The 72,089-nt window shown below is 40.6% G+C and overlaps 1 protein-coding gene and 1 long non-coding RNA gene across 11 annotated transcripts; one reads left to right on the top strand and one right to left on the bottom strand.

Moving 5' to 3' along the window:
* Positions 1–22,832: 22,832 nt before the first annotated feature.
* On the bottom strand, positions 22,833–51,420 carry LOC129638771 (uncharacterized). Of its 8 annotated transcripts, none has more exons than XR_008708009.1 (6): positions 50,552–50,566; positions 49,798–49,923; positions 49,328–49,465; positions 48,837–48,912; positions 33,736–33,854; positions 22,833–23,244 (listed from the first exon to the last, which is right to left on the bottom strand). It is a non-coding gene; the product is annotated as an uncharacterized LOC129638771 (long non-coding RNA). The 8 variants fall into 8 exon arrangements; XR_008708010.1 differs by having other exon boundaries at positions 49,801–49,923; XR_008708011.1 differs by lacking the exons at positions 49,798–49,923; positions 50,552–50,566 and adding an exon at positions 51,402–51,420.
* LOC129638770 (melanoma-associated antigen 10-like) lies at positions 50,794–54,340 on the top strand. Of its 3 annotated transcripts, XM_055563425.1 has the most exons (4): positions 50,794–51,239; positions 51,915–52,019; positions 52,908–52,961; positions 53,043–54,340. In XM_055563425.1, exon 4 carries the CDS (start codon positions 53,083–53,085, stop codon positions 54,103–54,105), a length of 1,023 nt encoding a protein of 340 aa, XP_055419400.1. In that variant the 5' UTR covers positions 50,794–51,239; positions 51,915–52,019; positions 52,908–52,961; positions 53,043–53,082; the 3' UTR covers positions 54,106–54,340. The 3 variants fall into 3 exon arrangements, with proteins under 3 accessions (XP_055419400.1, XP_055419401.1, XP_055419402.1); XM_055563426.1 differs by lacking the exon at positions 51,915–52,019; XM_055563427.1 differs by lacking the exons at positions 51,915–52,019; positions 52,908–52,961.
* Positions 54,341–72,089: the final 17,749 nt, after the last annotated feature.

Here is a 72,089-nt window from a genome sequence, read left to right as displayed (position 1 = left end):
ATTGATATTTCTCCCGGCAATCTTGAGTCCAGCGTGTGCTTCTTCCAGCCCAGCGTTTCTCATGTTGTACACTGCATACAAGATAAATGAGTCGGGGCACAATATACGGCCTTGACATACTCCTTTTCCTATTTGGAACCAGGCTGTTGTTCCATGTCCACCTCTAACTGTTTCTTCCTGAAATGCATACAAGTTTCTCAAGAGGCAGGTCAGGTGGTCTGGTATTCCCGTCTCTTCCAGAATTTTCCACAGTTTATTGTGGTCCAAACAGTCAAAGGCTTCGGCATAGTCAATAAAGCAGAAATAGATGTTTTTTCTGAACTCTCTTGCTGTTTGGATGATCCAAGAAAAGACCAATACATAGAAAACTGTAAAGCACTGATGAAAGAAATCAAAGATCACACAGATAGATGGAGAAATATACCATGTTCATGGATCAGAATGATCAATATAGTGAAAATGAGTACACAGCACAAAGCAATCTATAGATTCAATGCAATCCCTATCAAGCTACCAATGGTATTTTTCACAGAACTAGAACAAATAGCTTCACAGTTTGTATGGAAATACAGAAAACCTGGAATAGCCCAAAGCAACCTTGCCAAAGAAGAATGGAACTGGAGGAATCAACCTACCTGACTTCAGGCTCTATTACAAAGCTACAGTCATCAAAACAGTATAAACTGGCTCATAGAAAAAGCAAAGGAATTACAGAAAAACATCTACTTCTGCTTCATTGACTACACTAAACCTTTGACTGTGTGGCTCACAGCAAACTGGAAAATTCTTCAAGAGATGGGAATACCAGTTCACCTTACCTGCCTCCTGAGAAACCTCTATGCAGGTCAAGAAGCAACAGTTAAAACTGAACATGGAATAACAAACTGGTTCCAAATTGGGGAAGAATTATGTCAAGGCTGTATATTGTCACCCTGCTTATTTAACTTATATGCAGCATACATCATGCAAAAAGCCAGGCTGGATGAATCACAAGCTGGAATCAAGATTGTCAGGAGACATACCAACAACCTTAGATGTGCAGATGAAACCACTCTAATGGCAGAAAGTGAAGAGGAACTAAAGAGCCTCATGATGAAGGTGAAAGGGGAGAGTCAAAAGGCTGGCTTAAAACTCAACATTCAAAAAACTAAGATCATGGCATCTGGTCCCATCACTTCATGGCAAATAGAGGAGAAAAAGTGGAAACAGTGACAGATTTTCTTTTCTTGGGCTCTAAAATCACTACAGACAGTGACTGCAGCCATGAAATTAAAAGATGCTGCTCCTTGGAAGAAAAGTTATGACAAACCTAGACAATGAATTAAAAAGCAGAGACATCACTTGCCAACAAAGATTCATATAGTTAAAGCTATGGTTTTTCCAGTAGCTATGTATGGATCTGAGAGTTGGACCATAAAGAATACTGAGCACTGAAGAATGGATGCTTTCAAGTTGTGGAGATGGAGAAGATTCTTGAGACTCCCTTGGACAGCAAGGAGATCAAACCAGTCAATTCTAAAGGAAATGAACACTGAATATTCATTGGAAGGAATGATGCTGAAGTTGAAGCTGCGATACTTTGGCCACCTCATGCGAAGAACTGACTCATTAGCAAAAAGTCTCATGCTGGGAAAGATTGAAGGCAAGAGGACAAGGGGACAATAGAGGATGAGATGATCAGATGGCATTACCGACTCAATGGACATGAGTTTGAGCAAAATTAGGGAAATAGTGAAGGACAGGGAAGCCTGGTGAATTGCAGTCCACGAGGTCACAAAGACTCAGACACAACTTAAGTGACTGAACAACAAACATATTAAGTCCATAGGGAAGGGATGGGTCCTTTAATAAATGGTACTAGGACAACTGAAAAAAAAAAAAAAAACAAAAACAAAAACAAAAAAAAACAGTATGATACTGGCACAGAGGCAGAAATACAGACCAAGGGAACAAAATGGAAAGCCCAGAGATAAATCCACGCGCCTATGGACACCTTATATTTGACAAAGGAGGCAAGAATAGACAATGGAGAAAAGACAACCTCTTTAAGAAGAGGTGCTGGGAAAAATGGTCAACCACTAGTAAAAGAATGAAACTAGAACACTGTCTAACACCATACAAAAAATAAATTCAAAATGGATTAAAGATCGAAACTTAAGACCAGAAACTATAAAACTCCTAGAGGCAAACATAGGCAAAACACACTCTGACATAAATCACAGCAGGATACTCTATGACCCACCTCCCAGGGTAATGGAAATAAATGAACAGGACCAAATTGTATAGAAAAATAGCACAAGTAAATGAATAGGGCCAAATTAAATTCAAAAGCTTTTGCACAACAAAGGAAAGTATAAGCAAGGTGAAAAGACAGCCTTCAGAATGGGAGGAAGTAAGAGCAAACAAAGCAGCTGACGAAGAAATAATCTCAAAAATATAAAAGCTGCTCCCACAGCTCAATTGCAGACCAAGAAATGACCAATTCAAAAAACGGGCCGATGAACTAAACAGACATTTCTCCAAAGAATTCATACAGATGGCTAACAAACACATGAAGAGATGCTCAACATCACTTATTATCAGAGAAATGCAAATCCAGACGACCTTGAGGTACCCTTTCACGCTGGTCAGAATGGCTGTTACCCAAAAGTCTACAAACAATAAATGCTGGAGAGGGTGTGGAAAAAAGGGAACCCTCTCACTTTGTTGGTGGGAATGCAATCGAGTACAGTCACTACGGAGAATAGTGTGGAGACTCCTTAAAAAACTGAAAATAGAACTGCCATATGACCTAGGAATCCCACTGCTGGGAATGCACACAGAGGACACCAGAATTGAAAGAGTCACGGGTACCCCAATGTTCAGCGCAGCACTGTTAATAATAGCCAGGACACGGAAGCAACCTAGAAGTCCATCAGCTGACTAAAGGATAAGAAAGCTGGTGTACATATACACAACGGAATGTACCTCATCCATTACAAAGAATACGTTTGAATCAGTTCGAAAGAGGTGGATGAAACGGGAGCCTATTATACTGAGTGAAGGACGTCAGAAAGAAACACGCCAATACAGTACACGAACACATATATATGGAATTTAGAAAGATGGCAATGATGACCCTATATGCGAGAGAGCAAAAGAGACACAGATGTATAGAAGAGTCTTTTGGACTCCGTGGGAGAAGGCGAGGGTAGGATGATTTGAGAGAAGAGCATTGAAACATGTATATTATTCTATGTGAACCAGATCACCAGTCCAGGTTTGATGCATGAGACTAGGTGCTCAGTGCTGGTGCACTGGGATGACCCTGAGGCATGGGATGGGGAGGGAGGTGGGAGGGGGGATTCAGGATGGGGAACCCATGGACACCCAGGGCTGATTCATGTCAATGTATGGCAAAAACCACTACAATATTGCAAAGTAATTAGCCTCAAATCAAAATAAATGAATCTAGAAAAAAAGAACTCAAAAAAAGAAAAAACGGAAAGAAAGGACAGCACACCCAGGGGGTCTTTCACTTTTATTGATTTTAAATCACATTCAGTGACTGACTGTGAATCATCACTGGGGTCTCCCAGGAGTTAGAGTGCCAGAAAGATTTAATTAGGGAGCTGCAGTCCAGATAAAAGATAACATATCCTTGAGTTAAAATCTGAACTCAACTCGTTTGATGCCTATGGTGAAACTCTGTGTTTTAGTTGTTTCTAAAAAGCTTTCTGAAGACACGCAGGTTTCTTATGGTCAGAGACTGCCTTATGTACCTCCAAAATTGTTTGACTATTCCTTGGACCTTTTAAAACATTTCAAAATGAAAGTTAACACCAAATTAAATATCTCGTACTCTTACTTTAAACCATGATAAATTTGTAGAATTTGGACTAACAAAAGACTTTATTGGGGAAGAATGTTTTACGAGTGTAGTTATTTTGAAATGCTAGGGTATGGTGATCATTAAAAGACCAGCTTTTACTCAGTCTTATGTTAGTTCTTATGTAAAAATTCACTGTACAGACTTCCATGATTGTCCAGTGGTTAGGACTCTGTGCTTTCCCTAGAAGGGCACGGGTTCAATCGCTGTTCAGGGAACCATGCTTCCACAACCTGCATAGTGCCCCCCGGGGGGAAAGAAAAATTCTCTGTGAGTGGTGATCCTGTTTGTAACTTGCACTGGGATTGGGCCACCATCACTGCTCTTCCTTTGGGAATACATTGCTCCCAAAATTTTCTTAGCAAAAAGGTGTCCTAGTCATTATTTGATTTGTTCCCTCCAAACATTATTGTACTCCCTGGGAGTGCTATTTGTGGGTTTTAGGTGTATCAGCACTTCGTGCCTTCTGAGCACCTTTAGCCGACAGCATAGGTGAGTGATGCAACAATCCCTTTTATGAGGTAGGTGGCCAGGAGGTGATTCCTGCCTACCTTTCTCGGGGGGACTTTCACATTCACCACCCCTATGTGACAACCTCTTCCTTTCTGGGTCTGGCAATCTAGACCCTAATGTCATTCCACACCCCAAGCAAAGGCTGTAACACCATACCACTACTCCTTGTCTTTGAAATCAAATGTTAATCAGGGTTATCCATCTTCAGTGCAGACTCCTGACCCAATCCAGACCACTACTCTCTGGCTAACTGGGGACCCGAGGGTCTGTTCCCCAACCTCTCGGGACCCCATATCCCTCCCATCTCCAGTGCCCACCTCTTCTCTTCTTTCCCTCCCTTCCATGAGAAAATTCACACACACGCAAATATCTTTTCCCCATTTGATGTTTATTGTAATTGCAGCCATCAGTTTACTATGTTAGTGTGAGAGTCTTTCCTTGGTTGGCCATTTCTACGAAAGCAGACCTCTGGAGGCACAGTTCTACACTGTCTGACCTTTTCGAGTCAGTTACTGGCTGCCCAGCTTGTACTTCTCCAGGGTCTCTTATTCTGCGGCGGCTGAGCTTATCTTCTCTTTGGATTCTGCCTCCTTCTTTGATCCCGCCTCATATTTTGGTACCTTTTACGGCTTTGATTCAGTTTCTTACGTGCACAGGAACGGAGAAAACAGTTGGGTTTTCTGGTTGTCTTCACCTTCTTCGACTGAGTGGCATATGGTCGGATTTTCTTTCTCAAGGTTCCTTGAACAGGTCTTCTGACCCTCATGGTCATATTTCGTGCCTGGAAAGACAAGACAAGGGTATGAGACTTTAGGAAAGAAAAAAGCGGAGTTGGAAGGGAGATTTCATGAAAAAGGGATGTGGGCTCATGAGGGCTTTTGTGCCAGGCAAGGGTGGGTAGAGGTTTGGGGCAGCAAAGTCAATGGAGAACATGGGGAGCTTAGTTGGAATCATCTTACTTTCACACTGCCTCGGTACCTCCGTTGACAAAGGGTCTTCTTTTGTCCATTCATCCTTGAGGCAAACCGCCTTGTAACTCTTCTTGACTGCCGTGGGTTCCTGATTCCCTTAGTCAGGATGATGCCAAGAAGTGGCCTAACCTAGAATCTCTGCCTCTGGTCTCCCTATTTATACCCTTTCAGGACAATGAGGAGCCACACCCTTCAATCTGATTGGTCAGTTAGGCACCACCCCAGCCAATAGCATCTTGGGGGGCTTAGACATCACAATGTACCACTGTGCCCATCAACATGGGCTAGTGGATGCTGAGGGAGGCCATTTTATAACTTCTCCACTGATGACACCTCTGTGTGTCTGATTCTGGGCAGTGGTGATTCAGGGCCATGGTGTTTCTCCTCATGACCTTCAAACTTCCTTTCAGTTCCCTTTATCCTTTGACTTATATGTGCCACTTCAACACTCCTGCCTCCTTCATCCCTCTGAAAACATCTGCCAAACCCTTTCTGTCCCACTTCAGCCTTTCAGAGTAATCACTTCATCTCTAGCCCACCTTCTGCCTGTTGGGGGTTCCTGAGGGGCTTAAGGAACTTAAGAGCAAGCACTTAAGGTGGCAAAGGGTAATTAAGAACAGGTTGGGTGTTTGATCTCCTGTCATGAGCTTTAACGATCCCCAGACTTGGTGAATGCTCAGTCTGTTGCCAAAGTTTAATACACAGTCTCCCTCAGAGTACACATCAGAACAAAGACACTTCTACATGTCTCCTCCACTAAATTTTGTTGGGACACTTCAACTCTCATATTCAGCAAGGAAACTCAACTTGCTCCATCTATCAGAAATACATTCCTGAATATTATTATTATTATTTTTTTTTTTTTAAGGAAAGTGCTCAAAGTCAAAATCAGTTCACCACTCTTCCACTGAGTCTTGACTAAATCATTTCCCCAGTCATCCCTCCTTGTCAGTTATCAGTAGGTAGGGCCCATTGCAGGCCTGACCAAGAGCTGAACAGGACAAGTACCCGCAGGTAGCTCAGTGATAGTTGGTTGCTTGTGGGTGGGGTCCATGAGGCACTGACCAATGGAAGAGCAAGCCCTGTTGCCTAGTAACAGGATGCAGAGTAATAAGGCACAGCAATGGCTACCTGCGAAGGGCTGTGCTCTGTTACATAAGGACACTTTGGGTCCAGTGTGCTGGAATCTTTTTGATTGACTCATTTCCGACCTCAGATTTGATTTCACATAATTAGTTAACTTTTGCATATCATACTTTTCATTATATTCCAAGGCCTAGCTGTCACCAGTGCTGTCACCTCTATGCCTCTCCAACAGCTGCCACTTGATCACATGCTCAGCATATAGTATAAATAGTTCAAACCCCACAAGATTGTGAAGTCCAGCCCACCCTGAAAACTCCTTTGACAAACGTTAAATTCACAGTGATTCTATTACTCTTTGCAGTGTAACAGAGCAGGATGAGCACAGCCCTTAACAGGAAGCCATTGGTGTGCTTCATTTCAAGCCATCCTGTCCCTAGGCAACAGGTGCTGTTCAAACATTGCTTGGTGCCTCAGAGGGCCCCATTCACAAGCAGCCAACTGTCAATTAGTGACCATTAGTTGTCCTGCTTAGCTGTTGGTCAGCACCACAGTGGGCCCTGCCCACAGGTTACTTACTATCAATGAGGGGGCCATAGGGAAAGTGATTAAGTCAAGGGTGGTGTGGCGGTCATCAGGAGGAGACTGAGATAAGAGGCAGATTCAGGCCTCATTCTGGAGGCCCTGGATCTCATGCAGTTTTGGGCCAGTGGGTGAGCTGGAGGGCCCAGGGAATACACTGGGGACTAGATGTTGTAGCCCTCCATAGCCCTCACTAAGGCCCTCCACTAACCTTGGCCAAAGCCTTGAGGAGCAGTGTACCTCTCCCGCATCCCTGTCGCTGCGACCTACTAGCAGTGGTTTTCTATCTGGGTCTCAGACTGTGAGAACTGGTCTCCCCATATGGATGCCCTGAGGACGGACACTGAGGACCTATTATGTTGGATGCCTGTCTCCGTCAGGGATGACGGCTGGGCAGAGTGTGGGAACCTGGCACTGAAGGAGCTGCTGGCTGAGATCTGCTTCCCCTTAACCAGCACTGGGACTTTGCAGGGTGAAAGCTGTGCCTTGAGACTGCCCTTTCTTGTCAGGACAGAGAATAACATTCATCTAGTACAGGTTTACAGGAACCTCATTACCTGACCATGACCTAACCTTAAGCACAAAGGGTATGACACCAAGAAGTCTGCAGCAACTTACCACCACTCTCCCTAACATTTAATTGTACATGCACTTACTGAAAACTTTTACTAACTTTGGGGTCTTAGGGCATGAACCACCCATCTCCTTGTATGAATCTTTAATCAACTTTCTCTGTTCCAAATTTTAAGGTTAAGTTTTGATGGGCCTCCTTCTGCGTCAGGCACATGGACTTGCAATTTGAAGAACAACGGTATTGTCTAAGGACAGACTTTGCCTCTCTTAAACAACGGCAGAGACTGGCCAACTGCTCACAATTATCCATAAAATACACGATGACTCGGCTTGGCTAAACTTTAGCCAAGCTTCTCTCCTCTGAACTTCAGCTTTCGCCCAAACTTGAGCAAGCGCTAAGATTCAAAGTTTTCTGTCTCCCTTAACAGCTCATTCTGAGAATCAGCTCACTATCAGAGAGAAACAATTGCTGTAAAACAGCCCCATCATGCTGTCTGCTCATCCATCCTCCTACCTGCCCCATCACACACACACACACACACACACACACACACACACACAGAGTTCCTGCTGACCCTACTCATATTTCCATGTTAAACAAACTTCTTTTTCTGTTCTACTTCAGACATGTCAGGATCTGTGCTCAAAATACTTTCCCAATTGCAATCAGTTCCGTTCAAAGGCTCAGTCAATTCTGACTCTCTGAGACGCTATTGTGTGCAGCACATCAGGCTTCACTGTCCATCACCAACTCCCAGAGCTTGCTTAAAATTCAAGCCCATCAAGATGGTGATGCCATCCAACCATCTCATCCTTTGACGTCCCCTTCTCCTCTGGCCTTCAATCTTTCCCTGCATCAGGGTCTTTTCCAATGAGCCAGTCTTTGCCTCAGATGGCCAAAGTATTGGAGCTTCAGCATTAGTCCTTCCAATGAATATTCAGGACTGATTTCCTCTAGCATTGACTGCATTGATTTCCTTGCAATCCAAGGGACTCTCGAGAGTCTTCCCCAACACCACAGTTCAAAACCATCAGTTCTTCAGTGCTCAGCTTTCTTTATGGTCCAACTCTCCCATGCATACCTGATGACTGTTGGGAAAACTTAGCTTTGACATATGGACCTTTGTCGGTAAAGTAATGTCTCTTCCTTTTAATACACTGTCTAGGTGGATCATAGTTTTCTTCCAAGGAGTAAGCGTCTTTCCCTTTCATGGCAGCAGTCACCATCTGCAGTGGTTTTGGAGCCCAAAGAAGAAAGCCTGACACTGGTTCCACTGTTTCCCCGTCTATATCCCATGAAGTGATGGGACCAGATGCCATGATCTGCGTTTTCTGAATGTTGAGTTTTAAGCCAACTTTTTCACTCTCCTCTTTCACTTTCATGCAGAGCCTTTTTAGTTCCTCTTAACTTCCTGCAATAAGGGTGGTGTCATCTGCATATCTGAGGTTATTGATATTTCTCCCGGCAATCTTGAGTCCAGCGTGTGCTTCTTCCAGCCCAGCGTTTCTCATGTTGTACACTGCATAGAAGATAAATGAGTCGGGGCACAATATACGGCCTTGACATACTCCTTTTCCTATTTGGAACCAGGCTGTTGTTCCATGTCCACCTCTAACTGTTTCTTCCTGAAATGCATACAAGTTTCTCAAGAGGCAGGTCAGGTGGTCTGGTATTCCCGTCTCTTCCAGAATTTTCCACAGTTTATTGTGGTCCACACAGTAAAAGGCTTCGGCATAGTCAATAAAGCAGAAATAGATGTTTTTTCTGAACTCTCTTGCTGTTTGGATGATCCAAGAAAAGACCAATACATAGAAAACTGTAAAGCACTGATGAAAGAAATCAAAGATCACACAGATAGATGGAGAAATATACCATGTTCATGGATCAGAATGATCAATATAGTGAAAATGAGTACACAGCACAAAGCAATCTATAGATTCAATGCAATCCCTATCAAGCTACCAATGGTATTTTTCACAGAACTAGAACAAATAGCTTCACAGTTTGTATGGAAATACAGAAAACCTGGAATAGCCCAAAGCAACCTTGCCAAAGAAGAATGGAACTGGAGGAATCAACCTACCTGACTTCAGGCTCTATTACAAAGCTACAGTCATCAAAACAGTATAAACTGGCTCATAGAAAAAGCAAAGGAATTACAGAAAAACATCTACTTCTGCTTCATTGACTACACTAAACCTTTGACTGTGTGGCTCACAGCAAACTGGAAAATTCTTCAAGAGATGGGAATACCAGTTCACCTTACCTGCCTCCTGAGAAACCTCTATGCAGGTCAAGAAGCAACAGTTAAAACTGAACATGGAATAACAAACTGGTTCCAAATTGGGGAAGAATTATGTCAAGGCTGTATATTGTCACCCTGCTTATTTAACTTATATGCAGCATACATCATGCAAAAAGCCAGGCTGGATGAATCACAAGCTGGAATCAAGATTGTCAGGAGACATACCAACAACCTTAGATGTGCAGATGAAACCACTCTAATGGCAGAAAGTGAAGAGGAACTAAAGAGCCTCATGATGAAGGTGAAAGGGGAGAGTCAAAAGGCTGGCTTAAAACTCAACATTCAAAAAACTAAGATCATGGCATCTGGTCCCATCACTTCATGGCAAATAGAGGAGAAAAAGTGGAAACAGTGACAGATTTTCTTTTCTTGGGCTCTAAAATCACTACAGACAGTGACTGCAGCCATGAAATTAAAAGATGCTGCTCCTTGGAAGAAAAGTTATGACAAACCTAGACAATGAATTAAAAAGCAGAGACATCACTTGCCAACAAAGATTCATATAGTTAAAGCTATGGTTTTTCCAGTAGCTATGTATGGATCTGAGAGTTGGACCATAAAGAATACTGAGCACTGAAGAATGGATGCTTCCAAGTTGTGGAGATGGAGAAGATTCTTGAGACTCCCTTGGACAGCAAGGAGATCAAACCAGTCAATTCTAAAGGAAATGAACACTGAATATTCATTGGAAGGAATGATGCTGAAGTTGAAGCTGCGATAATTTGGCCACCTGATGCGAAGAACTGACTCATTAGCAAAAAGTCTCATGCTGGGAAAGATTGAAGGCAAGAGGACAAGGGGACAATAGAGGATGAGATGATCAGATGGCATTACCGACTCAATGGACATGAGTTTGAGCAAAATTAGGGAAATAGTGAAGGACAGGGAAGCCTGGTGAATTGCAGTCCACGAGGTCACAAAGACTCAGACACAACTTAAGTGACTGAACAACAAACATATTAAGTCCATAGGGAAGGGATGGGTCCTTTAATAAATGGTACTAGGACAACTGAAAACAAAAACAAAAAAAAACAGTATGATACTGACACAGAGGCAGAAATACAGACCAAGGGAACAAAATGGAAAGCCCAGAGATAAATCCACGCGCCTATGGACACCTTATATTTGACAAAGGAGGCAAGAATAGACAATGGAGAAAAGACAACCTCTTTAAGAAGAGGTGCTGGGAAAAATGGTCAACCACTAGTAAAAGAATGAAACTAGAACACTGTCTAACACCATACACAAAATACATTCAAAATGGATTAAAGTTCGAAACTTAAGACCAGAAACTATAAAACTCCTAGAGGCAAACATAGGCAAAACACACTCTGACATAAATCACAGCAGGATACTCTATGACCCACCTCTCAGAGTAATGGAAATAAATGAACAGGACCAAATTGTATAGCAAAATAGCACAAGTAAATGAATAGGGCCAAATTAAATTCAAAAGCTTTTGCACAACAAAGGAAAGTATAAGCAAGGTGAAAAGACAGCCTTCAGAATGGGAGGAAGTAAGAGCAAACAAAGCAGCTGACGAAGAAATAATCTCAAAAATATAAAAGCTGCTCCCACAGCTCAATTGCAGACCAAGAAATGACCAATTCAAAAAACGGGCCGATGAACTAAACAGACATTTCTCCAAAGAAGTCATACAGATGGCTAACAAACACATGAAGAGATGCTCAACATCACTTATTATCATAGAAATGCAAATCCAGACGACCTTGAGGTACCCTTTCACGCTGGTCAGAATGGCTGTTACCCAAAAGTCTACAAACAATAAATGATGGAGAGGGTGTGGAAAAAAGGGAACCCTCTCACTTTGTTGGTGGGAATGCAATCGAGCACAGCGACTACGGAGAATAGTGTGGAGAATCCTTAAAAAACTGAAAATAGAACTGCCATATGACCCAGGAATCCCACTGCTGGGCATGCACGCAGAGGACACCAGAATTGAAAGAGTCACGGGTACCCCAATGTTCATCGCAGCACTGTTAATAATAGCCAGGACACGGAAGCAACCTAGAAGTCCATCAGCTGACTAAAGGATAAGAAAGCTGGTGTACATATACACAATGGAATGTACCTCATCCATTACAAAGAATACGTTTGAATCAGTTCGAAAGAGGTGGATGAAACGGGAGCCTAATATACTGAGTGAAGGACGTCAGAAAGAAACACGCCAATACAGTACACAAACACATATATATGGAATTTAGAAAGATGGCAATGATGACCCTATATGCGAGAGAGCAAAAGAGACACAGATGTATAGAAGAGTCTTTTGGACTCCGTGGGAGAAGGCGAGGGTAGGATGATTTGAGAGAAGAGCCTTTAAACATGTATATTATTCTATGTGAACCAGATCACCAGTCCAGGTTTGATGCATGAGACTAGGTGCTCAGGGCTGGTGCACTGGGATGACCCTGAGGCATGGGATGGGGAGGGAGGTGGGAGGGGGGATTCAGGATGGGGAAACCATGGACACCCAGGGCTGATTCATGTCAATGTATGGCAAAAACCACTACAATATTGCAAAGTAATTAGCCTCAAATCAAAATAAATGAATTTAGAAAAAAAGAACTCAAAAAAAGAAAAAACGGAAAGAAAGGACAGCACACCCAGGGGGTCTTTCACTTTTATTGATTTTAAATCACATTCAGTGACTGACTGAATCATCACTGGGGTCTCCCAGGAGTTAGAGTGCCAGAAAGATTTAATTAGGGAGCTGCAGTCCAGATAAAAGATAACATATCCTTGAGTTAAAATCTGAACTCAACTCGTTTGATGCCTATGGTGAAACTCTGTGTTTTAGTTGTTTCTAAAAAGCTTTCTGAAGACACGCAGGATTCTTATGGTCAGAGACTGCCTTATGTACCTCCATAATTGTTTGACTATTCCTTGGACCTTTTAAAACATTTCAAAATGAAAGTTAACACCAAATTAAATATCTCGTACTCTTTCTTTAAACCATGATAAATTTGTAGAATTTGGACTAACAAAAGACTTTATTGGGGAAGAATGTTTTAGGAGTGTAGTTATTTTGAAATCCTAGGGTATGGTGATCTTAAAAAGACCAGCTTTTACTCAGTCTTTTGTTACTTCTTATGTAAAAATTCACTGTACAGACTTCCATGACTGTCCAGTGGTTAGGACTCTGTGCTTTCCCTAGAAGGGCACGGGTTCAATCGCTGTTCAGGGAACCATGCTTCCACAACCTGCATATTGCCCCCCGGGGGGAAAGAAAAATTCTCTGTGAGTGGTGATCCTGTTTGTAACGTGCACTGGGATTGGGCCACCATCACTGCTCTTCCTTTGGGAATACATTGCTCCCAAAATTTTCTTAGCAAAAAGGTGTCCTAGTCATTATTTGATTTGTTCCCTCCAAACATTATTGTACTCCCTGGGAGTGCTATTTGTGGGTTTTAGGTGTATCAGCACTTCGTGCCTTCTGAGCACCTTTAGCCGACAGCATAGGTGAGTGATGCAACAATCCCTTTTATGAGGTAGGTGGCCAGGAGGTGATTCCTGCCTACCTTTCTCGGGGGGACTTTCACATTCACCACCCCTATGTGACAACCTCTTCCTTTCTGGGTCTGGCAATCTAGACCCTAATGTCATTCCACACCCCAAACAAAGGCTGTAACACCATACCACTACTCCTTGCCCTTGAAATCAAATGTTAATCAGGGTTATCCATCTTCAGTGCAGACTCCTGACCCAATCCAGACCACTACTCTCTGGCTAACTGGGGACCCGAGGGTCTGTTCCCCAACCTCTCGGGACCCCATATCCCTCCCATCTCCAGTGCCCACCTCTTCTCTTCTTTCCCTCCCTTCCATCAGAAAATTCACACACACGCAAATATCTTTTCCCCATTTGATGTTTATTGTAATTGCAGCCATCAGTTTACTATGTTAGTGTGAGAGTCTTTCCTTGGTTGGCCATTTCTACGAAAGCAGACCTCTGGAGGCACAGTTCTACACTGTCTGACCTTTTCGAGTCAGTTACTGGCTGCCCAGCTTGTACTTCTCCAGGGTCTCTTATTCTGGGGCGGCTGAGCTTATCTTCTCTTTGGATTCTGCCTCCTTCTTTGATCCCGCCTCATATTTTGGTACCTTTTATGGCTTTGATTCAGTTTCTTACGTGCACAGGAACGGAGAAAACAGTTGGGTTTTCTGGTTGTCTTCACCTTCTTCGACTGAGTGGCATATGGTCGGATTTTCTTTCTCAAGGTTCCTTGAAGAGGTCTTCTGACCCTCATGGTCATATTTCGTGCCTGGAAAGACACGACAAGGGTATGAGACTTTAGGAAAGAAAAAAGCGGAGTTGGAAGGGAGATTTCATGAAAAAGGGATGTGGGCTCATGAGCGCTTTTGTGCCAGGCAAGGGTGGGTAGAGGTCTGGGGCAGCAAAGTCAATGGAGAACATGGGGAGCTTAGTTGGAATCATCTTACTTTCACACTGCCTCGGTACCTCCGTTCTCAAAGGGTCTTCTTTTGTCCATTCATCCTTGAGGCAAACCGCCTTGTAACTCTTCTTGACTGCCGTGGGTTCCTGATTCCCTTAGTCAGGATGATGCCAAGAAGTGGCCTAACCTAGAATCTCTGCCTCTGGTCTCCCTATTTATACCCTTTCAGGACAATGAGGAGCCACACCCTTCAATCTGATTGGTCAGTTAGGCACCACCCCAGCCAATAGCATCTTGGGGGGCTTAGACATCACAATGTACCACTGTGCCCATCAACATGGGCTAGTGGATGCTGAGGGAGGCCATTTTATAACTTCTCCACTGCTGACACCTCTGTGTGTCTGATTCTGGGCAGTGGTGATTCAGGGCCATGGTGTTTCTCCTCATGACCTTCAAACTTCCTTTCAGTTCCCTTTATCCTTTGACTTATATGTGCCACTTCAACACTCCTGCCCCCTTCATCCCTCTGAAAACATCTGCCAAACCCTTTCTGTCCCACTTCAGCCTTTCAGAGTAATCACTTCATCTCTAGCCCACCTTCTGCCTGTTGGGGGTTCCTGAGGGCCTTAAGGAACTTAAGAGCAAGCACTTAAGGTGGCAAAGGGTAATTAAGAACAGGTTGGGTGTTTGATCTCCTGTCATGAGCTTTAACGACCCCCAGACTTGGTGAATGCTCAGTCTGTTGCCCAAAGTTTAATACACAGTCTCCCTCAGAGTACACATCAGAACAAAGACACTTCTACATGTCTCCTCCACTAAATTTTGTTGGGACACTTCAACTCTCATATTCAGCAAGGAAACTCAACTTGCTCCATCTATCAGAAATACATTCCTGATTATTATTATTTTTTTTTTTTTTAAGGAAAGTGCTCAAAGTCAAAATCAGTTCACCACTCTTCCACTGAGTCTTGACTAAATCATTTCCCCAGTCATCCCTCCTTGCCAGTTATCAGTAGGTAGGGCCCATTGCAGGCCTGACCAAGAGCTGAGCAGGACAAGTACCTGCAGGTAGCTCAGTGATAGTTGGTTGCTTGTGGGTGGGGTCCATGAGGCACTGACCAATGAAAGAGCAAGCCCTGTTGCCTAGTAACAGGATGCAGAGTAATAAGGCACAGCAATGGCTACCTGCGAAGGGCTGTGCTCTGTTACATAAGGACACTTTGGGTCCAGTGTGCTGGAATCTTTTTGATTGACTCATTTCAGACCTCAGATTTGATTTCACATAATTAGTTAACTTTTGCATATCATACTTTTCATTATATTCCCAGGCCTAGCTGTCACCAGTGCTGTCACCTCTATGCCTCTCCAACAGCTGCCACTTGATCACATGCTCAGCATATAGTATAAATAGTTCAAAGCCCACAAGATTGTGAAGTCCAGCCCACCCTGAAAACTCCTTTGACAAACCTTAAATTCACAGTGATTCTTCTACTCTTTGCAGTGTAACAGAGCAGGATGAGCACAGCCCTTAACAGGAAGCCATTGGTGTGCTTCATTTCAAGCCATCCTGTCCCTAGGCAACAGGTGCTGTTCAAACATTGCTTGGTGCCTCAGAGGGCCCCATTCACAAGCAGCCAACTGTCAATGAGTGACCATTAGTTGTCCTGCTTAGCTGTTGGTCAGCACCACAGTGGGCCCTGCCCACAGGTTACTTACTATCAATGAGGGGGCCATTGGGAAAGTGATTAAGTCAAGGGTGGTGTGGCGGTCATCAGAAGGAGACTGAGATAAGAGGCAGATTCAGGCCTCATTCTGGAGGCCCTGGAGCTCACGCAGACTTGGGCCAGTGGGTGAGCTGGAGGGCCCAGGGAATACACTGGGGACTAGATGTTGTAGCCCTCCATAGCCCTCACTAAGGCCCTCCACTAGCCTTGGCCAAAGCCTTGAGGAGCAGTGTACCTCTCCCGCATCACTGTCGCTGCGACCTACTAGCAGTGGTTTTCTATCTGGGTCTCAGACTATGAGAACTGGTCTCCCCATATGGATGCCCTGAGGACGGAAACTGAGGACCTATTATGTTGGATGCCTGTCTCCGTCAGGGATGACGGCTGGGCAGAGTGTGGGAACCTGGCACTGAAGGAGCTGCTGGCTGAGATCTGCTTCCCCTTAACCAGCACTGGGACATTGCAGGGTGAAAGCTGTGCCTTGACACTGCCCTTTCTTGTCAGGACAGAGAATAACATTCATCTAGTACAGGTTTATAGGAACCTCATTACCTGACCATGACCTAACCTTAAGCACAAAGGGTATGACACCAAGAAGTCTGCAGCAACTTACCACCACTCTCCCTAACATTTAATTGTACATGCACTTACTGAAAACTTTTACTAACTTTGGGGTCTTAGGACATGAACCACCCATCTCCTTTTATGAATCTTTAATCAACTTTCTCTGTTCCAAACTTTAAGGTTAAGTTTTGATGGGCCTCCTTCTGCGTCAGGCACATGGACTTGCAATTTGAATAACAACGGTATTGTCTAAGGACAGACTTTGCCTCTCTTAAACAACGGCAGAGACTGGCCAACTGCTCACAATTATCCATAAAATACACGATGACTCGGCTTGGCTAAACTTTAGCCAAGCTTCTCTCCTCTGAACTTCAGCTTTCGCCCAAACTTGAGCAAGCGCTAAGATTCAAAGTTTTCTGTCTCCCTTAACAGCTCATTCTGAGAATCAGCTCACTATCAGAGAGAAACAATTGCTGTAAAACAGCCCCATCATGCTGTCTGCTCATCCATCCTCCTACCTGCCCCATCACACACACACACACACACACACACACACACACACACACACACACAGAGTTCCTGCTGACCCTACTCATATTTCCATGTTAAACAAACTTCTTTTTCTGTTCTACTTCAGACATGTCAGGATCTGTGCTCAAAATACTTTCCCAATTGCAATCAGTTCCGTTCAATGGCTCAGTCAATTCTGACTCTCTGAGACCCTATTGTGTGCAGCACATCAGGCTTCACTGTCCATCACCAACTCCCAGAGCTTGCTTAAAATTCAAGCCCATCAAGATGGTGATGCCATCCAACCATCTCATCCTTTGACGTCCCCTTCTCCTCTGGCCTTCAATCTTTCCCTGCATCAGGGTCTTTTCCAATGAGCCAGTCTTTGCCTCAGATGGCCAAAGTATTGGAGCTTCAGCATTAGTCCTTCCAATGAATATTCAGGACTGATTTCCTCTAGCATTGACTGCATTGATTTCCTTGCAATCCAAGGGACTCTCGAGAGTCTTCCCCAACACCACAGTTCAAAACCATCAGTTCTTCAGTGCTCAGCTTTCTTTATGGTCCAACTCTCCCATGCATACCTGCTGACTGTTGGGAAAACTTAGCTTTGACATATGGACCTTTGTCGGTAAAGTAATGTCTCTTCCTTTTAATACACTGTCTAGGTGGATCATAGTTTTCTTCCAAGGAGTAAGCGTCTTTCACTTTCATGGCAGCAGTCACCATCTGCAGTGGTTTTGGAGCCCAAAGAAGAAAGCCTGACACTGGTTCCACTGTTTCCCCGTCTATGTCCCATGAAGTGATGGGACCAGATGCCATGATCTGCGTTTTCTGAATGTTGAGTTTTAAGCCAACTTTTTCACTCTCCTCTTTCACTTTCATGCAGAGCCTTTTTAGTTCCTCTTCACTTTCTGCCATAAGGGTTGTGTCATCTGCATATCTGAGGTTATTGATATTTCTCCCGGCAATCTTGAGTCCAGCGTGTGCTTCTTCCAGCCCAGCGTTTCTCATGTTGTACACTGCATACAAGATAAATGAGTCGGGGCACAATATACGGCCTTGACATACTCCTTTTCCTATTTGGAACCAGGCTGTTGTTCCATGTCCACCTCTAACTGTTTCTTCCTGAAATGCATACAAGTTTCTCAAGAGGCAGGTCAGGTGGTCTGGTATTCCCGTCTCTTCCAGAATTTTCCACAGTTTATTGTGGTCCACACAGTAAAAGGCTTCGGCATAGTCAATAAAGCAGAAATAGATGTTTTTTCTGAACTCTCTTGCTGTTTGGATGATCCAAGAAAAGACCAATACATAGAAAACTGTAAAGCACTGATGAAAGAAATCAAAGATCACACAGATAGATGGAGAAATATACCATGTTCATGGATCAGAATGATCAATATAGTGAAAATGAGTACACAGCACAAAGCAATCTATAGATTCAATGCAATCCCTATCAAGCTACCAATGGTATTTTTCACAGAACTAGAACAAATGGCTTCACAGTTTGTATGGAAATACAGAAAACCTGGAATAGCCCAAAGCAACCTTGCCAAAGAAGAATGGAACTGGAGGAATCAACCTACCTGACTTCAGGCTCTATTACAAAGCTACAGTCATCAAAACAGTATAAACTGGCTCATAGAAAAAGCAAAGGAATTACAGAAAAACATCTACTTCTGCTTCATTGACTACACTAAACCTTTGACTGTGTGGCTCACAGCAAACTGGAAAATTCTTCAAGAGATGGGAATACCAGTTCACCTTACCTGCCTCCTGAGAAACCTCTATGCAGGTCAAGAAGCAACAGTTAAAACTGAACATGGAATAACAAACTGGTTCCAAATTGGGGAAGAATTATGTCAAGGCTGTATATTGTCACCCTGCTTATTTAACTTATATGCAGCATACATCATGCAAAAAGCCAGGCTGGATGAATCACAAGCTGGAATCAAGATTGTCAGGAGACATACCAACAACCTTAGATGTGCAGATGAAACCACTCTAATGGCAGAAAGTGAAGAGGAACTAAAGAGCCTCATGATGAAGGTGAAAGGGGAGAGTCAAAAGGCTGGCTTAAAACTCAACATTCAAAAAACTAAGATCATGGCATCTGGTCCCATCACTTCATGGCAAATAGAGGAGAAAAAGTGGAAACAGTGACAGATTTTCTTTTCTTGGGCTCTAAAATCACTACAGACAGTGACTGCAGCCATGAAATTAAAAGATGCTGCTCCTTGGAAGAAAAGTTATGACAAACCTAGACAATGAATTAAAAAGCAGAGACATCACTTGCCAACAAAGATTCATATAGTTAAAGCTATGGTTTTTCCAGTAGCTATGTATGGATCTGAGAGTTGGACCATAAAGAATACTGAGCACTGAAGAATGGATGCTTTCAAGTTGTGGAGATGGAGAAGATTCTTGAGACTCCCTTGGACAGCAAGGAGATCAAACCAGTCAATTCTAAAGGAAATGAACACTGAATATTCATTGCAAGGAATGATGCTGAAGTTGAAGCTGCGATACTTTGGCCACCTGATGCGAAGAACTGACTCATTAGCAAAAAGTCTCATGCTGGGAAAGATTGAAGGCAAGAGGACAAGGGGACAATAGAGGATGAGATGATCAGATGGCATTACCGACTCAATGGACATGAGTTTGAGCAAAATTAGGGAAATAGTGAAGGACAGGGAAGCCTGGTGAATTGCAGTCCACGAGGTCTCAAAGACTCAGACACAACTTAAGTGACTGAACAACAAACATATTAAGTCCATAGGGAAGGGATGGGTCCTTTAATAAATGGTACTAGGACAACTGAAAAAAAAAAAAAAAAAAAAAACAACAAAAAAAAAAAAACAAAAAAAAAAACAGTATGATACTGACACAGAGGCAGAAATACAGATCAAGGGAACAAAATAGAAAGCCCAGAGATAAATCCACGCGCCTATGGACACCTTATATTTGACAAAGGAGGCAAGAATAGACAATGGAGAAAAGACAACCTCTTTAAGAAGAGGTGCTGGGAAAAATGGTCAACCACTAGTAAAAGAATGAAACTAGAACACTGTCTAACACCATACACAAAATAAATTCAAAATGGATAAAAGATCGAAACTTAAGACCAGAAACTATAAAACTCCTAGAGGCAAACATAGGCAAAACACACTCTGACATAAATCACAGCAGGATACTCTATGACCCACCTCTCAGAGTATTGGAAATAAATGAACAGGACCAAATTGTATAGCAAAATAGCACAAGTAAATGAATAGGGCCAAATTAAATTCAAAAGCTTTTGCACAACAAAGGAAAGTATAAGCAAGGTGAAAAGACAGCCTTCAGAATGGGAGGAAGTAAGAGCAAACAAAGCAGCTGACGAAGAAATAATCTCAAAAATATAAAAGCTGCTCCCACAGCTCAATTGCAGACCAAGAGATGACCAATTCAAAAAACGGGCCGATGAACTAAACAGACATTTCTCCAAAGAAGTCATACAGATGGCTAACAAACACATGAAGAGATGCTCAACATCACTTATTATCAGAGAAATGCAAATCCAGACGACCTTGAGGTACCCTTTCACGCTGGTCAGAATGGCTGTTACCCAAAAGTCTACAAACAATAAATGCTGGAGAGGGTGTGGAAAAATGGGAACCCTCTCACTTTGTTGGTGGGAATGCAATCGAGTACAGCCACTACGGAGAATAGTGTGGAGAATCCTTAAAAAACTGAAAATAGAACTGCCATATGACCCAGGAATCCCACTGCTGGGCATGCACACCGAGGACACCAGAATTGAAAGAATCACGTGTACCCCAATATTCATCGCAGCACTGTGAATAATAGCCAGGACATGGAAGCAACCTAGGAGTCCATCAGCTGGCTAAAGGATAAGAAAGCTGGTGTACATATACACAATGGAATGTAACTCATCCATTACAAAGAATACGTTTGAATCAGTTCGAATGAGGTGGATGAAACTGGAGCCTCTTTTACAGAGTGAAGGACGTCAGAAAGAAACACAACAGTTCAGTACACTAACATATATATATATATATATATGGACTTTAGAAAGATGGCAATGATGACCCTATATGCGAGAGAGCAAAAGAGACACAGATGTATAGAAGAGTCTTTTGGACTCCTTGGGGAAGGCGAGGGTAGGATGATTTGAGAGAAGAGCATTGAAACATGTATATTATTCTATGTGAACCAGATCACCAGTCCAGGTTTGATGCATGAGACTAGGTGCTCAGGGCTGGTGCCCTGGGATGACCCTGAGGCATGAGATGGGGAGGGAGGTGGGAGGGGGGATTAAGGATGGGGAACCCATGGACACCCAGGGCTGATTCATGTCAATGTATGGCAAAAACCACTACAATATTGCCACGTAATTAGCCTCAAATCAAAATAAATGAATTTAGAAAAAAGAACTCAAAAAAAGAAAAACGGAAAGAAAGGACAGCACACCCAGGGGGTCTTTCACTTTTATTGATTTTAAATCACATTCAGTGACTGACTGTGAATTATCACTGGGGTCTCCCAGGAGTTAGAGTGCCAGAAAGATTTAATTAGGGAGCTGCAGTCCAGATAAAAGATAACATATCGTTGAGTTCAAACCTGAACTCAACTCGTTTGATGCCTATGGTGAAACTCTGTGGTTTAGTTCTGTCTAAAAACCTTTCTGAAGACACGCAGGATTCTTATGGTCAGAGACTGCCTTATGTATCTCCATAATTGTTTGACTATTCCTTGGACCTTTTAAAACATTTCAAAATGAAAGTTCACACCAACTTATATATCTCGTACTCTTCCTTTTAAACCATGATAAACTTGTAGAATTTGGACTAACGAAAGACTATATTGGGGAAGAATGTTCTACGAGTGTAGATATTTTGAAATCTTAGGGTATGGTGATAATTAAAAGACCAACTTTTACTAAGTCTTATGTTAGTACTTATGCAAAATTTCACTGTACAGATTTCCATGACTGTCCAGTGGTTAGGACTCCGTGCTTTCCCTAGAAGGGAACGGGTTCAATCGCTGTTCAGGGAACCATGCTTCCACAACCTGCATAGTGCCCCACGGGGGGAAAGAAAAATTCTCTGTGAGTGGTGATCCCGATTGTAACGTGCACTGGGATTGGGCCACCACCACTGCTCTTCCTTTGGGAATACATTACTCCCAAAATTTTCTTAGCAAAAAGGTGTCCTAATCATTATTTGGTTTGTTCCCTCCAAACATTATTGTACTCCCTGGGAGTGCTATTTGTGGGTTTTAGATGTATCAGCACTTCGTGCCTTCTGAGCACCTTTAGCTGACAGCATAGGCGAGTGATGCAACAATCCCTTTTATGAGGTAGGTGGCCAGGAGGTGATTTCTGCCTACCTTTCTCGGGGGTCTTTCCCATTCACCAACCCTATGTGACAACCTCTTCCTTTCTGGGTCTGGCAATCTAGACCCTAATGTCATTCCACACCCCAAACAAAGGCTGTAACACCATACCACTACTCCTTGCCCTTGAAATCAAGTGTTAAGCAGGGTTATCCATCTTCAGTGCAGACTCCTGACCCAATCCAGACCTCTACTCTCTGCCTAACTGGGGACCCGAGGGTCTGTTCCCCAACCTCTCGGGACCCCATATCCCTCCCATCTCCAGTGCCCACCTCTTCTCTTCTTTCCCTCCCTTCCATCAGAAAATTCACACACACGCAAATATCTTTTCAGCATTTGATGTTTATTCTAATTGCAGCCATCAGTTTACTATGTTAGTGTGAGAGTCTTTCCTTGGTTGGCCATTTCTACGAAAGCAGACCTCTGGAGGCACAGTTCTACACTGTCTGACCTTTTCGAGTCAGTTACTGGCTGCCCAGCTTGTACTTCTCCAGGGTCTCTTATTCTGGGGCGGCTGAGCTTATCTTCTCTTTGGATTCTGCCTCCTTCTTTGATCCCGCCTCATATTTTGGTACCTTTTACGGCTTTGATTCAGTTTCTTACGTGCACAGGAACAGAGAAAACAGTTGGGTTTTCTGGTTATCTTCACCTTCTTCGACTGAGTGGCATATGGTCAGATTTTCTTTCTCAAGGTTCCTTGAAGAGGTCTTCTGACCCTCATGGTCATATTTCGTGCCTGGAAAGACAAGACAAGGGCATGAGATTTTAGGAAAGAAAAAAGGTGAGTTGGAAGGGTGATTTCATGAAAAAGGGATGTGGGCTAATGAGGGCTTTTGTGCCAGGCAAGGGTGGGTAGAGTTTTGGGGCAGCAAAGTCAATGGAGAACATGGGGAGCGTAGTTGGAATCATCTTCCTTTCACACTGCCTCGGTACCTCCGTTGACAAAGGGTCTTCTTTTGTCCATTCATCCTTGAGGCAAACCGCCTTGTAACTCTTCTTGACTGCCGTGGGTTCCTGATTCCCTTAGTCAGGATGATGCCAAGAAGTGGCCTAACCTAGAATCTCTGCCTCTGGTCTCCCTATTTATACCCTTTCAGGACAATGAGGAGCCACACCCTTCAATCTGATTGGTCAGTTAGGCACCACTCCAGCCAATAGCATCTTGGGGGGCTTAGACATCACAATGTACCACTGTGCCCATCAACATGGGCTAGTGGATGCTGAGGGAGGCCATTTTATATCTTCTCCACTGCTGACACCTCTGTGTGTCTGATTCTGGGGATTGGTGATTCAGGGCCATGGTGTTTCTCCTCACGACCTTCAAACTTCCTTTCAGTTCCCTTTATCCTTTGACTTATATGTGCCACTTCAACACTCCTGCCTCCTTCGTCCCTCTGAAAACATCTGCCAAACGCTTTCTGTCCCACTTCAGCCTTTCAGAGTAATCACTTCATCTCTAGCCCACCTTCTGCCTGTTGGGGGTTCCTGAGGGGCTTAAGGAACTTAAGAGCAAGCACTTAAGGAGGAAAAAGGTAATTAAGAACAGGTTGGGTGTTTGATCTCCTGTCATGAGCTTTAACGACCCCCAGACTTGGTGAACGCTCAGTCTGTTGCCCAAAGTTTAATACACAGTCTCCCTCAGAGTACACATCAGAACAAAGACACTTCTATATGTCTCCTCCACTAAATTTTGTTGGGACACGTCAACTCTCATATTGAGCCAGGAAACTCAACTTGCCCCATCTACCAGAAATACATTCCTGATTATTATTATTATTATTATTAATTTTTTAAGGAAAGTGCTCAAAGTCAAAATCAGTTCACCACTCTCCCACTGAGTCTTGACTAAATCATTTCCCCAGTCATCCCTCCTTGTCAGTTATCAGTAGGTAGGGCCCATTGCAGGCCTGACCAATAGCTGAGCAGGACAAGTACCTGCAGGTAGCTCAGTGATAGTTGGTTGCTTGTGGGTGGGGACAATGAGGCACTGACCAATGGCTGAGCAAGCCCTGTTGCCTAGGAACAGGATGCAGAGTAATAAGGCACAGCAATGGCTACCTGCGAAGGGCTGTGCTCTGTTACATAAGGACACTTTGGGTCCAGTGTGCTGGAATCTTTTTGATTGACTCATTTCCGACCTCAGATTTGATTTCACATAATTAGTTAACTTTTGCATATCATACTTTTCATTGTATTCCCAGGCATAGCTGTCACCAGTGCTGTCATCTCTATGCCTCTCCAACAGCTGCCACTTGATCACATGCTCAGCATATAGTATAAATAGTTCAAAGCCAACAAGAATGTGAAGTCCAGCCCACCCTGAAAACTCCTATGACAAACCTTAAATTCACAGTGATTCTTATACTCTTTGCAGTGTAACAGAGCAGGATGAGCACAGCCCTTAACAGGAAGCCATTGGTGTGCTTCATTTCAAGCCATCCTGTCCCTAGGCAACAGGTGATGCTCAAATATTGCTTGGTGCCTCAGAGGGCCCCATTCACAAGCAGCCAACTGTCAATGAGTGACCATTAGTTGTCCTGCTTAGCTGTTGGTCAGCACCACAGTGGGCCCTGCCCACAGGTTACTTACTATCAATGAGGGGGCCATTGGGAAAATGATTAAGTCAAGGGTGGTGTGGCGGTCATCAGGAGGAGACTGAGATAAGAGGCAGATTCAGGCCTCATTCTGGAGGCCCTGGAGCTCACACAGACTTGGGACAGTGGGTGAGCTGGATCGCCCAGGGAATACACTGGGGACTAGATGTTGTAGCCCTCCATATCCCTCACTAAGGCCCTCCACTAGCCTTGGCCAAAGCCTTGAGGAGCAGTGTACCTCTCCCGCATCCCTGTCGCTGCGACCTACTAGCAGTGGTTTTCTTTCTGGGTCTCAGTCTGTGAGAACTGGCCTCCCCATATGGATGCCCTGAGGATGGACACTGAGGACCTATTATGTTGGATGCCTGTCTCCGTCAGGGATGACGGCTGGGCAGAGTGTGGGAACCTGGCACTGAAGGAGCTGCTGGCTGAGATCTGCTTCCCCTTAACCAGCACTGGGACATTGCAGGGTGAAAGCTGTGCCTTGACACTGCCCTTTCTTGTCAGGACAGAGAATAACATTCATCTAGTAGAGGTTTATAGGAACATCATTACCTGACCATGACCTAACCTTAAGCACAAAGGGTATGACACCAAGAAGTCTGCAGCAACTTACCACCACTCTCCCTAACATTTAATTTTACATGCACTTACTGAAAACTTTTACTAACTTTGGGGTCTTAGGGCATGAACCACCCATCTCCTTGTATGAATCTTTAATCAACATTTCTCTGTTCCAAACTTTAAGGTTAAGTTTTGATGGGCCTCCTTCTGCGTCAGGCACATGGACTTGCAATTTGAATAACAACGGTATTGTCTAAGGACAGACTTTGCCTCTCTTAAACAACGGCAGAGACTGGCCATGTGCTCACAATTATCCATAAAATACACGCTGACTCGGCTTGGCTAAACTTTAGCCAAGCTTCTCTCCTCTGAACTTCAGCTTTCGCCCAAACTTGAGCAAGCGCCAAGATTCAAACATTTCTGTCTCCCTTAACAGCTCATTCTGAGAGTCAGCGCACTATCAGAGATAAACAATTGCTGTAAAACAGCCCCATCATGCTGTCTGCTCATCCATCCACCCACTGGCCCCATCACACACACACACACACACACACACACACACACAGTTCCTGTTGGCCCTACTCATCCTTCCATGTTAAAGAAACTTCTTTTTCTCTTCTATTTTGAGACATGTCAGGATCTGTGCTCAAAACATTTTCCATATTGCAATCTGTTCCGTTCAATGGCTCAGTCATTTCTGACTCTCTGAGACCACATTGACTACAGCACATCAGGCTTCACTGTCCATCCCCAATACCCTGAGCTTGCTTAAAATTCAAGACCATCAAATTGGTGATGCCATCCAACCATCTCATCCTTGTCGTCCCCTTCTCCTGTGGCCTCCAATCTTTCCCTGCATCATGGTCTTTTACAATGAGTCAGTTCTTTGCCTCAGATGGCCAAAGTATTGGAGCTTCAGCACTAGTCCTTCCAATGAATATTCAGGACTGATTTCCTCTAGGATTGACTGCATTGATTTCCTTGCAATCCAAGGGACTCTCGAGAGTCTTCCCCAACACCACACTTCAAAACAATCAATTCTTCAGTGCTCAGCTTTCTTTATGGTCCAACTCTCCCATGCATACATAACTATTGGGAAAACTTAGCTTTGACATATGGACCTTTGTCGGTAAATTAATGTCTCTTCCTTTTAATACACTGTCTAGGTGGTTCATAGCTTTTCTTCCAAGGAGCAAGCATCTTTTAATTTCATGGCTGCAGTCACCATCTGCAGTGTTTTCAGAGTCCAAGAAAATAAAGTTTGTCACTGTTTTCATTGTTTCCCCATCTATTTGCCATGAAGTAGTGGGACCTGATGCCATGACCTTTGTTTTTTTGAATGTTAAGTTAAACTTGCTTTTTCCACTCTTCTCTTTCACCCTCATCAAGAATCTCTTTAGTTTCTCTTTGCTGTCTGCCTTAAAGTGTAGTATCATCTGCATATCTGAGGTTATTGATATTTCTCCCAGCAATCTTCCAGCTTGTGCATCATCCAGTCTTGCATTTCTCATGATGTACTCTGCATCTAAGTTAAATAATCAGGATGATAATATACAGCTTTAACATACTCCTTTGTCAGTTTGGAACCAGTCTGATGTTTCATGTCTGGTTCTAATTATTGTTGCTTGCCCTGTATACAGATTTCTCAGGAGGCAGGTAAGGGGGTCTGGTATTCCCATCTCTTTAAGAATTTTCCATAATTTGTTGTGATCTACACAGTAAAATGCTTTAGTGTAGTCAGTGAAGCAGATGTTTTTTTCTGGAATTCTGATCTCTTGTTCCTCTGCCTTTTCTTAGTTAAGCTTGAACATCTGGAAATTCTTGGTTTGTGTACTGTTGAAGCCTAGCTTGGAGAATTCTCAGTATTTTTTATGTAGTGTTGAGATTACCCTATCCCCATAGTCATTTAAAATCAAGTTCCTTCTTACATTACTCTGGATTTGTTTTATTTAATTGTAAAAATGGACATAAATTCCTTGGTGTAAAGTTTATTTCCCACTTAACAGGTGTTAATTCACCCCCTGCACTGTTTCAGGCACTGTCGTGGGTACAAGGCACACATCGGTAACCAATATCCACGATCCTGCTCTAATGGGGCTTACATTCTAGTCAGGGAAGATGGAATGTTAACATTAATGACTAAATAGTGAAATATACAGTATAGAGAGAACCTTATGAGTTATGAGAAATGGGGAGTTTTTCCTCCCTAGAGGTTAGTGAGGGAAGGCCTTTTAAATCCAGGACTTTTGAGCAAAGACTTAATTAAAGACATGAGGGACTGACCTCAGGTTATCTTGGGGAAATAATTTTGGGGAGAGGAAATAGCCAGTGCAAAAGACCCCCATTGGTATTGTCTGTGTCCTTCCAATAGAACAAGGAGGCTGGTGCAAGTGGGACCAGGTGAGGGAGGACGAGAATAGGAAGTGATGAGTTGCTGGTGTGAGAGAACAGGGCAGGAAAAGGAGGAATGTAATATTAAACCTATTTTTCCACTTATATAATGAATTGGTTTACAGCACACAAACCACGATGGACATGAGTCTGAGTGATCTCCCGGAATTGGTGATGGACAGGGAGGCCTGGCGTGCTACGATTCATGGGGTCACAAACAGTTGGACATGACTGAGCGATTGAACTGAACTGAACTGAACACAAACCACACTGGGCTGTGGTGGTAAAGAGGAGAGGCATTTGTCCTAAGTCTGATGGCAAGGAAGTGGGGGAAGGGTACTTTTAAGTAAAGACGCTGGAGCTGAAGCCTGAACCACCTAAAGTAGATAGATCACCAAGTGAAAAGGTGTGAAAGTGCTTCCCAGACAGTGGGGGAGAACCTACAAAGGCACCAAGGCACCGACGCCCAAGAAAGCTGTTTATACATGCATTAAATATGACTGGAATCTAAGGTATGATGGGGAAATTGTGAAGAAACCTGGCCTTGGAGGAAAAGAGAAGAACTTGAAGGGACACCTGGGCATATGTTAATTTAATGTCTGGGTTATTCTGCTTCAAAAGAGCATTATTAATATTTTCTAATTGTAAATATATTCTCGAGGCAAAGCAATATGGAAATGCAAAAATAAGTTTAAAAATGAAATTAGAGAACACCAATAAGTGTGTCAATAGAAATATATATTGTTTATTCTGTTTGTTGTCCTACCTAAATGTTTATACCATATATATTATATATGGTATATAATGCTAAATATATACATATAATACACATATATTTGGATGAGCATATATACATCAGTGATTTTTTTTTTAATTTATACAAATTGAATCAAACTATATGCTATATTGTAGCCTTCCTTTTCTATACAATATACTGGGAGAATTTTTCCATCTCAACAAACATGTAACTGCCACTATTTCTGAGGATTACTATAGTGTTCAAATGCTTGCTTATCCCATACTCCATGCAAGTGCTATGAAGAGAGGAACCATGTGTGTCTCGTTCACTGGTTGCTTCCATATCTTTTCTATTGTAAATAAGGCTGTAATAAACATTGGGGTTCATGTATCTTTTCAAATTAATGTTTACTTTCTTCTGATATATAACTAGGAGTGGAATAGCTGGGTCACATGGTAGTTCTATTTTTATTTTTTAAGAAACTTCCATGTTGTTTTCCATAGTGCACAAATTTATAATCCCATCAATTATGTACAAGGGCTTCCTTTTCTCCACATCCTTGCCACCATATGTTATTTTCAGACTTTTTGATTTGATGATAGCCATTCTGACAGCTGTGAGGTGATATCTCCTAGTAATTTTGATTTCTATTTCTCTGATTATTAGTGATGTTCAGCATTTTTCCAAATGCCTATTAGCTCATACTGTAAGAAGTCTTTCTGATCTGGTTCTTTAAGTTAATTTGAAAAACGTTCAAGTTCTTACAATCATCAATAGCATGTTCCTTTTTATTGTTGAATAGTATTCCATTGTATGGATGCACCATTTGTATATTGGTTTACCAGTTGAATAACATTTGAGTTATTGCCAGTTTGGGGCTATTATTAATAGATCCATAATAAACATTGGCATGAAGGGTTTTATGTGAACAGAAATTTATGTTTTACATGGGAATTATTTAGGAATGGGATTATACAGCTTTACAGTGTGTAGATATCTATGAGTAATGAAAAACATTTCCCAAAGTGTCTTTATAATTTTGCATCCTTATGAGCAATTTGTGAGAGTTTAAGTTTCTCTCTTTTCCTGATAGTAGTTTATGTTCTCAGTTATTTACTTTCTTTTATCTGAGATTTGCATACTGAATTTGCATTAAGTACTAATTACTAATTAATTCATTTTTATGTGTTTATGAGTCATCTGTATATCTTATGTCATATCTTATGTCAACTGATTGCTATTCAAATATTTGTCCACATTTTTATTGGTTTATTTGTTCTCTTATTAATGACTTTGGGAGTTCTTATATATTATGGTTATAATATATATTATATATTTATATATTATATATATATAATATACATGTATTTGCATAACTACATCAAGATAGAGGACTATTCTGTAACCATAAAGGAATTCCCTAATACCACAGTCTTGTAACTGCATTCTTTTTCCATAACCCCTTACGACTACTGAATTCTTTTCCATGTCTCTAATTTTGTCATTTTGAGAATAATATATACATGGAATCATGAAGTATATGTCTTTTTGAGATTGGCCCTTTTTTTACTTTGGCATGCACTTGAGATTCATCCAAGTTGTTATGTGTAATAATATTTTCTTCCATTTTATTGATGAGTAGTGTTATTGGTATGGTGTTATGGTTATATAACTATGGTTAAACCTAACCATTCACTCATTGAAGGACATCTAGCCTGTTTACGCTTTTAGCTATTACAAACAAAGTTTCAATGAAAATTCATGTAAAAGTTTCATTTCTCTAAAATAAATATGCAGGAGTACAACTTCTGGGTCAAATTATACTTGCATGCTTATAGCATGTTGTATAATAAAGTATCAAACTGTTTTCCAGGATAGCTATACCATTTTATACTCTCACAAGAAATGTGTGAATGATCTAGTTTCTCTGCATCCTTGCCAGCTTATTGTGTGGTCACTTTTTAAAAATTTGTAGCCACTTTGATAGATATAGAGCGATTAGAACTCCTTATAGTTTTAATTTGCATTTCCATAATAGCTAATATGCTTAACATCTTTTCCTATACTTATTTGCCATTTCTGTAACTTCTTTGGCCAAGTTTTTGTTCAAGTCTTTCAATTATCATGATCATTTTCTAATGAGTGTCTGTTTTTACTTGATGACTTTATAGAGTTTTTCATAAGTGTTTTTCCTTCCCAATTAGTTTCCATACAATTATATTTATTGCAGTTTTTCACATGTAAAATTATTAATATTTTATGTTTAGGCATTCAGATACAATGAATTTGGCCTAAATTTGAGAAATATTAGTTTTCTTATGGTTTTCTTCTAGAAATATATATTTTTACATTTTCTATGTATGTTTGTTTTTCCACATATATGCCAATATTTAAATTTATAAGTATCTCTGTGTAAGTCATAATAGTATACATAGGCTACATCCTATATATAGGATACACCTATGGAAAATATTCTACTTGTTTTGCTCTTTGAGGAGGACCTTATTTCTTAAAAATAATTTTAATAAAGGAAATGCAGGGAAGTCAACTATTGATTTACAGAATAGACAGGGTTTCTTGGTAAGACAGCCAGTCAAAAGTCTGTTAAGAACCAGTATTGTCGTACAGCTGACTCTAAGCATTTTATAAACATAAAGCTAATTTTTATTAATGTTTAGTTATGGAGCTTCTATAAATAGGAAAGTATTATTATATATTAAATTCCTACATTAAGAGCTTTGGAAAAACGTTCAATCAGAAAATCATAGAATATACTGATGATATTGCTGTAAGTGCAGGTTGGAGCTGACATTCATCAATACTATATAGAATTGCAGTGTTTAAAAGTTTGGGGATGAGACTACGGAAAGGATCAATATCATTCTTAGTATTGATCTACATAGAAATATAAATTATGCATCAGTAGTTGTATCAGTATAATTAAAAATAGACTGAAGTCTGCAGGAAAAATATTGATGTCTACATTATATATCACAAACTAGAAATATGTCTTCCATTTTAGTTATGCAAGATCTTCAGAAATGAATAGCCTTTTAACGACAAATGGAATTGAAGACCGGTAAAAGACGCTTACTCCTTGGAAGAAAAGTTATGACCAACCTAGATAGCATATTGAAAAGCAGAGACATTACTTTGCCAACAAAGGTTCGTCTAGTCAAGGCTATGGTTTTTCCAGTGGTCATGTATGGATGTGAGAGTTGGACTGTGAAGAAATCTGAGCGCCAAAGAATTGATGCTTTTGAACTGTGGTGTTGGAGAAGACTCTTGAGAGTCCCTTGGACTGCAAGGAAATCCAACCAGTCCATTCTGAAGGAGATCAGCCCTGGGATTTCTTTGGAAGGAATGATGCTAGAGCTGAAACTCCAGTACTTTGGCCACCTCATGCGAAGAGTTGACTCATTGGAAAAGACTCTGATGCTGGGAGGGTTTGGGGGCAGGAGGAGAAGGGGACGACAGAGGATGAGATGGCTGGATGGCATCACTGACTCGATGGACGTGAGTCTCAGTGAACTCTGGGAGTTGGTGATGGACAGGGAGGCCTGGCGTGCTGCAATTCATGGGGTCGCAAAGAGTTGGACACAACTGAGTGACTGAACTGAACTGAACTGCAGAAGAGAACATATTTCATCATTTCACTTGCTCCATCATGACTGAGGACAAATTCTGAAAGTTCTATATAGTAGTGCAAAAAATATGAACTTGACATTCACATAGCTCTAGATCAGAATTCAAATCTGGCTTCAGGTTATAACTCAAGGCAACTTAAACTTTTTAAGTTTTAGTTTTCTTATCTGTAGTTTGTATACTAGGTAACATTTAATTTTTAAGAGTGTTGTAAGGGTTAGGTAATATAATGTTTGTAATTGTTTCTATCCCTATGGTTTCATGTAGCTCTTGTTTGTTCATTTTAACTGTTGTATTTTGAACATTTTGAACAAAGTTTGCATTTTTAATAAATCAAATGCCTTTCTCTATTCTTGTATTCTTTTGTGTCTAGCTTCATTTGTGCTATATTACACAATTTTAATATTCTATACACATGTTGCTGTGTGTACTAGTTTTTTCTCTTAGTTATGTTATATTCCATTATATAAATATCTTGTAATTTATGTATTCCATTCCACTATTGCATATATATGGGTTGCTTCCACTTTTTGACTTTTATAAATAATGCTTCTACATTCTTGAACATGTCTTTAAGTGCATATGTACACATTTCTTTAGGATATATACATAACACTGGAATTACTGAGTCATAAGGAATGCATATGTTCAGCATTCATAGACATTTCAAAATAATTTTATATATTTATTTTAATGATATATAGTCATATAACCATGAATTGTCTTATTTCTATATATCTGTATCAGTATTCCATATTGTTATTTTATTTCAACTGTCTAGTATCTATATAGTGGTATTATATCAAGGACTTAATTTGCATTTCTTTTTTGACAAATGTGCTTGAACACTTTTTCCTGCATTTATTGTCCATATGTATATTCTTTTGACTCAAGTACCTGTTCAAGTATTTTGCTTATTGTGCTGTATCTTTCTTAAAGCTGTGCACAGATGTTTTATATATTCTGGATACAAGGCCCTTGTCAAGTATATATATATATATATATTGCAAACATCTCTCTGTCACTTGCATCTTGCTCTTCATGTCTTTTGATAAACAATTCACAATTTTTACCACAGTTCAATTTAAATTTTATTATATAGTTAGATCTTTTTGTGACCTCTTTAAAATATCCTTTCCTACCCCAAGGTCAAAAATATGCTTTCCTATATTTTCCTTAAAGAAAGATCATTAATTCACTTTTTATATTTAGATTTGATTTTGTGTATGTGATGAGGAAGGGCTCAAGCTTCATTGTTTCCATATGTATGTTAAATTGATCTGATACCACTTACTGTAAAGATCATCTATCTTTCAGTTCATCACAGTGGAACCTTTGTCATTAATCAGGTGATTGTTGTGTATGGTTCTTCTTTTGGTACATCCATTATTTTCCATTGGTCTGTAAGTATATCTTTATACCAAAATAAAAAAAATATATTACTTTAGTTTTATAAATGCATATCTGGTAGTAAAAGTTCTCTAATTTTGATCTTCATGATTGTCTTACCTGTCCTTAGCCCCTGCATTGCCAATAGGTTTTAGAGTTATTTTGTCAATATCACAAAGAAACATGTTCATATTATACTTTGAATTGAACTGACTCTACTTATCAATATGGAAAAAATATCTTTACAATATTGAGCATTTAAAACCATGAACAAAGTTTATTCCTTCATTTATTTAGGTCTTCAACTTACTTTAGTCATATTTTCCACCATCCTGTCTAGAAGACTTATGCATTTTGCATTAGAGTTATTTCTAGGTGTTTGATATTTGATGCTGTTGTAAATGATATTTATTTTTAATAATTTTTTATTTTATAATTTTTATTTTAGAATTTATTTTAATAATTTAATAACTGTTTTTAAATAATTTAAGTATATAGAATCAAGACAAACTTTCACATATTAACTTTATATACAAGAAAACATGATAAATTAACTTAATTCTAATAGTTTCTATGTGAATATTTGCATTTTCTAAATAAACAATTATATCATCTTCCATTTTATGTTTTATTTTAATTTCTTACTAATTGCACTAGTAATTAGTTTGAAGTGTTGATAGCACAGATCTGTCCTATTACTTATCTTAAAGGGGAATAGTCCAAGATTTCACCATCATGAATGATGACTACAAGGGTTTTATACACACACATGCACACAAGAATATTGTTAAGTTGCCACAAATCAAGGTATTCAATTAGGACATTCAATTAGAACAATGAGCCAAGCTGAAAGTAACAATTAAACCTCTATTCACTTACTGTGACAGTACAAGCAAGAAGTAAAAAGGAGGTACCAGCTCCCTAGTTTTTCATTTTCCCTCACAGAATAGCACCAGGTGAAGGTAGATGACATGAAGGACACACAGGGGAATTGTCTCACTGCTAAGGTGCCCCAAACTAAGAGTTCCTGCCTCTTTATGAACCCAGGGCCTGGGAGAAAAGGGAAGGACTAAAAATGGTAAAGAACTGAGTCAAGGTGGAGAAAAGTGCCTCAGCCAAGACACCAAGATTAGATCTTTTCCAAGGACTTGGAAAGTGCTTCAGGCACTTTGTAAAGCTTTTTTTGCTTTACAAACCCATTAAGGTTTGTAATAAAGTCTCTGAATAGAGGCAGAGGGCTAGAAATGCCGCTTTGCATATAATCAATGATGGACCAGGGAGATCTGAGTCTTTGACTACAATTCCCTTGATGAATTAACCACTGTTGTGTATATGAAGAAATAAGCTCATACATTTCATATAAACTATACTTTGTTGCACATAAAACTACAATGATGCTAGTACATAACATATCACACCTTTAACTGGGTTGGTGTAAGTTGAAATTCCACACTTTTATTATGTTAATATCAAGTACTGAAGATTAGAAATCGAACAGGAGATACAATACCTGATAACAAAGAAAAATAAAGGAACCTGAGAATACTATAAATAGTTATACACCAACAAATTGGATAAGCCAGAAAAAAAAGATACATTTCAGAACCTACAAGGTTCTGGAAACTACAACCTACCAAGGATGAATCATGAAGAAATGGAAAATCTGAACAGACCAATTACTAGTAAGGAAGTTACACAATTTATCAAGAATCTCCCAACAAGGAAAGTTCAGGACCAGAAGGCTTCACTGGTGAACTGTTCCAAACACTTGTGGAAGAATTAATACCAATAATCCTCAAGCTCTTCCAAAAAAAATAGAAGAGTAGTGAGCACTTCCTAACTCATTTTATAAGGCAAGCATTACATTGATACCAAAGTCAGATAAGACATTGCAAGAAAAAATATTATAGGCTGGTATCACTGATAAACATAGATGCAAAAATCCTCAATCAAATATTAACAAACTGTATTCAGTAATTCAAAACAGCATGGAAGTTCTCCCAAAAGTAAAAGTAGACATACCATAAGATTCAACAGTCTCATTTCTGGGTATATTTCCAAAGGAAATGAAAAGAGAATTTTGAAGAGATATCTGCACTCCCATGTTTGTTGCAGCATTATTACTAGCAGTCAAGATAAGACAACAATCTAAGAGTCTATCGACAAATGAATGAATAAAGATGTGGCATATTTACACAATAGAATATCACTTATCTATGAGAAAGGAGGAGATTCTGCCATTTGAGATAACATAGATGGACCTTAAAGGCATTATTCTAAGTGAAGTAAGTCAGAGAAGACAAATACTGTATGATCTCATTTATATGTGGAGTTTTAAAGAGTTGACATTGTAGAATCAGAGAGTAAAATGGTGGTTACCTGGGGCTGAGGGAAATGGGGAGATACTAGCTAAAGAGTACAAGCTTCCATTTAGAAGATGAATACATTCTGGGGCTCTAAAGTACAACATAGTAATTATAGTTAAGAGTACTGTATTATATACTTGAAAGTTGCTAAGTGTGTAGACCTTAAATGGTCTCACCACAAAAAAAGAAATAGTAATTGTGTGACGTGTGTGAAGTGTTAGCTATAATGCTACGGTGGTCATCATACTGCAATATATTAGTGTATGAAATCAACATGTTGTGCACCTTAAACTTTCTCAATACTATATGTCAATTATATTTCAGTCAAGCTGGGAAAAAAATAGTTCTTAAAAAAAAAAAAAAGTCTCTAGATTCCATCTTCACCACTCTCAGTCTCTTAAATCTCTTATTTTGCAGGAATCGAGTTTCCCCATCATGAGGCAGGCCTGTGAAGAACTTCCTGTAGTAAGAAACTGAGATCTCTGAACAATAAGATAAGTACTTCTGGCAACAGACACCTCCTTTCCCCATAATAAAAAGAAAAGAAAGAAGCCTCCTGAGAGACCTCAAGCCAGAGGCATTCAACTAAGCTTTGCCTAGATTCCTGACCCACAGAAAATGAGATATTAAGTATTTGTTATTTTAATCTGCTATATATTTGGTAACATGTTATACAGCAATAGACAAACAATACAGGCACACAAGAAATAAAAGTTGGAAGCTTTTCTGTTCTTCAGTTCAGTTGCTCAGTTGTGTCTGACCCTTTGCAACCCCATGGACCGCAGCATGCCAGGCTTCCCTGTCCATCACCAACTCCTGGAACTTGGTCGAACTCATGTCCATCGAGTTGGTGATGCCATCCAACCATCTTATCCTTTGCGTCCCCTTCTCTTCCTGCCTTCAATCTTTCGCAGCATCAGGGTCTTTTCCAAGAAGTCAGTTCTTTGCATCAGGTGGACAAAGTACTGGAGCTTCATCAACAGTCCTTCCAATGAATATTCAGGACTGATTTCCTTTAGGATTGACTGGTTCTTAACTTTCTGTTCTTAACTCTAAATTTAAAAGGAGGAAAAAGTGGTGGGGGTGAAGTCTAGTGAGAACTAGGTCCAGAGAACATGGACACCTGACTGGAGCTAGAAGTTTAAAAAGACCCAGTCGTTGCCAGAACCTCAGCAGGGAGGAAGTGGCCTTTATTCCCTCCTGCCTTCCTACCTCCTACCAGTGCCACCCACTGGTGGCTACAGAGTTGAAATGATACAGAGCTGAGGAATAGATCAAGGAAAACAAAGGCAGAGGATGGATGTGGATGGAGAAGAGCCAGCACCAGCATCATATTTACAATACACTGAAATATAACTACCTGCTCAGATTGAGAAAATAGAGGTATCTTATTGTAGAAAGTGAAGTGAAGTGAAGTGATTCAGTTGTGTCTGACTCTTTGCAACTCCATGGACTGTAGCCTACCAGGCTCCTCTGTCCATGGTATTTTCCAGGCAAGAGTACTGGAGTGGGTTGCCATGTCCATCTCCAGGAGATCTTCCTGACCCAGGGATCGAACCCAGGTCTCCCACATTGTAGGCAGATGCTTTACCGTCTGAGCCACCAGGGAACAGGAAGAAAAAATTAGCATATTACAAAACTTCTTATTAAAGCATTTTTCCTCATATTTTCTGCCATTTATTGGTTTTTGTTATTGAAAGATTAATTATAAAATAAAAAATGGACTTTCCTTGAAAAATCTCTACCTCTAAACGTATATAACATAATAGGAAATGTTCGGAAATTAAAATTTATTGTGAAAATAAACAAAAAGAAACTTTTAAAAGAAGAATATTCTTGAGCATGACAAGTGGGAAAGTCTTGAATTGCCTCGGAGACAAATCTTCCTTTGAATTTCAGAGATTTGTAACATCTCTCATGTAGCAAAAGGAAGCATGAGATTTTTGCCAAATTTTCAAAACAATCATTGTTGTGTTTGCAAACAGTTTGTGATACTAACCTGAAATGATGTAAGTACTCAAACAAAAAAGTTTCATAAACAAAAATAATGTTTTTTATTCTTTGCAGGTTTACTTCTAATAGGAGAAAATGAGAAAAAACTTCAAAATCAAACAATATTTAAAAATGAATTTTGGCTAAAGAAAGCCTATTACAATCAGGAGTGTATGATCCAATGCAAGGTATATTCAGTACAATGGTGTAGGCATAGGCCTGAATGTAGTGGGCTATGAAGCCCATGGGAATTAAAGATGAATATTGAACAAATGAGGGTGACTCTTTTATAGACCTGCCCTCTACACAAGAAGAAAGATCATAGAGGACTTAAATGGGAAAGTAAGCATTTTTGGTTTTAGGAAAAGAATGTTAAAGGTTTTTAATATAATGGTAAAGAGAGAGTAATAGATAAAAAAGAAGTGGAAAACTGGGTTGGAAAGACTTCCACATGGGTATAAAAGGAAAGGGTTAAGAGGAAAACAAGAGACAATGTCTGGGAAAGGAGGAAAGGAGACAAAAGTGCAGTTCAGCCCCTGCAGATTTCTTCTGTAGCAATTCTGGATGAACATCTTAGACCTCAAAGTGGAGAAAGAAAGCATCTGGATAGATTAAACTTTCATGCTGAGCTCATGAAACAGAAGGACAAAGGGCCAAGGAGTAGAGAATAATAATTAGAAAGATAGGCAATGAAATGATGGATTGTGTAATATGTAAATGTAAAGTATAAAAGAACTGGAAAGTTAAGCAAGTATGACACATGATGGATTGAACAGGAATTTAAATTGCAGGATAATCTGTTCTGAGAGATTATAAGGATTAGGTTGTTGAACATGTACTAACATGTACTAATCTGATGGGTAATATTTAGAGAAACAGATTATCAGTGGTGTGAAGGAGTTCAAATAAGTGAAAACTACAGGGTTATGGAGGCTTTCAAAGTGGACACAACATTCCTTGGATAATGGCAAAGCTTAAGGCAGAAAGGAAGATGGGATAAGGTACCAGTCTTCAAAAGTGAGGGAACAATGACCAGAATGTTGATAGATGAGCATAACAAGGATAAATATAGAACAGTATTGCCAGATGGTGCTGTCAGAGTCGGACACAACTGAGCGACTTCACTTTCATGCACTGGAGAAGGAAATGGCAACCCACTCCAGTGTTCTTGCCTGGAGAATCCCAGAGACAGTGGAGCCTGGTGGGCTTCCATCTATGGGGTCGCACGGAGTCAGACACAACTAAAGCAACTTAGCAGCAGCAGCAGCAGCAGCAGCAGCTGTCAGAGTAGTAGTTGTTCTACATTTATTCAGTTCGACAGTTTTTATTGAGCTCCATGCTGCAGTTTGTGGGATCACAAAGAATCGGACATAACTTATTAACTGAACAACAATGATAAGGATGGGCTTCCCAGGCGGCTCAGTGGTAAAGAATCCACCCGCCAATGCAGGAGGATGTGGGTTTGATCCCTAGATTGGGAAGCTTCCCTGAAGGAGGGCATGGTAACTCACTCCAGTATTCTTTCCTAGAGAATCCCGTGGACAGAGGAGCCTGGTGGGCTACAGTCCAAAGGGTCACAAAAAGTCAGACACAACTGAGCACACACCCATGGTATGCATAAACATTGGGGATCCAATCTGTGTAAGATATTCACTAGACACTTAAGATCTTAAGCAACTAGTAACCAGGATATATTTTAGGAAGAGCTTATACTGCACAAATAAAGAGACAAAATTATTTGAAGGACATTTTTTTTTTTTTTTTAAGAAAAGAAACACATGCATGCAAGGGAATTCCCTGGTGCTCCAGTGGTTAGGACTCCACCAACGGCCCAGGTCCAATCTCTTGTTGGGGAACTATTAAGTTGGTGCAACAGTAATTATGATTTTGCATTGTTGAAATTTGCCATTTGATATTGGAATACATTCTTAAATGTGGTTATGCTATACATCATTTTAAGGCACATTTCTTGCTTTATGTTTTTTTGTTTGTTTGTTTGTTTTTTGCTAGTGACATTACTTGCTGCATATTTTATATTTATTTTAGACTAGGGAATTGGTGTTAGACAAAAAGCAAATTTGAGCAATTTTCTTATTCCGGTCCAAAATGGGTGGTAAAGCAATACAGACAACTCACAATATCAACAAAGCATTTGGCCCAGGAACTGCTGGTTCAAGAAGTTTTGAAAAGGAGACAAGAGCCTTGAAGATTATAAGCACAGTAGCCAGCCATCAGAAGTTGACAACAACCAATTGAGAACCATCATCAAAGTCGATCCTCTTACAACTACATGAGAACTTGGCAAAGAACTCAACATTGACCATTCTACAGTTGTTTGGAATTTGAAGCAAACTGGATAGGTGAAAAAAGCTCAATAAGTACGTGCTCCATGAGCTGGCTAAAACCTAAAAAAAATTGTCATTTTTGAAGTGTCATCTTCTCTTATTTTACACACAAACAATGAACCATTTCTCGATCAGTTTGTGATGTGGAATGAAAAGTGGACTTTATATGATAACCGGTGATGATCAGCTCAGTGGTTGGGCCAAGTAGCTTCAAAGCACTTCTCAAAGCCAAACTTGCATGGAAAAACCATTTATGGTTACTGTTTGGTGGTCTGCTGCTGGTGTGATGCACTACAACCTTCTACATCCCTGCAAAATCATTACATATGAGAAGTATGCTCAGCAAATTGATGAGAGGCACTGAAAACTGTGATGCCTGCAGCTGGCATTGGTCAATAGAAAGGCCCACTTCTTCTCCATGACAACGCTGGACCACACATTGCACAGCCAATGTTTCAGAAGTTAAATGAATTGGGCTACAAAGTTTTGCCTCTTCCTCTGTATTCACCTGACCTCTTGCCAACTGACTACCATTTTTTCAAGCATCTTGACAACTTCTTGCAGGGAAAATGCTTCCACAACCAACCAGCAGGAGGCAGAAAATACTTTCAAAGAGTTTGCCGAATCCCGAAGTACGGAATTTTACACTACAGGAATAAACAAACTTACTTCTCATTGGCAAAAACACATTGATTTTAATAGTTCCTATTTTTATTCATAAAGATGTGTTTAAGCCTTGTTATAATTATTTCAAGTTCACAGTCTGAAACCGCAATTACGTTTGCACCAACCTAATGAGCTCCTGCAAGCCACGTGGCTTAAAAAAAAAAAAAAAAAAAAAAGACAGAAAAGAGAAAGAAATACATGCTAAGACAACTGGTATCAGGAATGTTCTTAGGAAGCAGATTCTAAGAATGGGAGATATAGAGTTTGGCCACTCCCAACTGGCGGGCAAATCACTAGTTGTAGGTTGCATGTTAATATTCCCTGGAATGTTGAAGTAGTTATTCATCTGTGGTGAACTTAGAGGGGGTCCAAGTGAAAGGGAATGTATTGGCTTATGCAATCTCTCTGGCATTTAAGAAAAAAGGGAGAAACTGTAATAACATTTGTACAATGTGGTGGTCATTGTTCAGGGCAGGTGATACTTTGCAAAGAAAAAAATAACAAGTTCTGTTCAATCAATCAAGTTCTGTACAATCAATCACCAAATGAAGGCACAATATAAGTTAGATGGCTCCTTTTCTGTTAGTTGCTCAGTCATGTCTGACTCTTTGTGACCTCAGGGACTGTAGCTTAGCAGGCTGTTCTGTGCATTGAATTCTCCAGGCAAGAATACTGGAGTGGGCTACCATGCCCCTCTCCTTAGCAGTGTGTAAAGAGACTCTCATCTGCTACCACAGGTCTGACAGAGCTAAAGATCAGACTCAGGACTTAATTGCTGCAATCACCACAATTTCAGAAAAATGTTGAATGGATTCTTATGCTGGGCAAGTGGCCTGTCCAAGTCAAAGCTCTAAAAGGTAAAGAGTTGGAAGCTGAAATATGGAATAGTGATACTTGTGCAAATGAATTTGAGAACCTCTAACTTCCAGAATTTCTTCAATCCTCAGCCTATAGAATTGGTTCATGGTGTCATTAAAAAATAGCTTCCTCGCTTGCCTTTTTACTGTGCAGAGAACCTTTACACTGTGCAGAGGACCACAGTGTTATGTGCTCTCTTTGAACACATATTCCTGTGTCCACAAGACCAATATCTATATTCAAATCTGTGCATGGACCCTAGAACTAATAAGTAAGCATAAGAATGTTGCAGAATACAAGGTCAACAAATAAAGTCAATAAATTTCCAAACTAGGTACACCATTTTACATCTTCACCAGCAATGCAAGGTGTTTTTAGTTTTTCCATATCCATGCTAACACTTGTCATTATTCTTTTTTTTGTTTGTTATTTTTTTCCTTAATTTTTGTTTTATATTGGAGTATAACTGATTAGCAGTGTTGTGTTAGTTTCAGATGTACAACAATGTGATTCAGTTATACATATACATGAATCTATACCTTTTCAAATTCTTTTCCCATTTAGGTTATTAAAGAGTATTGAGCACAGTTCCCCATGCTATATACAGTAGGTCCTTGTTAGTTATCTATTTTAAGTACAGTAGTGTATACATGTCATTTCAAACTCCCAATCTATTTCTTCCCCTACCCTTTCATCCTGGTAACCATAAGTTCATTCTCTAAGTCTGTTTCTATCTTGTAAATAAGTTCATTTTTATCACTGCTTTTTAGATACCACATATAAGCAATATCATATGATATTTGTCTTTCTCTCTCTGACTTACATCACTTAGTATGATAATATCCAGGTCCATCCACACTCTCTGACATAAATCATAGGGCTATCTTTTTTTCAATCCATCTCCAAGAGTAATGGAAATAAAAACAAAAGTAAACAAATGGGACCGAGGTAAACTCAAAAGCTTTTGCACAGAAAAGGAAACCAAAAACAAAATGAAAAGACACCCCACAGAATGGGAGAAAATATTTGCAAATGATGTGACTGACAAAGAATTAGTCTCCAAATTTTACAAGTAGCTCATACAGCTCAACACCACAAAAACAAACAACCCAATAAAGAAAAAGAAATAGGCATACCTAAATAGACATTTCTCCAAAGAAGACATACAGATGGCCAAGAGGCACATGAAAAGATGATCAATAAAATATAGGTCAAAACTATAATGATATATCACCTCACACCAGTCAGAATGGTCATCATCCCAAAATCTACAAACAATAAATGCTGGAGAGGGTGTGGAGAAAGGGAACTCTCCTACACTGTTGGTGGGAATGTAAATTGGGACAACCATTATAGAGAACAGTATAGAGAGTCCTTAAAAAACTAGGAACAGAACTACCATATGACCCAGGAATTCCACTTCTGGGCATATATCCAGAGGAAACCATAATTCAAAAAGATGCATGCACTGTAATGTTCATTACAACACTGTTTACAATAGTCAAGACACAGAAGCAACCTAAATGTACATTAACAGACGAATAAAAAAGACACAGTACATATATACAATGGAATATTACTCAGCCATTAAAATGAATGGAATAGCATTGTTTTTAAAAATTACATCCACATAGTGGGTGTGAAAAGGTATCTCATTGTGGTTTTGATTTGCATTGCTCTAAAGACTAGTGATGTTGAGCATCCTTGATGTGCTTATTGGCCATTTTTATATCTTCACTGGATAACTATTCAAGTCTTTTCTCCTTTTTTTGTGTTACAGGCATGTCTCATTTTATTGTGCTTTGTAGATATAGTGGAGTTTTTTACAAGTTGTAGGTTTCTGGCAATCCAGAATTGTTGGATGATAGCATTTTTCTAGAAACAACATATTATGTAAATCAAGATATGTACATTTTTTCAACATAATGCTATTGCATACTTCATAAACTACAATATAATATAAACATATGGTATATGGAGTAAAGGAAATATACCCATCTGAATGCAGAGTAGCAAAGAACAGCAAGGAGAGATAAGAAAGCCTTCCTCAGTGAACAATGCAAAGAAATAGAGGAAAACAATAGAATGGGAAACACTAGAGAGCACTTCAAGAAAATCAGAGATACCAAGGGAATACTTCATGAAAAGATAGGCACAATAAAGGACAGAAATGGTATGGACCTAACAGAAGCAGAAGATATTAAGAAGAGGTGGCCAAAAAAAAAAAAAAAAAAAAAAAAAGGAGAGGTGGCAAGAACATGCAAAACAACTATACAAAAAAAGATCTTCATGACCCAGATAACCACAATGGTGTGATCGATCACTCACCTAGAGCCAGACACCTTAGACAGTGAAATCAAGTGGGCCTTAGGAAGCATTGCTATGAACAAAGTTAGTGGAGGTGATGGAATTCCAGCTGAGCTATTTCAAATCTTAAAAGATGATGCTATGAAAGTGCTGCACTCAGTATGCCAGCAAATTTGGAAAACCCAACAGTGGCCACAGGACTGGAAAAGGTCAGCTTTCATTCCAGTCCCAAAGAAAGGCAATGCCAAAGAATGTTCAAACTACTGCAAAATTGCACTCATTTCACAAGCTAGCAAAGTAATGCTCAAACTCTCCATGCCATGCTTCAACTGTATGTGAATCGAGAACTTCCAGAAGTTCAAGTTGGATTTAGAAAAGGCAGAGGAACCAGAGACCAAATTGCCAACATATGTTCGATCATAGAAAAAGCAAGAGCATTCCAGAAAAACATCTACTTCTGCTTCATTGAATATGCCAAAGCCTTTGACCGTGTCAATCACAACAAACTGTGGAAAATTCTTAGAGATGGGAATAGCAGACCACCTTACTAGCCTCCTGAGAAACATGTATGCATGTCAAGAAGCAACAGTTAGAACTGGGCATGGAACAATAGACTGGTTCCAAAGAGGGAAAGGAGTATGTCAAGGCTGTATATTGTCACCCTGCTTATTTAACTTATATGCTGTGTACATCATGCGGAATGCTGAGTTGGATGAAGCACAAGCTGGAATCAAGATTGCCACAAGAAATACGAATAGCTTCAGATATGCAGATTACACCACCCTTATGGCAGAAAGCGAAGAGGAACTAAAAAGCCTCTTGATTAAAGTGAAAGGGGAGAGTGAAAATGCTGGCTTAAAACTCAACATTCAGAAAACTAAGATCATGGATTCTGGTCCCATCACTTCATGGCAAATAGATGAGCAAACAATAAAAACAGTGATAGGCTTTATTTTCTTGGGCTCCAAAATCACTGTAGATGGTGACTGCAGCCATAAAATTAAAAGACATTTGCTTCTTGGAAGTAAAGCTATGACCAACCTAGACAGCATATTAAAAAGCAGAGACATCACTTCGCTGACAAAGTTTTGTATAGTCAAGGCTATGGTTTTTACTGCAGTCATGTACGGATGTGAAAGTTGGACCATAAAAAAAGCTGAGTGCTTGTTCATTGCAGCACTATTTACAATAGCTAGAATGTGAAAGCAACCGAGATGTCTTTTGACAGATGAATGGATAAAGAAGTTTTGATTCATATACACAATGAAATATTACTCAGCCATAAAAAGGAACACATTTGAGTCAGTTCTAATGAGGTGAATGAACCTAGAACCTATTATACAGAGTGAAGTAAGTTAGAAATAGAAAGATAAATATCGTATACTAATGCATATATACGGAATCTAGAAAAATAGTATTGAAGAATTTATTTGCAGGGCAGCAGTGGAGAAACAGACATAGAGAGACTATACATGGACATGAGGAGAGGGGAGGAGAGGGTGAGATGTATGGAGAGAGTAACATGGAAACTTACATTGCCATGTGTAAAATAGATAGCCAACATGAATTTGCTATATGTCTCAGGAAACTCAAACAGGGGCTCTGTATCAACCTAGATGGGTGGGATGCAGCAGGAGATGGGAGGGAGGATCAAAAGGGAGGGAATATATGTATAACTATGTCTGTTTCATGTTGAGGTTTGACAAAAAACAACAAAATTCTGTAAAGCAATTATCCTTCAATTAAAAAAAGAATAATTTTTGTTTTTTAAAGCTGCACACCAAAGAATTGATGCTTTTGAATTGTGGTGTTGGAGAAGACTCTTGAGAGTCCCTTGGACCACAAGGAGATAAAACCAGTCCATCCTAAAGGAAATCAGTCCTGAATATTCATTGGAAGGCCTGATGCTGAAGCTAAAGCTCCAATACTTTGGCCACCTGATGGGAAGAGCCGACTCATTGGAAAAGACCTTGATGCTGGGAAAGATTGAAGGCAGGAGGAGAAGGGGATGACAGAAGATGAGATGGTTGGATGGCATCACTGACTCAAAGGACATGAGTTTGAGTAAGCTCCGGGAGATGGTGATGGACAGGGAAGCCTGGTGTGCTGCAGTCCATGGGGTCACACAGAGTCGGACATGACTGAGTGACTGAACTGACTATCCCTCCCTCATCCGCTGCCCTGCTCTCTATGATGTAGTGGCTGACACCCGCAGCCTGTAATTTGTAAACTCACTAACATTTTGCTGCCATCTTGGTTCAGCCAACTGTAGGCACCAGCAGGAGATTACAATGCAGATGAATGAAGCAGCTAGAGTTTTTCTCCTTTTTCCTCTAGATCAGGTGGCTCTCATTCCATGGCTACATTTTCTCCATGGCTTCAACTCCCTTAAGACTGGCCCACCATGCCTCCAGGTCCTATTGAATGCAACAATTAGACTCCAGTAATACTACCATCTTTCTTTTTCTTCTCAGGATAGAGGTGGGAGTGACTTCCTCAAGTTGCTAATTGTTGAGTTCCCCAATTCTCCCTTGTTCGGTTTTTCTATCAGTTGTGAACCTGATCCCCTACATTAAATTCCCTGTGTTATATCTTTACTGTAGTTTCTATTTGCCTGGACAATCCCTGGCTTTAACATGTGTGACCAATCACAGTGACAGATTTTCTAGCATTAAACTTATTCACCTTCATGGGATAAACCCAACTCAGTCACTGATAGTCAAATATGTTCATGTCTGTTATAATTAATAACCCAAAACCAAACACCCCTGGATCATGAAACCTCCTCTTAATATTCTCTTTTGTCCTCTTTAAATCCTACTCAAAAATGTTTTTACACACTTTAGTGTGTGTATATATATATATATATATACATATATAGATTATAATAGCATAAGTAATAATGATATATTCAACTTGCAAAATTTTTAAGCAGTACACATGAAGCTATATAATACTATCTGTATGATACAGCTCAAGTGATGCTCAGTGAGAAATGTATAGTTTTCAATAGATGTCTTAGAAAATAAGAAATATTTAGAACAGATAAATACCTCAAGAATGTACAGAGTTAATAGCATATTCAATCTAAAGAAATAGAAACCAGGAAATAATGAAGATAAATGCATAAAAATGAAATAGAAACAGCAGAGCCAATTAACATAAGTTTTTATAAGATGATCATATTTGCAAATATGGTTACTAAAAAAAGATCAGGACAAAAGCACGACATAGACTTGTACAAAATTTAGATGAAGAGATTTTAATACAAGGGAACATAAGTTCCCTCAGGATAACCACACGGTGGACAAAGAAATGTTTCCACATATAGAGGTTATTTCAGCTAGTAGAGTAAGAAAGAATGAGAATGAACATTCTGTGACCCCTAAAGGATTGATAAACGTAATAATCATGGACTGCTGACATCTTCACAAAGAAAGACCAGGCATTATACACCTCCTAATGGAAGTATACCACACAACCTAGAGAGTGGTCTTCTGAAAGAAAGAAAACAAACTTTTCTAAGGCATACCCACAAAAAGGGAGAGGGGAAATTATGCAACTCATTTTCCCCAGCCAGCTCTCCTTGTTTCAGAAACCAAATGAGGACATTGCCCTCCATCCCCATGAAAAGAATACTTGAGCAAAGCTCATTCACGTAGTAATAAATAGCATAAAATAGCATAGTCAACAAAGTAGTGAATTCAATGAGCAAATGGGCTGTGCCCAAGAAATGAAAATATGATTTAACATTAGAAAATATTTTCAGTTGTAGTTCCATACAATAACAAATTAAAAGCGAAAAAAAAAATGATTGTGCCAATGGATATAGAAAAAGCCTCTGAGAGAAATTCAACATGAGTTAATGGTACAAACTTCTAGCAAACTTAGAAAGAACTTGCTTTTCCTAAATTCTACACCAAATATACTCAGGTGTAAAATGTTAGAAGTATTCTCATTCAAGTCATGAACAAGACATATATTCTCACATCTACCGATCAAAATTGCACTGGAACACAAAGCCAGAGATACAGATACCAAAATGAATAAGGTATATAAATATTGTAAAGAGATTACTTGTAACAATATCATCATCTGCCTAGAAAATTAAAAGGAATCACTGTGTAGAATATCCGAATAAATAAAAGACTTCAGAAAGAACATGTATGGGAGATCAGTCAATACAATTAAGTGAAAAGCCTTGGCACACAAAGGCCATAATTAATTACCCCATGTAATAGACAAAATCCCATTCACAAATTAGCACATGTAACAGCAACAAAATCCAGAATCCATCTAAGAGGAATTACAAATCACACAAAAATTGTATATGATATCTTTAAGAAGGCAAACATAAAACTTTCCTGATAGATTAAGATTTTTTTTTAAGTCCCCTCAAAATCAAAATACGCCATGTTCACTAATGTGAAACAAAATACGGTAAAGGCGTCAATTCTCCTTGAGTTACTTACAGATTTAGTGACTTACGTATACTTGCTAAAATGTCAATCAAGTTTGGGCTGCTGTCCTCCACTCCCAAAATCAAACCTGGAAAACCACAGAAGGGAGAATGAAAGAAAATAAAAAATGTTGTATTAGTCTCCTAGGATTGCTGTATTAAACTACCATGAACTGGGTGTCTTAAGTAACAGAAATTTATTCTCTTACAGTTCTGAAAGCCAGATGCCCAAAATCAATTCCATTAGGCTGAAATGATGCTACTGGAAAGGCCACATGCCCTCTGGAAACTGTAGGCTGGCGGTCCCCAAGCTTTTGGCACCAGGGATCAGTTGTGTGGAAGACAAATTTTTCCATGGACAGAGGGAGGGATGGTTTCAGGATGATTCAAGCACATGACATTGTGTACTGTATTTCTAGTATTACATCAGCTCCACCTCAGATCATCAGGCATTAAACCCCAGAGGTTGGGGACCCCTGCTCTAGGGGAAAGCCCATTCCTTACCTTTTCTAGCTTCTTGTAACTTCTGGCATTCCTTGGCTTATGGGAACATGACTGAAATCTTCAAGGTCAACATCTCCAAATAGCTCTCTGCTCCATCTTCACATTGCCTTCTCAGCTTGTCAGTTCTCCTGCCTCTGTCTTGTAAGGAAACATGTGATTCTATTTAGGACCCACCTGGATAATCCAGGCTAATCCCCCCATGGAAAGATTCTTAATTATGTCTTTAAAGACCCTTTTCCCAAAGAAGGCTCTAGGGATTGGAATAGGAGCTCTTTGGGAGGGCCATTTTTCAGCCCACCAAAAATATCAACAACTAAGTCTAAACAAAAAAAAACATGAAAAACCCTTGGTGGAGAAAAAAGACGTGGTACTTGGTGAGAGGGTGGGAGGTGGCAGACAAGTTTGTGAAGGTCCATAGCCAAAAATACACCTCAAATGAAGGGAGGTGGGAGGAATATTTTTAAACATACCACCTCAGCCCACAGAGGCCAGTAGGCCCAGGGAAGTTTCAGGAAAAATTAGGTTGATTGATGCAGTATGACTCCAGAGCCTGTGTTAATCACCACCTGAAATCACTTGAGTGAGTGAAGCCTGGCCTTGAAAACATATTTTTTTTTAATTTATTTATGTTTTAATTAAAGAATGATTGCTTTATAGAATTTTGTTGTTTTCTGTCAAACCTCAACATGAATCAGCCATAGGTATACATATATCCCCTCCCTTTTAAACCTCCCTCCCATCTCCCACCCCATCCCACCCCTCTAGGTTGGTACAGAGCCACTGTTTGAGTTTCCTGAGGCATACAGCAAATTCCCATTGGCTATCTATTTTACAAATGGTAATGTAAATTTCCATGTTACTCTCTCCATACATCTCACCCTCTTCTCCCCTCTTCCCGTGTCCATAAGTGAAAACATATTTTTGATAAAAAGAATGTTCTAAAAGGGGAATAGCAACTATAAGGGTGAGACACAGACACAAACAGATCCTTCATAAAAAGATGCTTCATAAAATATAAAAATAAAATATATTCATAAAATATATTCCTTAATATCAACGAAGCTTAAGAAAAATGGAAATCACTATACTGGATAATTCAGTGTGAGAACTTCAAAAGAGCAGGATCTCCCCCAAATCACACTGCTCTCCCACTTCAGTGTAGGAAATAAAGTATTAGAACAAAATGTTTCCAAAGTTTTATGTCTGGCTGGTGAAGAGACCCACAGGAAGAGGAGCTGTTTTTCTGAATATCCACCACCTGTCATGGGGCAGTGCTCCTCTCCCATCTAGCATCTAGCTTGGGAACCGAAACCTTTCTCTGGAAGGTTTGCAGCTGAGCAAATGCATCTCAGCTGGCAGAAAAGAAGGAACCTACCAGAGAGCATTTAATCAGGAAGGCAGCAGCCAAGAGAAGTACATTTATGAGTGAGGACTGAGGAGTCCAACCCCCGCCCCCCAGAACTGTGTGGTCCCTGCAGTACCCTGTTCCATCCCTGATGTCAATCCTGGGAGACTCCCAGTAGGTTTGTTGGGATCTGCACTGCCCTCCTCTTTTCTGACTCTTGCGAACTCCAAGGTGACCCGTGATTAAGGGAAGCGGCCCTCAGGGGGAGGGGGCGCCAGCAATTCCAAGAGTCAAACTGATCCCGTGGGATGACTGAATTGCCTGCCAAACAGAAGAGAATGGGCCTCCGCTTCTTCTGAGCCCGTTTTCAGCTCTCGGAGGCCCTGTGCAGGGTCCTTGGATGTAGTTGCCGACTTCAACCTTGGGAATCTGAAGACGAGGCTTCAACTGCAGTGATTGCACTCAGGTCAGCAAAGGGAGGAGGCCCAGACTCTGCCAGTTGTCAGAGGGAGGATCCTGAAGAAACGGCAGACACCTGCCTTTTCCATCTGCCTCATGAGGCCCCAGGTATGGTTGACAGATGACCCCTTCCATCCACACTTCACTGTCAAGACCTCATGGAGATGGTGCTCTTGGCCTGCAGGGCACATCTCAGACCAGAAGAAGAAAGGGGACCCAGGCCCTGACAGGAGTAAATAGGAACACCTTGAGGACTGAGATGTCACCCACCTTAGAGCCAGAGGGGGATCCTCGCAGAAATTCACCCCAACCAGTGGTGTCAGCCCCAGAGACCCGGGCAAGTGCTGGCAGGATAAGCCCTCTCCCCATTCTGGGTCGGGGATCTTGGGAGGCAAGATGATCGGTCTGATGGGGCATCAGGTCGGCAGGCCAAGAAGGCCCAGACCCCCTCACTAGGCATGATAGCAAGGCCCATAAAAGACTGGTGAAGGGGAGAGCCCACTGCAGAAAGGTGGGCCCAGCCCCGTCCTTACTGTCTGCCCAAGGAAGGGTTTCCGATGTAATGTTTCCTACTTCAGCTTTCAGAGTCTGAAAGGGGTGAGGCTTCCTCAGGGATGGCCTGGGGCCAGTAGGGGGCAAAGTCCTAGGGGTGGCCCAACCTTGACGTGAGGACCCTGAGGGACAGCAAAGAAAGGTTTTCCGTGCAGACATTCAGAGCCCCAGCAAAACCGAGAGGCTGTGCTCAGCCCTGGGCCGCTCCCTGACCCAACTGTACCCTGTCAGGAGTAGCTGTGACGACACTGAGCAGAACTGAGGGGTCCTCACTGCAGAGAAAGGGTGGCCCACGGAAACCTGCCCTGCTCCTTGCTCCAGTCTGGGAGACCTCAGGTAGGAGCCACTGGGTGTGGACTCTAGGCACTCTGGTGTCGGGGAGGGCAGGCTCAAGGAGATGTCAGGTGAGGGCTGGCTGAGAACCTGCCCACATGGGAAGGCAGATCGGAGGGTACCCCCTACCCCAGAACAGATGGCCTCTACCCTGCTGTGGTACCGGAGAGGCCTTGGGCAGAGGTGGCCGGTAGTGGTAGGTTGTGCTCCCATCATGGGGCTTGGGTCCCTCACAGAGAAGCAAGGCTGCAACCTGAGGATGCCAAGTCTGCTCAGCTGTGGAGGATGTGAGGCGGGCTTGGTCAGGTGTAAAGATGAATCGTGATGGGCCCTCCTAGCTGAGATATGGGCGGCCCCCCTCTCCCGCCTCTGAAACCTGCGCAGCCCCTGCTAGCAGCCTTGGGAGACCCTGGGCAAGTGGAGTCCGATGTGGCGCCCCTTCTCTTCTTCCTCTGGGGGACATCAGCAGAGTGACAGGGCCTAGATGCTGGCAGGGGAAAGTGCTGGGACTCTGAAGGAGCACTGAGGGAACCCTCCACCCCATGACAGTAGGGACATCACAGAGCTTGGCCCCACCACTGCTGTCAACACTGTGGGGCCCACAACTGTGTCTGTAGTCTGCATCCTGAGGAATCCTTTCAGTTTCCCTCCTCAAGAGTTCTAAGATCTGGGAGGTGACAACCATACTCGAGGCCTGGGTTCTCAGGTCAGCATATGGGAGAAGGCCCGGACAGCTGCAGCAGTCAAAATGAGGTGCACACCCTGAATGTCTCCCAAGGTCCTGCCCACCCCAAAACAGAATCCACAGTGCCTGACCCCACCTGGCCTACTCTCAGCCCTGGAATCCTTGGGCTCTACCCTTAGGAACTATCTCACTTCTTTCATTCTTAGGCTGACAAGAACAGCAGCCCGTGACACCTGGGAGCTCCCCTAAAGAGGAGACCTGTAAGCTTCCTTTGTCAGAGCTATCCTGGGTGGGGGAATTTTCTCAGCTGAGGCCACTGACCATCTCTCTTGCTCCCCCAGGGTCCCACTGTCCTGCTGGCTGCCTCCAATACCAGCCATCATGTCTCTGGGTCAGAAGAGTGAGTGCTACAAGCTTGAGGAAGACCTTCAGGCCCCAAAAGAGGCACAGGGCCTAGAATGTGTGCAGGCTCCCATGGCTCAGAAGGAAGAGGCCACCTCCTGCCCCAAGTCCACCATCTCCTCTTCCCTTACCCCATTGATCCCTGGAACTACAGAGGAGGTGCCTGCCACTGGGGCACTGAGTGCTGTCCAGAGTTCTCAGGGAGCCTGCTTCTCACCCACTGCCACCTCAGCCACTCCACTGAGTCAAACTGATAAGAATTCCAGAAGCCAATTGGAGGAGGAGCCCAGCATCTCCCAGACTCCGCCAGATCCTGAGTCCTCACTCAGTGGTGAGCTAAACAACAAGGTGGCTGAACTGATGCAGTTCTTGTGTGTCAAATATGTAACAAAGGAACCCATCACAAAAGCAGAAATGCTGAGGAGTGTCATCAGAGAACACAAGGACAACTTCCCTGAGATCTTCAGCAAAGTCTGTGAGTGCATGGAGGTTGTCTTTGGCATTGAAGTGAAAGAAGTGGACCCCACGGGACACTCCTATGAGCTTGTCAAAACGCTCAACCTCACCTATGATGGGATGCTGAGTAATGATGGGGGAATGCCCAAGACTGGCTTCCTGATACTTATCCTGGGTATGATCTTCATGGAGGGCAACTGTGCCCCTGAGGAGAAAATCTGGAAAGCATTGAATACGATGGGGGTATATGCTGGGCAGGAGGATTTCATTTATGGGGAGCCCAGGAAACTCATCACCAAAGATTTGGTGGAGGAACAATATCTACAGTATCGGCAGGTGCCTCACAGTGATCCTCCACGCTATGAATTCCTATGGGGTCCAAGAGCCTATGCTGAAACCAGCAAGATGAAAGTCCTGGAGTTTTTTGCCAAGATCAGTGGGACTGACCCCACTTCCTTCTTATTCTGGTATGAGGAAGCTTTGAGAGATGAGAGAGCCCAGGCCAGAACTGTCCCCGGGGATGATAACTACTGCCATGGCCAGTGAAAATTCCAGTGTCATGTCCAGCAACCTCTTCTGCCCTGAGTGAAGTCCAAAGCAGTTTCTTCAGTCTTCATCTGAAGACAACAGTCAGTGTTCCATGTAATGGAGGGCTAGGGTGGAACAGTATATTAGCATTTTCATGTTTCTATTGTATATGGGTGATTTGGACATATAACTTTTTTTATTACTTGTTTTTCTCCCCCAAATATTGTTTAATAAAGTTTAATTAGCTCCAGAATCTAAGCTTATGAGTGACAATGATCACACAGTTATAGCTGTTTATCACATATAAGAGTTTTACAATTTTGCAAACACACTGAGAAACCCCCCAACTTTCCTTGTGATCTGAAACAAGGCATTAGAATAGGATTTGCTTGGAAATGTGAAAGTACCCAGCAGAAAAGTTAAGGACGAGGGGACTTCCTAAGTGGTTCAGTGGTAAAGAATCTGCTTGCAATGCAGAACCACAGAAGATGGTGTATTCAATCCCTGGGTCAGGAAGATCTCTGGAGAAGGAAATGGCAACCCACTCCAGTATTCCTGCCTGGACAATTCCATGGACAGAGGATCCTGGTGTTCTATAGTCTGTGGGGTTGCAAAGAGTCAGACACAACTGAAGCAGTTAGCATGCATGCATGCAGGAATACAAGAAAAGTATAAAGGATGGCTAATTAGGTTCACTTATCTCTTCTAGTCTGTAGTTTTTATTAAATGATACATACCTGGATATGCTTGGCTTATTCAAGAACATGAAAGAAAGTAAATCTTAAATCTTTCTCACTGATTCATTTCTTTGCCAAACATGAATTGATGGAAAGTCCTGTGTTTGAGATGGTCATCCTAGCCTAAGCAGGACACATCCCTCCCAGAGATTGGCAGGGTCTAGGAGCAGCAATCAGATGAAGAGATGGTGAGACATCCTCTAGGAGCCATTAGGGTAAAAGAACAGGTGAGAAGGTGGGGTTCCAGGGGAGAGCAGGTAAGTATAAATGCCCTGAGCCAAGATGGCTTGAGGCTTTAGGAAACCACAGTCGCTTCTGTAGGGGTTCATTTTCAGTTATGCTGGGTGTTGGCAGGGGCCTATCTCTCAAAAGCTGTGTCTCACAATTTATAGAGGGTTTCCCTGGTGGATCAGATGGTAAAGAATCCACCTGCAGTGCGGGAGACCTGAGTTACATCCCTGGGTCAGGAAGATCCTCTGGAGGAGGGTATGGCAACCCACTCCTGTTTTCTGGCCTGAAGAATCTCCATGCTCAGAGGAGCCTGGCAGGCTATACAGTCCATGGGGTCACAAAGAGTCAGTAATAACTGAGTGACTAAGCACAAGCACAATTGAGAGAAAAGTCTGGAATGGAGGTGTTCTTAGCAGTTCCTTTTGGATCCTGGATAAATCAGAGGGCAATGCCTACCCAAGCAAGTATGGAAAGTGTCCTGAACTCTTGTAAAACCCCCATGTATGAACTAGGTATTCTATACAAATCATCAGCAAGTATTTCCTGACAAATAGGATAATACTCTCTGGAAGTGATGCCAAGAAGTTGCTAGGCTGGCATTCTTTTCCCTGGCCTGAGAGACCCAGAGACTTCTACATTAAGATGACATTGTAATTAGGTTATCTTGAGTGCACTGTGGCCAAATCTAAACAAGAACTAGATTTTCGATCAGGGGAAAATGGATGAGAATACCATTTTTGGATGGGAGAACAGCTGGGATGGAAAAAAAGACTTAGTCTTTGACTTGAATTCTAAGACTTTTGAGTGGAATTCATTTGTGGAAGACTAACCCACACCTGATTTAATTACATATTATCCAAGGGGAATTTTATGGAATTTTGTTTACAAAGCAGCATATTTGACTTATTAGGTCTCTGATGTCTTACAGCACTACATATTCTGAGAGGTGTTCAGTTCAGTCACTCAGTTGTATCCGACTCTTTGCGACCCCATGGACTGCAGCATGCCAGGCCTCCCTGTCCATCACCAACTCCCAGAGCTTACTCAAATTCATGTCCATTGAATCAGTGATAAATCCACCCATCTCATCCTCTGTCATCCCCTTGTCCTCTTACCCTCAATCTTTCCCAGCATCACGGTCTTTTTAAAAGAGTCAGTTCTTCACATCAGGTGGCCAAAGTATTGGAGTTTCAGCTTCAGCATCAGTCCTTCCAATGAATATTCAGGACTGATGTCCTTTAGGATGGACAGGTTGGATCTCCTTGCTGTCCAAGGGACTCTCGAGAGTCTTCTCCAACACCACAGTTCAAAAGCATCAATTCTTCGGTGCTCAGCTTTTGTTATAGTCCAACTCTCACATCCATATGTGACTACCGGGAAAAACCATAGCTTTGACTAGATGGACCTTTGTTGGCAAAGTAATGTCTCTGCTTTTTAATATGCTGTCTAGGTTGGTCATAACTTTTCTTCAAATGAGCAAGTGTCTTTTAATTTCATGGCTCTAGTCACCATCTGCAGTTATTTTGGAGCCCCCCAAAAATAAAGTCTGTCACTGTTTCCACTGTTTCTCCATGTATTTGCCATAAAGTGATGGGACCAGATGCCATGAACTTAGTTTGTCAGTGTTGAGTTTTAAGCCAGCTTTTCACTCTCCTCTTTCACATTCATCAAGAGAATTTTTGGTTCTTTGCTTTCTGCCATAAGGGTGATATCATCTGTATATCTGAAGTTATTGATATTTCTCCCAGCAATCTTGATTCCAGCTTGTGCTTCATCCAGTCCAGCATTTCTCATGATGTACTCTGCATATAAGTTAAATAAGTATTGTGACAATATACAACCTTGATGTACTCCTTTCCAGATTTGGAACCAGTCTATTGTTCCATGTCCAGTTCTAACTGTTGCTTCCTGACCTGCATAAAGATTTCTCAAGAGGCAGATCAGGTGGTCTGATCCTCCCATCTCTTTAAGAATTGTCCACAGTTTGTTGTGATCTACACAGTCAAAGACTTTGGCATAGTCAATAAAGCAAAAGTACATTTTTTTTTCTGGAACTCTTTTGCTTTTTCTATGATCCAACAGATGTTGGCAATTTGATCTCTGGTTCTTCTGCCTTTTATGTATCCAACTTGAATATCTGAAAGTTCACTGTTCACATACTGTTGAAGCCTGGCTTGGAGAATTTTGAGCATTGCTTTACTAGCACATGAGATGAGTGTAATTGTGTGGTAGTTTGAGCATTCTTTGGAATTGTCTTTCTTTGGGATTGGAATGAAAATTGACCTTTTTAGGTCCTATGGCCACTGGTGAGTTTTCCAAATTTTCTGGCATGTTGAGTGGAGCACTTTCACAGCATCATCTTTTAAGATTTGAAATCACTCAATTGGAATTTCATCACCTCCACTAGCTTTGTTCATAGTGATGTTTCCTAAGGCCCACTTGACTTTACATTCCAGGATGTCTGGCTCTAGGTGAGTAATCATACCATCGTGATTATCTTGGTCATGAGGATCTTTTTTGTATAGTTGTTTTGCATATTCTTGCCACCTCTTCTTAATATCCTCTGCTTCTCATAGGTCCATACCATTTCTGTCCTTTATTGTGCCCATCTTTGCATGAAAATTCCCCATTGGTATCTCTAATTTTCCTGAAAAGATATTTAGTCTTTCCCATTCTAATGTTTTCTTTATTTATTTGCACTGATCACTGAGGAAGACTTTCTTATCTCTCCTTGCTATTCTTTGGAACTCTGCATTCAAATGGGTATATCTTTCTTTTTCTCCTTTGTCTTTCACTTTTCTTTTCACAGCTATTTTTAAGACCTCCTCAGACAGTCATTTTGCCTTTCTGCATTTATTTTTCTTGGGGATTGTCTTGATGCCTGCCTTCTGTATGATGTCACAAACCTTCGTCCATAGTTCTTCAGGCACTCTGTCTATCAGATCTAATCCCTTGAATCTATTTCTCATGTCCACTGTAAAATCATAAGGGATTTGATTTAGGTCATACCTGAATGGTCTATTTTTTTCCCCATACTTTCTTCAATTTAAGTCTGAATTTGGCTATACGGAGTTCAGGATCTGAGCCACAGTCCGCTCCTGGTCTTGTTTTTGCTGACTGTATAGAGCTTCTCTCCCCATCCTTGACTGCAAAGAATATAATCAGTCTGATTTTTGCATTGACCATCTGGTGATGTCCATGTGTAGAGTCTTCTCTTGTGTTGTTGGAAGACGGTGTTTGATATGACCAGTGCGTTCTCTTGGCAAAACTCTGTTAGCCTTTGCCCTACTTCATTCTGTACTCCAAGGCCAAATTTGCCTGTTACCCCAAGTATTTCTTGACTTCCTACTTTTGCATTCCTTTTCTGTATAATGAAAAGGATATTGTTTTGGGGTGTTAGTTCTAGAAGGTCTTTTAGGACTTCATAGAACCATTCAACTTCAGCTTCTTCAGCATTACTGGTTGGGACATAGACTTGGATTACTGTGATATTGAATGGTTTGTCTTGGAAATGAACAGAGATCATTCTGTCATTTTTGAGATTGTATCCCAGTACTGCATTTCGGACTCTTTTGTTGACCATGATGGTTACTCCATTTCTTCTAAGGGATTCTTGCCCACAGTAGTAGATATAATGGTCATCTGAGTTAAATTCACCCATTCCAGTCCATTTTAGTTCACTGATTCCTAAAATATCAACATTCACTCTTGCCATCTCCTGTTTGACCACTTCCAATTTGCCTCAATTCATGGATCAGGTTCCATGGATTCCAGGTTCCTATGCAATATTGCTCTTTACAGCATCAGACTTTACTTCCATCACCAGTCATATCCACAACTGGGTGTTGTTTTTGCTTTGTCTTCATCTCTTCATTCTTTTTGGAGTTAGTTCTTCACTGTTCTCCAGTAGCATATTGGACACCTACCAACCTGGGGAGTTCATCTTTCAGTGTCCCATCTTTTTGCCTTTTCATACTGTTCATGGATTTCTCAAGGCAAGAATACTTAAGTGGTTGGCCATTCCCATCTCCATTGGACCATGTTTTGTCAGAGCTCTCTCCACCATGACCTGTCCATCTTGGATGGCCCTACCCAGCATGGCTCATAGTTTCATCGAGTTAAACAAGGCTGTCATCCATGTGATCAGACTTGTTAGTTTTCTGTGATTGTGGTTTTCAGTCTGTCTGTCCTCTGATGGAGAAGGATGAGAGGCTTATGGAAGCTTCCTGATGGGAAAGACTGACTGAGGGAGAAACTGGGTCTTGTTCTGATTTCCGGGGCCATGCTCCCTAAATCTTTAATCCAACTTTTTGTTGATGGGTGGGGTTGTGTTCCCTCCCTGTTGTTTACCTGAGGACAAACTATGGTGGAGGTAATGAAGATAATAGTGACCTCCTTCCAAAGGTCCCCTGCATGCACTGCTGCACTCAGTGCACCTGACCCTGCAGCAGGCCACCACCAACCCACATCTCCACCAGAGACTCCTGGACACTCTCAGGCAAGTCGGGGTCAGTCTCTGACTGCTGCTTGACTGCAACCCTCTTTAGAGAGTTCAGTTCAATGGGTTGTGTACCAGGTCTGGTGTGGGGAGAACAGACCCTGCTCCTTTCTCCTGGGTCCTGGTATGCACTGAGAGGTCCTGGATAAAAGCAAATTTCCACAGGAGAGGATGGAAGGTTCTAGGGTCAAAATAATAAATTAGAAACAACTGCTATTTGTCAGGAGCTTGGCTGAGCTGGAGTGAGAGCTAAGGTGTTAGAGTAGCTGACTTAAAGCAACAAGCCAAACACAGTAGAGTTAAGCCTTTGGTCACTTTCTGTGATAATTAATATAAGCAAGTTTGTAAAACAAGAAAAAGTCCCAAACCCTCCTGTTTCATTGTCCTCTGGTGAACGGAACAGCAGTCAAGGGTCAGATAGATCAGCACAGATGTGGGTGAGGGTCAACTCCCTCTTGAGGGAGCTAGAACAAATGACTGTGGCAGTTTTATGGATCCTAGAATGAGAGGAAGGCAAAGAGGAAAGGCGAGGAGTGGGGAAAATGGGTGAGAAAAGTGTCTTCAAACCTCTTCCCTTCTGCCCTCATTGGAAGGCCTCAGCAGAGGCCCCAAAGTAGACCTCTCCCCAAGGCCTCAGATAAAGACATGAGAGTGAAAGCATAGAGGTAAGAATGCAAAAAGGAGACTAGAATGGCCTGCCAGTGGGGCCTGCGGCCTTGACTGCAACCCTCTTTAGAGAGTTCAGTTCAACGGGTTGTGTACCAGGTCTGGTGTGGGGAGGACAGCTTTTCTCCTTGAGACCTGCCAGATAAACAAAGTTTTTACAGTGGCTCATGGTCAGGCCTAGGAAATCACACATTAGGATTTTTAACCAGATATACCAGGGACTACCCCAGGAGCCTGACACACTTTCCATTCCAACAGTCCTACAAGACAGGGCTCAGCAAGCTCAAGAACCTAAGACTCACAGCACTGGACAGTGTCTCCAGGCTCACATGGCTAGTAAATGACAGGGCTGGGACCAGACTTCTAGTCTAAATTCACCTTGAGCCCATGTTGTTCCCATGCCTCCCAGCCTGAAGTCGACCTTCCATCTCTTAATTCCTTTCTCATCTTGGTTCTCCACCGTGTCTCTCAGGCCTTGAAAAGAAGCTCTCTGCACCAAGATATCAAAAAGAGGCCTAAAGAAGAAAAAATGACAACACACATCAAACACGATTTGGGTGCTGTCTTTGGTCTTCGTGAACCTAGTGTTTTCCTCTCCAACCCCCAGGCTTCCTTGAAAGCAGACTGGATTTCTGTCCACCATCAGCACTTTTCTGATCTGCAGCACCCTTCCCCCATTCTTACTCAGCGTGCCCTCCTGTCAGACTCTGCCACCTGGTCGACTTTATCAGCTCTTTACTCTCTCTTCCTCTAAAGGAACAGCCTAGATTCACCTGCCCTTCCTATGACATGAAGATAAAAAGCACTCTTCCTCCTTGTACAAGTTCCCTTGCTGTCCTATCCTTTACCCTGGAACCTCTCTGATAGCAATAGCTCCTTCAATTTCAAAGTTCATTTTTGCTTGTTTTTAACAATTATTATTTTTTAAATCTGTTTTTTTATGTTATTAAATTATATTTTATTTATTTATTTGGCCACACAGCATAGGAGATCTTAGTTTCCCAACCAGGGATTAAACCCACACCCCCTGCCTTGGAAGAACAGAGTCTTAATCATTGGACCATCAGGAAAGTCCTTCAAAGTTCACTTTGGACTCTGATGTTTAGATGCCTAACAGTTCCCCGTTAGCCTCTTGAACACAAACACAAAGTGTTTTTGAAAAGTGCTGGTGAGTAGAGTCTTGGCACATCATCTACTGGTTTGGGGCTGTACATTAGAGAGTTAAAAAAAAAAAAAAACTACTCAGATATTTGCAGTAAGATTCTAAAGGGATATATTTTTTAAATTGGCCAGTGAACATATCCACAGATGAATGAGCTTATGTAGACATTTCAAAATGAAAGCATCTCATAAATGGTATATGAGGGAAGGCCATGAAAATGACTGTGGAATAAATATCTGCTTAGGCTGAATTCCTAAACCCTGGAATCCTCCTGGGAGGTAAAAATTGGTTCCCTGGTGGACATGCTCATGCTGATTATAAAACAAACAAACAAACAAAAAAAAAACATATCCTTCCACTGCCTCTCTTCTGTCTATCTTTCCACACAGGAGAATTTTTTGGTGTACCTAATGGAATGCACTGCAGATGGTGATTGCAATCATGAAATTCAAATACACTTACTCCTTGGAAGGAAAGTTATGACCAACCTAGATAGCATATTCAAAAGCAGAGACATTACTTTGCCAACAAAGGTCCATGTAGTCAAGGCTATGGTTTTTCCAGTGGTCATGTGTGGATGTGAAAGTTGGACTGTGAAGAAAGCTGAGCGCTGAAGAATTGCTGCTTTTGAACTGTGTTGTTGGAGAAGACTCTTGAGAGTCCCTTGGACGTCAAAGAGATCCAACCAGTCCATTCTAAAGGAGATCAGTCCTGGGTGTTCTTTGGAAGGACTGATGCTGAAGCTGAAACTCCAGTACTTTGGCCACCTCATGCGAAGAGTTGACTCATTGGAAAAGACTCTGATGCTGGGAGGGATTGGGGGCAGGAGGAGAAGGGGATGAAAGAGGATGAGATGGCTGGATGGCATCACCGACTCAATGGATATGAGTTTGAGTGAACTCCGGGAGTTGGTGATGGACAGGGAGGCCTGGCGTGGTGCAATTCATGGGGTCGCAAAGAGTCGGACACAACTGAGCAACTGAACTGAACTGAACTGTACTGAATGGAATGCTTGCTCTCAGGATTAAATTAACATACATGTAAAGGCTTAGAATAGTACCTGAGAAATGATAAGCACTATATAAGAATATGTTATCATTAGCATAAAAAACTGGAGAAGGCAATGGCACCCTACTCCAGTATTCTTGCCTGGAAAATCCCATGGACGGAGGGGCCTGGTGGGCTGCAGTCCATGGGGTCGCTAAGAGTCGGACATGACTGAGCGACTTCACTTTCACTTTTCACTTTCATGCATTGGAGAAGGAAATGGCAACCCACTCCAGTGTTCTTGCCTGGAGAATCCCAGGGATAGGGGAGCCTGGTGGGCTGCCATCTGTGAGGTCGCACAGAGTCGGACACAACTGAAGCAACTTAGCAACAGCAGCAGCAGCATAAAACAGAGACAATAAAAACGGTGATTTACACTGTTGGATTGTGGGAGACAAATGAAATGATAAATATAAAGCTATCAAATGATGTATATAAAATGTATCAGTAATCAAGGAAAACCTTGTATAATAGATATTTGGATTTTCTAACTTTTCTTAGCTTACGTGATGCCCCAACACACTCTCTCAAAAACACAAATACGAGTCTATCAATAAACAATGCTGATTATTTCCAGACAATCTACGACTTTCCAACAGACTGTGACCTCATTAATGTACATCTCATTTAAGCTGGCCGTTTTATTTCTTATGCTTGTTCATTATAGGCCCTTGAAAGAAAAGTAGCCATAAAATTATGAATTAAATTTCCTTAAAAGTTATAGGACTATTCAGATTATCTTTTTCATACTGAATGAGTTCTGGAAGTGGATGTTTTCTTAAATATTGGTTTATTTCACCTAAATGTTGAAATTTATATGTAGACTCATTCATTGTCATAATTTAGAGCTAATATGAAAGGATATTTATGAGAAACATGAAGAATTTAAAAAAAATAGCAAGGGAATTAAAATATACAATATAAAGCACTTTAAATCAAGAGTGTGGCATTGGCACATTCTTGGAATTAACAGGAATTAACAGAGACCTTAGTGAAAATGAGTTTCAAGCCCAGGAAGAGTTCTGAATATGCATGGGCAACATATAAGAAAAGTGCTTTGGTTTTAACCTCAGCTGTTCTATTTTTTAAAGGTGTAACCAGGAACAAAGATTTTTGTGATCAGGTCCTCAATTGTAAAAGGAAATTGAAAACAGCACCTGTGTGTGAGGTTTGTTTGGACTCTTCTATAAGAAATAAAAGAAAATCTAAAGTTTCATTTCATTTTTTTTAATTTTAATTTATTTTTAAACTTTACATAATTGTATTAGTTTTGACAAATTTGCTTCCCTCAGACAACCAAAAGTATGGAGGTAGGCAAACAAGAGTTGGCATAAATGCTCAAAGAGGTCATCAAAAATCATTCTTACACTTTCCTGTTCATAACTACTTTAGTTACTAGTTTAGTTACTAGTGACCTTAAGAATACCATTGTATTTCCAGGCATTATATCTTCTTCTAGGGTGAAGAATAAAGATCAAAAGAAGTTGTGCCTGCATTAGAGAAACAAAATTTCCTCCCACATCCTCATTTTACATCTGAATTTTCTTTGGATTGATGACATATGGCTATCTTCAGCTTCAAGGGAACAAAGCAAAGTTGTCTTCTTTCATTACTGATTTAAATTCTAAACTGTTTCATGTTGAGAAAAAATAATTTCAAATAAAGAATGCAAATTGTCTCTAGTAGCTGATAACATTATTGCCTATGTAAGATACATAGTCAAATACAAAGTAAAGCATGTTTTTATAATAGGAATGAAAAAATGGAGTTTGAAATGAATAATACAATATAACTGACACTAACACAAGATAAAAATAAGTAATTAGGTATGAATTTAACAAAATAGACACCAGATAATTTTGCTGAATTCTACAAAACACAGAATGATGTAATTAGAGAAAGCATAAGTAAATGGAGAGATATACAATTGTCATAGATTGGAAGATGATATTGTTAAAATGCTAGCTCTGTCTGATTTGATCTAAATAGGTACAACTTAAACCATCAAAATTGTAGCAAACTTTCAGCAGATATTGACAACTTGATTCTAAAATTTATGTTTAATGGCACAGGAACTAGAATATCCAAAACACTTTTGGAAAAGAACAATGTTTGAAGATTCAAGCTATTCAATCTCAAGACTTACAATAAAGCTACAGTGTACACTATAGTATTGGCACTAGGATCCACATTTTTATCAAAGTAACAAATGAAAATCCCAGTGTCAAGGGACACACACATCAATTGATGTTTAACAAAAGTGCAAAGGCAACTTAATAGATAATCTTTTCAACAAAGTTGGTGGAGCAATAGAACATTTATAAGTATAAAAATGAACATTACCACATGCTGTGCAAAATACATGAAAAGCAACTAGAATTTCGTGGGACCTCAGGTTAGCCAAAGAGCCTTTAGATAAAATACCAAAAGCAAAATCATCAAATAATACATTGATAAATTGGACTTTATGAAAATTAAAAACTTTTGCTCTGCAAAAATTACTGATAATGGGATAAAAAGACAAGCTGAAGATTGAGAAGAAAATTTGCAAATGGCATTTAATTATGTGATTACATCGGAGAAGGCAATGCACCCCACTCCAGTACTCTTGCATGGAAAATCCCATGGATGGAGGAGCCTGGTGGGCTGCAGTCCATAGGGTTGCTGAGAGTTGGACATGACTGAGCGACTTCACTTTCACTTTTCACTTTCATGCATTGGAGAAGGAAATGGCAACCCACTCCAGTATTCTTGCCTGGAGAATCCCAAGGATGGCAGAGCCTGGTGGGCTGCCATCTGTGGGGTTGCACAGAGTCGGACACGACTAAAGTGACTTAGCAGCAGCAGCATGTGATTACATATTACCTAAGTAATAGAGAGTTCAGTTAAAATACAACAATGACATGTGACGATCATTTCATAATGTATTTAAATGCAAAATCACTATATTGTACCCTGGAAACTAGCATAATAGTGTACATCGATACTTCAATTTAAAATTTTGGATGGTGGAGTAATCTTAAGAAAACAAAATAACAACAAAACCCATAAATGGGTCAAAAATCTGAACAGGCATTTTACCAAAGAAGATATATGGATTGAAAATGAGCATTGGAAAAGTTATTCAGCATTGTTATTCACTATGGAAATGAAAGTTAAAACCATAACAAGGTATCACTACATGTTTACTGGAGAAGGAAGTGGGAACCGACTCCAATATTCTTGCCTAGGAAATCCCATGGACAGAGTCTGAGCCTGGTGGGCTACAGTCCATGGGGTTGTAAAGAGTCAGACACTGCTTAGTAACTGAGTGTGCGCACACACACACACACACACACACACACATTGATTAAAATACAAAAAAAAAAAAAAGAAATACTTTTAAGGATGTGGAGTATCTGTAATTCTTAACACACAGTTGGTGGGTAATGTAAAATTTAGCTTTTTCTTACAAAGTAAAACAAACACTTACCATACGACCCAGCACCCCACTCCTAGGCATTTACCCAAGGAATTGACAACTTATGTTCACACAAAAACCTGTACATGAATGTTTATAGCAGCTTCATTCATAATTGCCACAATGTGAAAACAAACCAAATGTCTCTCAACAAGTTAATGTATGACCAAACTATAGTATATTCATAACATACAAAACTATTCCGAGATAAAAGGGAAGGAACCATTGTTCTATGCAACAACATGGATGGTTTTCAAATGCATTTTTCTAATTGAAATAAGCCATACAAAACAGCCGCATAGGGTATTTTTCTATTTAGATGGCATTCTGAAAAAGGCAAATGTGTAGGTATGCAAAACAGCACCAAGGACTTTCAGGGACTGGGGAAAGGAGGTAGGCTACAATGGGTTAGCACAGGCTAATTTTTTTTTTTTTTTTTTTTTTTTTTTTTTGTGGCATGGGACCTGTTCTTTATAATAATATCAGAGTGGATACACAAATCTGTGCATTTGTCAAAACACTTAGAACCATACACTACAAAAATTGAACTTTAGTGAAAACAATTTTAAAAATCAAAGCCAAGATGTTGTAGGAACTCAAGATGGAATGCAGGGCTTCTCTGGTGGTCCAGTGGGTAAGACTCTGAGCTCCCAATGCAGGGGACCTGGGTTAAATCCCTGGTTGGGGAACAAGCTCACACATACCACAACTAAGAGTTTGCATGACACAGTGAAGATTGAAGATCCCATGTGCCACAACTGAGACCCAATGCAACAATATAAATAAAGAATACATAAATATTTTTTTAAATGGAATTAAAACTGTAATAAACAAACCTAACTGTATTAACCATACTGAAGGAGGCAGGGAAGAAAGGAGTTGACTTAAGAAGCCTTGGAAAACAATGTTTTGGCTAGATATCATAAAGTTAAAGAGAAAACATATGCACTCAAGCCTTGTACTCTCACATCTGAAATTGCTGTACATTATACTAGATTTAAAAAAATAAGTGGGGCTTCCCTGGTGGCTCAGTGGTAAAGAATCTGCCTGCCAATGCAGGAGACACAGGTTTGATCCCTGATCCAGGAGGATCCCACATGCCGCAGAGCAACTAAGCCTGTGTGCCACAACTACTGAGTCCATGCACCCTAGAGCCCGTGCTCAGCAACAAGAGAAGCCACTGCAATGAGAAACCCAAGCACCACAACCAGAGAGTAGCCTCTGCTCACCTCAATTAGAGAAAAACCCAGGAAGCAGCAAAGACCCAGCACAGCCAAAAATAAATACATAAAAACAGGTAATGAGAGCCAAGTTTCTCATTGTCAAAGAAGGAATTGCTATAATGATTTGTGTGGTGGTGGATTAGAGTTGAAAATATCATTAAGAAACTCATGTTTATTTCAGTATGTATACAGCTACATAAATACATAGATAAATATATATTTTGTACACTTGAATCAGTTTACATACATTTAATTCACAGCTCTGTCTGCCTATGGGACCCAGAAACAATGACACACCAGCAGCAATACATGTACCTAGTTCCCAGGTTTTGGTCTTTAAAACACCATTCCCTAATTTAAAAAGCCAGGGTTTCTTGAGTGATGGTTAATTCCAGGGCTTGGTGGTACACCTAGACAACATGTTGTGATGCCAGAAAGCACAGATAAACAAAAAAGGAGAGGGGAGTGGATGAGGGGTAACGTCAAAAGGACAAAGGTGCCAATTTAGAAGAGATCCAAATGACCAAAGGTGGAACAGTATGAAAAATAAAATAATGGTAGTTTTGGATTAAAGCCCAAAGAATAAAGTTAATATTCATGAGGCATGCTGATATAAATGACTGAATCACAAACGAATGGTGGTGAAAAGACAACTCTTGCTTACAAAGCAATTCCAATTAATAAATGTAGAAGGAATGCAAAGTATAGATACTCACCATTAGAACAACAGTGATAATTGTGTTAGGCGCAATCCAGTATGAAAAGTAACATTAGTTGGCAAAAGTTTTAAGAGAAACAAGATATCTGCATAGACTCAAAGTATCTCCCCCTTCCAAATTCATTACTTTGGTAGTTTTAATTCTGTTGGAAGAGTAGGAATGAAGGAATGGATTAAACTTAAGAGGAGGAAGAGAATATCCTTGGAAGAACTTGTTAGAATGCCTTCTTCAAAAGCAGTAACTCATTTTCACTGTTACTTTCAGGCCAAACACATATGGAAGTTCTCAGTAAATTTTAAATATACTAACGATGGGAGTGAGAAAAAGAGGAAATGAAGCATATCACAAAAATAAAAGTATCAGCTCAGATCAGATCAGTCGCTCAGTCGTGTCTGACTCTTTGCGACCCCATGAATCGCAGCACGCCAGGCCTCCCTGTCCATCACCAACTCCCGGAGTTCACTGAGACTCATGTCCATCGAGTCAGTGATACCATACAGCCATCTCATCCTCTGTCGTCCCCTTCTCCTCCTGCCCCCAATCCCTCCCAGCATCAGAGTCTTTTCCAATGAGTCAACTCTTCGCATGAGGGGGCCAAAGTACTGGAGTTTCAGCTTTAGCTTCATTCCTTCCAAACAAATCCCGGGGCTGATCTCCTTCAGAATGGACTGGTTGGATCTCCTTATGATATAATAAAAAATTTATAAATTTATAAACAGATACTTCTTAGCCATGTAAGTAATAGGTACCACAAACATGCTTTATTTTTTTAATTTTTATTTACAGATTTTTTTAAATATAAATTTATTTATTTTAATTGGAGTCTAATTACTTAACAATATTGTATTGGTTTTGCCATACATCCACATGAATCCGTTACAGGTGTACACGTGTTCCCCATCCTGAAACCCCCTCCCACCTCCCTCACCATACCATCCCTCTGGGTCACCCCAGTGCACCAGCCCCCAGCATCCTGTATCATGTATCGAACCTGGACTGGTGATTCGTTTCACATATGATACATGTTTCAATGCCATTCTCCCAAACCATCCCACCCTTTCCCTCTCCCACAGAGCTCAAAAGACTGTTCTAGATATCTGAGTATCTTTTGCTGTCTCGCATATAGGGTCATCGTTATCATCTTTCTCAATTCCATATATATGAGTTAGTATATTATATTGGTGTTTTTCTTTCTGGCTTACTTTACTCTGTATAATAGGCTCCAGTTTCATCCACCTCATTAGAACTGATTCAAATGTATTCTTTTTAATGGCTGAGTAATACTCCATTGTGTATATGTACCACAGCTTTCTTATCCATTCGTCTGCTGATGGACATCTAGGTTGCTTCCATGTCCTGGCTATTATAGACAGTGCTGCAATGAACATTGGAGTACACGTGTTTCTTTCAATTCTGGTTTCCTCGGTGTGTATGCCCAGCAGTGAGATTGCTGGGTCGTATGGCAGTTCTATTTCCAGTTTTTTAAGGAATCTCCACACTGTTCTCCATAGTGACCATACTAGTTTGCATTCCCACCAACAGTGTAAGAGAATTCCCTTTTCTCCACACCCTCTCCAGCATTTATTGCTTGTAGACTTTTGGATAGAAGCCATTCTGACTGGCGTGAAATGGTATGTCATTTTGGTTTTTATTTGCATTTCTCTGATAATGAGTGATTTTGAGCATCTTTTCTTGTGTTTGTTAGCCATCTGTATGTATTCTTTGGAGAAATGTCTGTTTAGGCCTTTGGCCCATTTTTTGATTGGGTCTTTTATTTTTCTGGAATTGAGCTGCAGGAGTTGCTTGTATATTTTTTAGATTAATTCTTTGTCAGTTGCTTCATTTGCTATTATTTTCTCCCATTCTGAGGGCTGTAAAGAAACAATTCCATTCACCATTGCAACAAAGAAAAAAAGCTAAAATACTTAGGAATATATCTACGTAAAGAAACAAAAGATCTATATGTAGAAAACTATACAACACTGGTGAAAGGAATCAAAGAGGACACTAATAAATGGAGAAATATACCCTGTTCATGGACTGGAAGAATCAATATAGTGAAAATGAGTATACTACCCAAAGCAATTTATAGACTCAGTGCAATCCCTATCAAGCTACCAACAGCATTCTTCACAGAGCTAGAACAAATAATTTCACAATTTGAATGGAAATACAAAAAACCTCGAATAGCCAAAGCAATCTTGAGAAAGAAGAATGGAACTGGAGGACTCAACCTGCCTGACTTCAGGCTCTACTACAAAGCCACAGTCATCAAAACAGTATGGTACTGGCACAAAGACAGAAATATAGATCAATGGAACAAAATAGAAAGCCCAGAGATAAATCCACGCACATATGGACACCTTATCTTTGACAAAGGAGGCAAGAATATACAATGGAGAAAAGACAATTTATTTAACAAGTGGTGCTGGGAAAACTGGTCAACCACTTGTAAAAGAATAAAATTAGAACACTTTCTAACCCCATACACAAAAATAAACTCAAAATGGATTAAAGACCTAAACATAAGACCAGAAACTATAAAACTCCTAGAGGAGAACATAGGCAAAACAGTCTCTGACATAAATTACAGCAGGATCCTCTATGACCCACCTCCCAGAATATTAGAAATAAAATAAAAATTAAACAAATCGGACTTAATTAAAATTAAAACCTTCTGCACAACAAAGGAAACTATAAGCAAGCATGCTTTAAAATATAGGAAAAGCTTTGATCCCATTTATAACATTCTACAAATAGCAGATTTAGATAAATTTCGATTAGTCCATCAAATTATACATATGGCCATTCATTCATTTTATTTTAGATCTATTTAAAATTTCTTACTGGTCCTTTAGCACAATCATTGTTACAAGTGAGAAAATTAAAATGCATACTTATAGCCTTCATGCTGTACATATTTTTAGCATATTTTGGTACATCAGATTTATGTCTTAAAGTGAACATTTGCTCCTCTTGATTAGAGGATGTGACAAATCTCATATTTATATTCAACATATGCATGAATTCAGCCATTTGTAAGGTAGCAGAAATCATTGGCCATTGTCTTTGGAACATACATGAATATTAAATAGTCTTATAGAAGCTCACTGAGGATAAAGAAGCTATTCCATAACTCTGAGTATGTCAGTCTTACCATTGAGAGTAGTATTTCAAAGCCAGTAATAAAATTATATTTCTATATAAATTAATAATTAATAGTATAGTCATACAATTGCTGAGAAAATAAATTCCAAAATAATGTTATTAACAATAGTGAATTCAGAGTAGTTTTCAACTTGCTCCTTACATGGATACTTGTGCTTTAATCAGATCTTTGTTAATACTTACAGATGCAAAAGTTTAATTTGGCCTTCACTGATATTTAATGATATAAGCATTTTATATACAATCACTTTTATAATTAACCTGTCCATATACATGGATTTATCACCAAGGAAATATAGCAGAGGAAAATGATCTCATGATGTCTTGTCTTTGGGAATAAGATACAAGAATTAATTCTAGATGCTGACAAAAAGTATGAGTTAAATATGTATGTCATTTTTAAGTGGTACTTTATCAAACAATGTAAGATGTATAAATTCTAAACCATTAGAAGAAAAACAAAGCAAAGTCCATTAATTCAGCAAGAATTTGTTAAGACACGAAAACATGAACATAATAAGTATGTAACATAAGATAGCAGCATTAATGTATGACTCAGGGACCTCATTCTGGGGCTCTGTGACAACCTAAAGGAGTGAGAAGGGGTGGGAGGTGAAAGGGAGGTTCAAGAGGGAGGGGACATATGTACACCTATGGCAGATTCATGTTGATATATGGCAGAACACAACACAATATTGTAAAGCAATTATGCTTCAATTAAAAATAAATAAATTTTTTAAATAAGCATTAAAACCAAAGATTCCAGAAGTTATAATGAATGTGAATGCATTAAATTCCCCTATTAAATTCAGAGATTTCAAAATAGAAGAAAAAGGAAGAGGAGCCAAGATGGCAGAGGAGTAGGATGGGGAGAACACTTTCTCCCCCACAAATTCATCAAAAGAGCATTTAAACATCGACTAAATTCCACAAAACAACTTCTGAATGCCGGCAGAGGACATCAGGCACCCAGAAAAGCAACCCAACTCTTCAAAAGGAGGTAGGAAAAAATATAAAAGACAAAAAAAGAGACAAAAGAGGGAGGGACGGAGTTCCGTCCCGGGAAGGGAGGCTTAAAAAGAGAGAAGTTT

The sequence above is a fragment of the Bubalus kerabau genome, chromosome X (assembly GCF_029407905.1).
Source record: "Bubalus kerabau isolate K-KA32 ecotype Philippines breed swamp buffalo chromosome X, PCC_UOA_SB_1v2, whole genome shotgun sequence".
In the NCBI taxonomy this organism is placed as follows: Eukaryota; Metazoa; Chordata; class Mammalia; order Artiodactyla; family Bovidae; genus Bubalus; species Bubalus kerabau.
Note: the sequence above shows the minus strand (reverse complement) of the source record. Positions and strands in the feature narration are given on the sequence as shown.

Excerpts from the sequence above, each read along its gene's own strand:
- LOC129638770 (XM_055563427.1), top strand. The coding sequence starts at position 53,083 with ATGTCTCTGGGTCAGAAGAGTGAGTGCTACAAGCTTGAGGAAGACCTT.